The sequence below is a fragment of the Lycium ferocissimum genome, chromosome 7 (genome assembly GCF_029784015.1).
Source record: "Lycium ferocissimum isolate CSIRO_LF1 chromosome 7, AGI_CSIRO_Lferr_CH_V1, whole genome shotgun sequence".
NCBI classification, from domain to species: domain Eukaryota; kingdom Viridiplantae; phylum Streptophyta; class Magnoliopsida; order Solanales; family Solanaceae; genus Lycium; species Lycium ferocissimum.
In genome coordinates, this window is record NC_081348.1 from 29,571,858 (window position 1) to 29,640,662 (window position 68,805).

General features: G+C 33.7%; 4 protein-coding genes across 4 annotated transcripts; all 4 read left to right on the top strand.

Annotated features, from left to right (window-relative positions):
• The first annotated feature begins 15,411 nt into the window (after window positions 1-15,411).
• LOC132064246 (probable linoleate 9S-lipoxygenase 5) lies at window positions 15,412-19,172 on the top strand. Its single transcript, XM_059457159.1, is given in 10 exon segments — window positions 15,412-15,658; window positions 15,886-16,178; window positions 16,273-16,513; window positions 16,642-16,983; window positions 17,079-17,164; window positions 17,281-17,388; window positions 17,480-17,524; window positions 17,526-17,788; window positions 17,892-18,155; window positions 18,271-19,172. Coding segments are annotated over 10 exon segments (2,589 nt in total). The 5' UTR covers window positions 15,412-15,465; the 3' UTR covers window positions 19,025-19,172.
• Window positions 19,173-22,534: 3,362 nt separating this feature from the next.
• LOC132064244 (probable linoleate 9S-lipoxygenase 5) lies at window positions 22,535-26,962 on the top strand. The gene is made up of 9 exons (XM_059457156.1): window positions 22,535-22,791; window positions 23,554-23,831; window positions 24,080-24,320; window positions 24,404-24,730; window positions 24,821-24,906; window positions 25,098-25,205; window positions 25,290-25,594; window positions 25,679-25,942; window positions 26,044-26,962. The coding sequence occupies exons 1-9, from the start codon at window positions 22,623-22,625 to the stop codon at window positions 26,795-26,797; spliced, it is 2,532 nt and encodes an 843-aa protein (XP_059313139.1). The 5' UTR covers window positions 22,535-22,622; the 3' UTR covers window positions 26,798-26,962.
• A 10,765-nt stretch (window positions 26,963-37,727) lies between these two features.
• Window positions 37,728-50,474, top strand: LOC132064247 (probable linoleate 9S-lipoxygenase 5). Its single transcript, XM_059457160.1, has 9 exons — window positions 37,728-38,019; window positions 41,804-42,096; window positions 47,540-47,780; window positions 47,911-48,252; window positions 48,339-48,424; window positions 48,551-48,658; window positions 48,746-49,053; window positions 49,159-49,422; window positions 49,544-50,474. The coding sequence occupies exons 1-9, from the start codon at window positions 37,827-37,829 to the stop codon at window positions 50,295-50,297; spliced, it is 2,589 nt and encodes an 862-aa protein (XP_059313143.1). The 5' UTR covers window positions 37,728-37,826; the 3' UTR covers window positions 50,298-50,474.
• A 2,284-nt stretch (window positions 50,475-52,758) lies between these two features.
• On the top strand, window positions 52,759-57,050 carry LOC132064245 (probable linoleate 9S-lipoxygenase 5). Its single transcript, XM_059457158.1, has 10 exons — window positions 52,759-52,943; window positions 53,313-53,468; window positions 53,744-54,033; window positions 54,124-54,364; window positions 54,442-54,774; window positions 54,902-54,987; window positions 55,088-55,195; window positions 55,294-55,598; window positions 55,688-55,951; window positions 56,049-57,050. Exons 1-10 carry the CDS (start codon window positions 52,814-52,816, stop codon window positions 56,800-56,802), a joined length of 2,667 nt encoding a protein of 888 aa, XP_059313141.1. The 5' UTR covers window positions 52,759-52,813; the 3' UTR covers window positions 56,803-57,050.
• The last annotated feature ends 11,755 nt before the right edge of the window (window positions 57,051-68,805 follow it).

A 68,805-nucleotide genomic window follows, 5' to 3' on the forward strand; every position in this document is an offset into this window, starting at 1 on the left:
TCTCATATGACCATTTAGTATACCGTTTCACCATCCTTACTAGTTTCTTGCCTAAAAGCAAATACTTGTCCACATAGGGTACATTTAGCTGTATGGCTTTCCTTATCCTTAGTCATAAATTTTTAAATTTTAGCGGTTGGCTTACAAGTTCTAGGCGGTTTGTCTTGTGTATGTGATTGTGCAGTCCATGTATCTCCTATGGAATTTTTGGGAGCTTGTGTTTCATCATCATCATCATCAATTTCATTAAAAGTATCGGTATAATGTTGTTGCATTGCCTCGCTGACCTAAAAGTGGATTATTTCCACCAACATCAATACCTAAATTAGGTGTTTCTTCCACAAATGTTTCCTCATTAAGCCCACCCCTAACAATAACACTACTACCGGCACCACGTCTAAATTTCGCCATTATTAAATAGAATTAATTTAAATCACACTCAAATAAATCATAAGAAAATAAATTGCAACAAATTAAATTGCTAGAATTAAATTGCGAAAAATAAAGATAGAGTTGGAACGAAGATACCAAATTGCCGGACTAATTTCCAACAACGTGAAGGCGGCTAGAATTGCAAATCCACCAAAGCTACTTCGGATTGTTGCAAAATCACCAACTCCACCAACAATATTATAATTGTAAAATTAATAATTGAAACTATAATAAGACTTTATAATATTTATTTGAAAGAAATTTGAAGTGGATAATTGTTGCAAAGTAACTATAATTGAGAGATTGAGATTTGAGAGAAAGAGAAGAGTGAATTGGTGTGGATTAAAATAAAATGGAGAGGGGTTTATATAGGGGTGGGAGCAAAAAATGGGTTTGTGACCGTTTGGCAACGACCATTTTTGCAAATGGACCGTTGATTGATCCAACGTTATTTAATTTTTTTTTTTAATTCCAATACACATTATTTAATACCGGACCGCATAGTTAATATTCGGTTAACCGGTTCAACCGGTTCCGATTACCGGTTTGAACCGGTTAACCCGAACCGGTTGACGGGTTTAATTGGATATGTTATATACTGTAAATGTTTAGTGTAATTTGATGAAATGGAAAAGGGCCAAATATACCTCTACCGTTATACATTAGGCACAAATATACCCTTCATTTTAACATAAAACACGTGTCATCATATTATTAGCCTATTTTAACTATTTTTAAATTAATTAAAAATTGAGGCAAGCTGCCGTCGTCACCTTCCGCCACCGTCGCCGGCGTTAGTCAAAAACATATTCACCTCCACCACGCCACTCTCCCCGCCACCAACACCAAGTTCTTTTGACATAATTTTGTTTCCAGAAGTCAATTGATTTATAGTAAAATTGAAATTCGATTATAAGAAAAATTGCACAAAACTATGAGACAAACAAATTAACAAGAAGAATAATAGGTCATGCCATCATTGGATACCAAATTGACACCGCGAAGAAGGGCAGTAGTGTTACCAGCAAACATAGGACCAACTATAACATGTATTTCACCGAAAATGTTCTTGCACCCACTTTTTGTATTACAGAAATTAGGTCTTTGGCAGATGATGAGAAACTTTAAGTAGAAATATGGTTGTTGTGTTTTCGTGATTGTTGTGAGTTCATGAAGAAATGTGGAACGTGGTGTGGTGGAGGTGAATATATTTTTGACTAACTACGGTGACGGCGGCGGAAAGTGGCGACGACGGCGACGGCGGTGTCATTGATGGAGCTTGCCTCAATTTTTAATCAATTTAAAAATAGTTAAAATAAGCCAAGTCTTCCGTCAAAATGAAGGGTATACTTATGCCCAAAATATAACGGTAGGGTTATATTTAGCCTCAAAATTTATCGAGGGGTATATTTAGCCTTTTTTCAATTGTTCGGGCATATTTAGCCCTTTTCCGCTGATGAAATGATAATGTTCATGTTTACTCGGACCCAACGTTTGCACCAGGAACATATATTAAAATAAGACGTCATGTTTCTCTGAACAAGTGAATGCAACAAACTGCAAACACATATATATTATTTAACCATGATTAAGTAAATATATAATTATGTATGATTCTTATAATTAAACTAGTGAATTTGTCACACTTCGCGTGGTCATCAAAATAGATAAATGAAGGTTAAAAAGGTTCTCCTTCTAATTAATTGTATAGATTGGATAAACTATGGTACTTTATTTTTTCGATTAGCTCAAACACTTTCCATATAATCAGTTTGACGAAAACGTATTTTGAAAGAAAAAATGATATTATCTCTAAATCACCAGATAAATTTCTATATTAACTGTGTGTTATTGTACTTCTTCATTAAAGCATCATCAATACTTTGATTTTATTGAACTTCTTCGTTAAAGCATCATCAATAATTTGATTCAACAAAATTTTTTGCTTTTTCATTATTAAACGAAAAGTTTACTCATTTAAATCAATTTTTATATTTGAGTGTGTAATTCATATATAATTTGAGTATATAAAGACAATCTCATAATGTATATACTTTACTCAAAATATAATATCTATGTTTCAAGTAATTAGCTGAGTAAAAAATATATTCTTAGACAAACAGCTTTTTTAGGCACATAATTTTTTACTTTTTCACTCATTTTTAAAAAATTTAATCATTTTCTAGTTTTAAGATAGGATTTATAAACAGAGAATTTTAGCATTCAAATTTAGATATATTTCTTTGATTTTCTGAAAACGGAAAGAAGACAAAATACATTTTACGAAACTTCATTTTTCTTGCAGTTATAAATAGGTGATTTTTACTTGGACTTGTTTTATGTTTAAATTTGATATTAACTTCATTAGGTAGTTAAAGTTTCATATATGAAAATAACACAAAGGGAGAGCAAGACAATAATTTCGGCACTGTCTTTTAACTATGTAATTTAGCTGTAATTTTTATCACAATTTTTCTTATTTATTTTTCCCTTTTCCTGTTTATTTATTTCTTTTCACCTCATCAAATCATAACAATAAATTTAGACGGCTGCCCCAAAAAGCCTTGTGTTTCTTCAATACAAAATATCAAAGACATTTGCTAATTCAAAGGCCTCTCATAGTTTACTTTAAATTAGGGAACTTTAGGTATGAGAAGATAGCAAAAACCAAACTTAATAATTAGAGATACTTGAGCAAAGATGAAAAGGAAATACTCCACTAAATTAATACATATTGTCTGACCCTTAATGTTCACATATTAAATATCTTAAGTAAGGGGTAATTAAATAAGGGGAAGTAAAAAATAACAAATTTAATTAAAATTCTTTTTGCAAAATGTGAGGGGGGAAAGGAGAAAAAATACAAATTTATTTTTTTTATGATAGAAATATGTCACATCATCATACCAACCTTACACATATATACAGACACATACACACAATATATTCTTCTTTGTATCTTTCAAATTTTTTTGTATTTATTTTAGAGAGATGAGAAATAAAAAATAAAGCAACAAAGAAGAATGAAAAAAGGATGGAAATTTTAAAAGTGGTAAAAGAAAATTAAGAGCCCGTTTGGATTGGCTTATAAGTTGCTTATAAAAATTTGTTTTCACTTTTTTTGGTGTTTGGTGGCCAAATTTTTAAAGTCATTTTGTGCTTAAAATAAACTCAAAAAAATAATAATTTCATTTGACTTAAAATTTTATCTAAAGCGAACATAAAAATTCTAAAGCATATAGCGAAAAAAAAATAAGTTAGGCTACCCCAACTTATTTTTTTTAGCCTTATAGTATAAAAATGCTATAGCGTAAGCGCATGCCCCATCCAAACATGCTCTAAGACACAAATTCAAAAGTTTTAGATTAGGACAAAAAGGAAAAGAAATGTACGTACTTGTTTCTTTTCTCTTTACTTCTTTGTCCTCTTCCCCTACACAAAGATAAACTCTTCTTTTATTTGATGCTCCTAATAAATTCGCATACTACACCATTCCATATAAATATCGAACCAAATGGAAAAAATTTACTACCTGACCAACAGCAGGGGCGTTGTGTCAATTCATATCATAATAATAGTGCTAAGATTTGACGGTTGAGTTTCCGAAGCCCACCCTGATAAGTATTAAATTTTTCCACGTACTTAAACTTTTGTAGGCAGCCTTAAAATGGAAATGAGAGGAATTGGGTAGAAAATTTCGGGAAACAAGGAAGCGGAAGGAAGTGGAAGGGTACGAAATTTTAGGGCCTGTTTGGAAAGCCAGCCAGGTAATTATAATTGAGTGTAATTACACAGTTTGACCTCTTTGTTTGACCAGATAATTGCACAGTTAGGTGAAAATTGAGTGTAATTGAGAGAGTGTAATTACACTCTCCAATTCTCAAAGGGGAGGGGGGGGGGGGCTGAGAATTGGGTGTAATTACACCGTGTAATTACAGGGTTACCTTTTCGTTTATTTCTTTTTAATTTTATTTTATTTTAATTTCTTTTTTAAAATTTATTTTTATTTCTATTATTTAATTTATTTTATTTTAATTTCTTTTCTTTTCTAATTTATTTTTTATTTCTATTATTTAATTTCTTTTTTATTTTTACCTTTTTAATTATTTTATTTTTTAAAATATTTTTTTCTTTTTATAGTATTTATATTTCATTTCCTTTCTTCTCATTCTCAACCTTTACTTTTTGTGGTTCCATGTAATTGCTCGTATTTTTTTTATTTTATTTTATTCATTTAGCATAACCTTGTTAATATTCTAATTTTTGAAACCATATCTCTTAATATTAGAAAGAATAAGTCATTAACAAACTTGGCATATAATGAGTGACGTTATTAAAATAGAAGACTTATATTTTCACCTTTCTTTTGAATTATAGGAGTATTTACTTATGTTACGTTGAAACTTACTTATGTAACATAGGAATTTGACATAAGAGTATTATGTTAAATTTTTTTCTTTTGGATTTTGAATTTGGGTTATATTTTCCATTTTAAAAATATTTGCTTTAGTACTATTGATTTGTTATTTCACATTGCATGCTGTTTATTTTTTAGTTATAGTTGATAGAATTACTGTCAAACATTTGAATAATGTTATGGCATTATATTTATAAATATTCTTTTTTTTTGTTAAACATCCAATCCCATGATGTTCTCACAAAAAAGGTATGCTTTTACGTTTTATAATCAATTAAAATCAAGTTATTATTAATTTGAAATTATATATCAATTATTTTTTACAATATTAGTTATAAATATATGATTATTAATTAACATATTTGCAAGAAACAATGTATTATTAAATAACTAATTTAATATCATTTATAAAGGCACATATTTTTTAAATATTAAATTTAATTTTTTTATAATCAAATGTTATTTTTAAATTAAACTAACTGTATAATTACACTTGTACAACCAAACAGTACGCTTGTAATTACACTGTAATTACATTATGACAAACAAACAGATCATTGTAATTACAATACTGTGTAATTACTAGGCCGTGTAATTACTAGGGTAGTAATTACACTAATTCCAATTACCAAGTGGCTTTCCAAACAGGCTCTTAAAGAAAGAAAATGGGGCTTCGTTTCAGGGATAAATGGAGCCTTTTCAGAAAGGATATCTAATTCCCGAATAGACATATCAGGCAAGAATTTAGGAAATTAATGCAGAATTCGAGGAAATTAGATAAATAGACGGAAATTAAGGGAATTAGTGCAAAAATCTGAGAAATTAGATAATTAGGATTCCTGGCTTAGAAGAGCGTCACGTCACCGAGGCTAAGTTATGCTTTTATATATATGATTTGATATTCAATATTTGATGCAAATAAGTATTTTGATTATTATTCACCATATAAAGCAAAAGGGACCTTCGGCGGTTGAGGCTAACTCAGTTCCAAAAATTAGCTCGTAAAAAGAAGATTGTTGTCTCTAAATGATCAATGCGGGCCTCGATACACCCCAGTAAATAATATGTTACCGTACCTCTGAAAGTGTCACTAGCTAGCAAATAGCAATGAGCTCTACAATCAAATTAATAGTACGACTGGCATCGTGTTTCATGTGGTGAGATTTGTTTATTGTTCTTCGTTCAAGCAAAATTTAATCTGACTACTTCTATTGAGATCAATCATTGGAATCAACTGATAATTTTGTATATTATTTAAATTATCTTTGAAATAGACCACTCCTGCATGTTTTTCTAGTTTCTTCTTTATGAATTATTATGGCTCCTTAAAATAATACTAATAAGAAAACAATGTAGGTAAGGATAGATTTAAATAGCTCATTGCATAATGTGATATGATGGAAACAAATTAAATCTTTTCAAATATATCCTTCATCATTATTGTACATTATTTAATTTCGTGTAAATACTGGGTGATGTGTAAACACTTTGGGCTCATGTGCGATTTTCAAAAGCAAAGCTAACTTAGAAGACTTATGGAAGAAAAGATAAGTATGTTATGTTATAATTTGAACACATAATCTGTTTCGAGGTGTTTTTTAATACATAATTGTTGATAGTTTAGGTAAGAAAAGAGAACAACTGATAGTTGGGGTGTGAAACTCGTGAAAAAAAATGATAATTTAGCTGTTAGGTGTAATTTTAACCATTAACTAGTTTTGATGAGGAAAACAGAAGAAAAGATCAACCAAATGTTGTACTCCCTCCATCCCATATTACTTGGCCACTTTTCGTTTTACACGCTCCTTAAGAAATAATAAATAAAAGATGTATGTTACTACCTTACTCCTATCTCTCTCTAGTAAATACATTATAATCAATATTGACTATTTTCAAGAACATTTAATACTAAGGGTAAGATGGGAAAGATTTAATTAATTTTATATTGATTTTGTAAATGAACAAGTAAGTTGGGACATATAACTTTTAATAATGTGACCAAGTAATATGGAACGGAGGGAGTACTTAATTAATGCTGATCTCTATGAGGAGATTAAATATCTTTCAATATAAAGATAGACTAGAAACGACAACTGTTATGTCAATGACACCAAAGGGATATTAAATGAATGGAATTGGGATATGGATGGAATATAATGAAATAGAGCCACTTTGAGGTTCCCTCTCGAAATGAGGCATGTAAGAGCCACTACGAAGAAGTTCCGGAGTTACGAAGGAAGCTTCGAGCTTATATTGGTCATGGGTTGGGAACGTGAATTGAACTCTGCGAGATCGAATCTCCGTTGTTCTTTCGCAGCTCGCAATAGAGCGGTCGGCTGTTAACCGATTGGTCGTAGGTTCGAATCCTACTTGGGGAGATTTGATTGATCCCAACCAAATATGATAGTAAAAACTTATGCTTGTTTTATATGAAGATTATATCGCCTACAATGAAAACCAAACGGCTCCTTAGTCATTTATTTAAAGCCATGCACAATCTATGTCTGATCGTATAATTAGTTGTCGTGTTAATAGACGAGTTGACTTCCACACTCCCAAGCCCCGCGCATATCTTTCTAAAACCTGTCACACCAAAATCCATTGTCCGTACCTTTAACAATAAGATTAATTAATTAATTACTCCCTCCGTCGATATTTACTTATTCATGTTTGGCTTGACACATATCCTCATGCATCGACAACAACAACATACCCAGTGTATTTTCACTTTTGGGATATATCCTCATGAACCATCACAGTTAATTCACCATCTTGATGATTAAATCTCAGCCGCACGTTTTCATTAATCTTGTAAACGAGCCCAATGCACATGACGCACATTTGCACGATTCCTTCAAAGGCACTGATCTTTAATTTTTGTCCCTCAAATTGGTGGTCTTTAATATTTGTCCTTTAACTAATACCCAGAGGTCTTGGATTCACCCCCCGGCTCAATTAAAAAAAACATTTTTGTACGCAGATTGTCCTTTATTTGGGGTGGTCTTTAATTTTTGCCCTTCAAATTGGTGGTCTTTAAGTTTTATCCTTCGCCTATACCCCGAGGTTGTGGGTTCTAATCATAGCTCAGTAAAAAAAAAAATTGCAAGGCAGATGTTTGGATACGTAAGACAAAATTTATAAATTCTGCCTTGCGAATCCAAACATCTGCCTTAAGTCAGAGTTTTGAAGGCCTTGCGAATCTAAACTCTACCTAGCGATTTTTAAAAAAAATTTTGACTGAGCGGCTGTTCGAACCCGAAAACAAGGAGTTTTTAGCGAAGGGTAAAAGTTAAAGACCACCAATTTGAGGGGGAAAAATTAAAGACCACCCCCCAGCGAAGGGCAACCCTGCAAATTGCCAAAAAAAAATAAAATTCACAAGGCAGAGTTTCGAAGCAAAATTAGGCCTATTCGAGCAAAAGTTAGGCCTTAAGGCAGAGTTTTGCAAAATTTCAACTGAATAATTTTTTTTTTTTTTTTTTTGGCTTAATGCAAATCTTTTCCTTAAGGTAGAGTTTTACCTTCAGGTATAAGGCAAAACTCTACCTAAGGCAGTTTTGCCATGCCTGAAGGCAAAACTCTGCCTAAGGTAGTTTTGCTATACCTGAAGGCAAAACTCTACCTTATCAGGGAGAGGTTGAGGCAATACTCTGTCTTACGAATCCAAACTCTATCTTGCGAATATCTTTTAATTTTTGACTAGGCGGGAGTTCGAACCCAGAACGAAGGGATTTTTAACGAAGGCCAAAAAGTAAAGACCACCAATTTAAGGGACAAAAATTAAAGACCAAAGGCCTTTGAAGGTCATTCCGCACACAAAAAAAAAAGAAGCTTTTATTACACTTTAGCTTCTTTGAATTTAAATGATAGTCTTTATGTAATTTTACACAATTTTTTTGCGCGGATTGCCCTTCTTTTCGGGTGGTTTTTAATTTTACCCCTCAAATTGTTGGTCTTTAATTTTTTCCCTTCGCTTAAAAAGGTGGCCGAAAATATCTCAAGGTTCTGCGTTCGAAATCCCGCTTACTAAAAAAAAAAAAAAAATCGCAAGGCAAGGCTTTTGCCAAAGCCTGCCTTATGCCTTAAGGCATAACTAAAAGTCTGCCTTACAAGGCAAAGTCTACCGTCTCCGGCATAGATTCTATGTAACTTCGGCCGAAAAGGCATAGGTTTCATTGTGAAATTATTATTATTTTTGGCTCTGCTGGATTTCAAATCCAGAACCTCGGAGTATTTTCGGCCACCTTTTTAAACGAAGGATACAAATTAAAGACCAGCGAATTGAAGGCCAAAAATTAAAGACCAGTCCGTATGAACGACCATCGTGCAAATTCAGTAACCGATTTGTAATTAGTGACCACTTTGTAATTTTATATATGTACTGATAAAACTTCTAGTTAAGTATTCATGTTCTTCATTTCAAATATTTTCCTCCCTCTCCTCTCTCTTTTATCTCTCGCCGACTTAGGATTTCCACTATCGAAATCTTTCTTTGATTCCGCAAATCTCAATCAAACATTCGTCTACTTTGTAGCTCAAAAAAAAAAAAAGTTCATATTTGATTGGAAAAATATGGAGCTGACTCTGCGGTGAGCTGAATTATATGATAGTTCATAGTTTTGATCTTGAACAATTGGGTCACATAAAATTCTCTATTCATATGTTGACAGTGATCTGAAAAATTCTAGATATGCCTTCTAGTAGTCACTACATATTGACATCAAGATCTATTTTGTGTTTGTAGTTTTTTAGGAATGTTCCTTACCTATAATAACTATTCATTAGTCTGTATATCGTCGTCCATGACTTTGAAGAAACTCAAGAGGGGGTTAGATTGAAAATTAAAGAGGCCTCTGCCATTTAAAAGCAGATCATACTTTGATAATTTTTACGGGTCGATGTTTCCACTTTGGTTAGGGACTGGAGCATATTTTTTTGGTTATTCATGGTTCAGCAATAAAGTTTACAAACATAATGAGAGTTGTTGAACAATGATTTTGTTTTTTCCAAGGCAGGGCTACCAATAGTTACAAACCCGCAAATAGCTTCCTGATCGTAATTGATGGTCACCGTAACATTTAAAGTAGAATTACAGCAGAGTTGCTGTTATTGGAGTTTTGCTTGGCATCCTAAGAAACATAAAATATTATTTGGCAAAAGAATATAATGTTGCGTAAAAAAGATGACATTAAAGCTTTTGAGATCTGCCATGCCTGAACCCACTTTTCTTCTCTTCCCCTGAACTTTTTTTTTTTTCTTATTACATCATAATGCCATTTTGGTGGATGAAAAATATTGGATATCAAATAAAGATCACGTTTTGATTAATAGTTGATTAGTTTTAATCGGCGCCGGAACATACTATAATTTTTTTTTTTTTTAATGTTTAGAATTTAACGAAAAATAAAGTTAGGGACTTAGGGACATATTAATTATGTCTTTCCTATTTTGCCCTCAAGAAAAAATGAATTTGTTATTTTGCAAAGAAATAAAATGATTAGGGTGCAAGTCATTAAAAAAAAAAATAGGATAGTGTGTAAATTGCAAAAGAAAGATATTCGTTAAGGGTGCAAAATGCCAAGAACTCGATATTCTCCGTAGGAATAGAGTTTGAAACATTCTTTAAACTGTTGAAAAGATCGTACTTTATGGAGAATAGAGTTTATCATAACTTGAGGGTCTGCCCACACAAGTAAATAATACTATTAGACGTATCCTTTAAGGTGCAACAAACTCTCCAATAATGACTTGGGAGCAGAAACAACAAATTTCAAAAAATAAAAAAAATCAAGCCTCTTTTTTTTTTTTTTTTTTTTTTTAATTGTTTTTATTACATAGGGGATAGGGGAAGGGAAAATGGGGAGGAGATTACAATGTGGGGATTCAAACCCTCACCAAGAAGGTGAAAGTTCAGGTAGCTAACTAACTGAGCTACTAGATCCCTACAAAAATCAAGCTTCTTGAAATACAGCAAAAAAGAGAGTATATAGAAAAGATTATGTCATATTTGTTCACCAAACTAGGGTATCATCGATTTAGATTAATGATAATAATGCATGTAAAAGTGGCATTAATTACTGAATTGTTGCGCCGTAATGTAATTTGATGAAATGAAACGTTCTCAGACCCTTGTTTACACGAGAGACCAAATAAGATCCAATTTTTTTTTATTTTTTTTTTAAATAAATGAATACAAGACACATAAATTTTTATTATTTTGCTATGATTAAGCAAATTCATATTCTCATTTATGATTAAACTATTAGATTTGATATCCAATACTTGGTGCACTTTTTTATTTTTATTAATTGTTATTCACCATATAAAGCAAAATGGATTTTGAATCTAAAATTCTAATAAGTTAATAACCCAAAAGCTAAGAGGATTGTTCTCTCTAAATAATTGATATGGGAATTCAATAATCCTGACACGCCCGAACCTGCCAATTGAAGCTCTTTTTTTTTTTTTCCTTTTTTTTTTCCCTTTTCTTTTTTTTCAAACTCGAAGCTCTCCCTTTTGCTTTCTCGTTGACTCGAATTCACAATCTTCGAGTTGAAAGTGGAGGGTGTTTACCCAGAGGCGGACCCATATGGACGTGCACTCCCACCCTTCGGAAATAATTATGTATACATACCTTGCGAAATTAATATATACTATTTAATTGTGCACTCTAACAAACGAAAGTGTCTTTGGGGCACGTTGGTTACAACTGCTGCTTCCCTTACATGTCACCTCAGATCGAATCCGAATGTCACTTTTAATTATTTTTTGAGCCTAATTTTAGAAAAACAATAAGCGTTAAATGAGCTCGCCCTGATTCGAACCTGCACTGTCACCACATGTTGCATAGCCTTAGCCACTGAGCTATCTCTTTCATTTGCTCCACTGTGTTAAATTTTATTTATTACACATATTTGATCTATATACTTGTATTTTCGTCACTGTTACGCTATTAGTGACCGATCCGACACAATATTATCCCTCAGTTGTCATTAAATTTTTTGTTGGCGTTTATGTTAAGATAATGATACTTCCGTCATCTTAAAATCCTGAATCCGCCTCTGTGTTTACCGCCTGAGCAACCTGCCAATTGAAGCTTGAATTACACAACCTAGCAAATGGCAATGAGCTCTAGAATCATATCGAAATATCGATAGTACGACAACCATGCATCATGTGGTGAGATTTGTTCATTGTTCATCATTATAAAAGCAAAATTGATGCTGATCTAACTACTTATATTGAGATCTAATCATTGACACAACTGATATCTTGGTATATTATTTACTTCCTCCGTCCTATAATAACTGTCATCTTAACCAAAAAAATTTGTCCCATAAGAAGTGTCACTTTAGGAAATCAAGATATAAATTGACTAATTTTTTCCAAATATACCCTTAGACAAAAAAAAAAAAAAAAGGAACAGTTAAAGTAACATCTAAATGATGATTGGACAAGCCACATAGTAACTTGGTATTATTAGATTCCCAATGTCAAAAGGTTCTACTTGTGCATGCTCTAATCAAGAGGAAAAAGTAATTAATTTTTATTATGTAAGGTTAATTTAGTAAAATTCACTTTGCATTATTAATTTCTTAATATACATGTTTTTGGCTAAGGTGACGCTTATTATGGGACGGAGGGAGCACTATACTTTCTTTTTTCACTTTTTTCTTGTCCAGAATTTTACACATCTTTTAAGAAATAATAATTGATATGGTTATTTACCACAATATCCATATTGATTGATGTTTAGTCTTAGATCTTGGAAAATGATTTGGGGAATACGAATTAATGCTATTAGTAAAAAAAAAAAAAAAAAAAAAAATTCTCTTGGTATGTTAAAAATGACAAGTAAAAGTAAAAATATATTTTAGTATCGTGGACAAGTAAAAGTGAATAGAGAGAATATCTTTAGAAAAGATTCCCCATGCAATTTTTTTCTTGTATATGAATTATGAGTCCTTAAAATAAAATAAGAAAAAGCAAAAAGTAGGTGTGGATAGATATAAATCACGGAAACAAACAAAATCTTTCAATGATCTGTATATCCTTCATTACTTTACATTATCTAATTTCGAGTAAATAAATACTGGGTGATGTGTGTGCAGACTGTGCTACATAATACTTCAATTTTCAGAAGCAAATCTAATTTAGAAGATTTACGGAAGAAGAGATAAGTAAGTGAACCCTAGTGTCTAGCAAAGCTATTAATAGTAATATTTAGGTTCAAACTGGATTATGGTTATAACTTAGTCATTTACTATTAGATAATCACTATATATGTCATTTAGATAAAGCGACTATGTCTGATCATACAATTAGTTGCCATGTTAAATTGTACTTTCTCCGGCTCATAATATCTGTCTATTAAGTTTTTTTTTTTTTTTTGGTTCAAAATAAGTGTTCACTTACATGCATAACTAAGAAGGAATTAATTGTTTTCTTCCAGATTTACCCTTATTTAGATAACTAATTTTTTATGATTTACTCGTGGCTGAGCTTTGGGCGTTCGAGAAGCACTAAGCTGGCTAAATGAGCACTTTACATCACCACCAATTATTGTGGATATTGATAGATTTTTGGTTATACAAGCATTAGGAGAAATCTTGCGGCAACTCTTATTTTGATGTTATTATTATTAATGATTGTAAAGCACTTATGTGTGACTTTGATTCTATTCTTTGTCTTTTATCAAAAGATCAGCGAACCATTGTGCCCATTTGTTAGCTCGGGCTTCGGGTTCTGCCAGATGCTATGGAGTAGATACTAGATCCCTATTTGTGATTCATGATGCACTCTACTTTGATTTGATTATTAATTGATCCTCAAGAAAAAGAAGACTATATTAAGTATGTAGTATTTAATTAAGATTAGTTTAGTCAAAATATCTATTTTTATAGAAGTTAGTATTTTTTTAACGAATGTGCTAAAAGTAAGTAACACTTATTTACCGGAGGGAGTAATTACGTACCAAAAAGAGGTGACGTCCATACTCCCAAGTTCCGACACATATCTTTCTGAATCCATACCTCAACAGCTCTCACACCAAAATCCAGTCGGAATAAATATTTTATTTCAGTTTTCAAATTTATAAAATTTGTTTGTATTATTGCATATGTACCATATATATACGTAAATAAAATAATACTCATGCATTTGAAGAGAGAAGGCCAAAAAACAAAAGGAAATTGAAAATTATAAAAAGGCAAAAAAAATATTCCAAAAAAGAATTGAACAGAAATCTTTAGAAAATTAGGATTCTACGTCACTTCACTAGTTTGTACGGGGCACAATGTACCACATATAAAGTTGTAAAGCCCCGTAATTTTTTAAGTAATATATACGTATGGTAAATTTAGAGGCTAATTAAGTAATTAAAGTTTTTCGAGGGACACTTGGGCCCCCATGAGAGTGGTTAAGTCTTATAATCAGAATAAATAAAATTCGACAATGCTATCTCCGGCAAAGAAAGAAAAAAAAAAAAAGAAAAAAAAACTTTGAATAGAAAAATTCAAGAACTGCTTTGGTACATATGTATCAACTGTTTTTACATACTTGAGCTTTAAAATTGCTTTCAGAATATAATGTCGATGCATTCATGATTTGTTAAAGTCTAGTTCCAGCCTTAATGAGGAAATCCATGATACTGACGGGGTGACGAGGAAGTCGTTACTAAGTTTCGTTTTTTCTTGGAATATATACGAGCAGGGTACAAACTATGACATTCCTTCACATAAACAGTGGGTTGGTGAGCTCTGATTTTGCTACCGTGGAGACTTCTTTTTTCGGTTCATTCGTTTTGGGGATTTCATACCCAGGAGATTTGTGGACAATGTTAAAAGTGGATTTGGATTTAGCTGTGCATTGTGTTTTTACATCATTTCAGTTAGTAAAGAAGAACAATTTGGATTTTTAGAGTTGTACCTTGGAAACAAGTTTCGGGCAAGACTTCCTAAGTTATTTTTGAACAATGTTGAATTGCATGACATGTTAGAATTAGAACATAACAAAAGCTGTCAAGAAAATTCGCTCGACCAATTTGAGGGCACCGAGCCAGAGTCATGAATCATTCAGAAAATAGGTTATCACAAGGGAAAAAGTTGAGGCCCCAAGCTTTTGCAAAGCGATGTCACGTGCCACCATTTCCATCAATATGTATATTCACCCCTGACTTCAACTACGATTGACGTGTAGGTTTATTTTTAAGAAAGATAAAAGGTTTTCTGCTCGGGCCGTAAATTATCTGTCGTGATTCATGTGAAAATTGGTAAAACTTTCAAGAATAATTTTTTGAAGAAAATGGGAAAATTGAAAATGTTGCTATCAGTCATGTTTCATGTGCTGCAAATTTCTACGTAGTATTTTTTAAGGATATAGATTATAGATCAATAGTGACAGCTAGAAAGGAGGGTGGCTTCTCTCTCTCTCTCTCTCTCTCTCTCTCTCTCTCTTTTTTTGAAACATTTTCTTTCCTTATTTTTCAACTAGCTACTAGTACTTATTTTTTGTTATAAATATGAGACATCCAAACTCAAAACTTCACAACCAAAATCACTCTCTTTTCTTTTGTTCTCTTGGAAGGTCAAGAAAGAGTTCCATTCAAATAGTTAATCATGATTCTAGGCAAGATTGTGGATACTATCACTGGAAAAGATAACGGGAAAAAGGTGAAAGGAACAGTGATATTGATGAAGAAGAATGTTTTGGACTTCAATGACATAGGTGCCTCTGTTGTTGATGGAGTTGTTGAGTTCCTTGGCCAGAAGGTCTCTCTCCAGTTGATTAGTTCTGTTCATGCTGATCCTGGTTAGTACTTAGTATTACTTCTCTGTTTCTAGATTTGTTCATAAATGATTTTTTTTGCCGGGGAAGTTAAATATTTGGCCGCTCGGTCAAAAATATTTAGAACCGATAGTCAATTATGTCTCTTTCTTTAGTGTATTGAGCTGCCCTTTTTGTTTAATCATCTCTTTCTTTTCATAATCAACCTTCGTTATACTACTTCTAAAGAAAGGAATCTGTTTCATTTGTAGCAAATGGCTTACAAGGGAAACACAGCAATCCAGCATACTTAGAAAACTGGCTTACACACATCACTCCATTAGCAGCAGGTGAATCAGCTTTTAGTGTCACATTTGACTGGGATTATGACGAGTTTGGTGTTCCAGGAGCTTGCATTATCAAGAACTTACATCTTAGTGAGTTCTTCCTCAAGTCACTCACCCTTGAAGATGTTCCTAGTCATGGGAAAATTCATTTTGTCTGCAATTCTTGGGTTTATCCTGCTTTTAGATACAAGACAGACCGCATTTTCTTCGTGAATCAGGTATTTAATTTGATTCTTTCATACTGCATGTAAAAAGACTTTCTTTATAATGTGTCTAAACACGTACTTTGCATTGTCATAATGGTCAATTCAGGCTTATCTCCCAAGTGAAACACCAGAACCGTTGCGACAGCACAGAGAAAATGAACTAGTAACCTTAAGAGGAGATGGGACCGGAAAGCTTGAGGAATGGGACAGGATTTATGACTATGCTTATTACAATGACTTAGGCGATCCAAACAGAGGCGAAGAGTTTGCTAGGCCTGTCCTAGGAGGGTCCTCTGAATACCCGTATCCTCGTAGAGGCAGGACAGGTCGTGAACCAACCAAAACAGGTTAAGGCATTCACAAAAAATTTCATGTTTATAATTCTACAAGTATAATAATCTCAACTTTTACGATTTTCATGTCTGCCTTTTTAGAAGAGCAAATTGTCTTGACAATTGCTCGTAATTCTCTGCAGATCCTTATTCCGAGAGCAGGATTCCATTGCTTATGAGCTTAGACATATATGTGCCAAGGGACGAGCGATTTGGACATGTGAAGATGTCAGACTTCTTGACATTTACATTAAAATCCATTATTCAGATGCTTCTCCCTGGGTTTAAGTCTCTGTTTGATGGCACACCTAATGAGTTTGATAGATTTGAAGACGTACTTAAACTCTATGAAGGAGGAATCAAATTGCCTCAAGGCCCTTTGCTTAAAGCCATTACTGATGGCATTCCTTTCGAGATACTAAAAGATATCCTTCAAACTGATGGTCAAGGCCTACTTAAGTACCCAACTCCTCAGCTTATTCAAGGTATTTATTTAAATTTCTTCAAGATTTAAAGCATTTTAAAAAGTGTTATTTCTCATGCCTTCAGCTTTTTTGTAATCTAATAATTGTTGGTTTAGAGGATAAAACTGCATGGAGGACGGATGAAGAATTTGCGAGAGAAATGCTGGCGGGAGTCAATCCTGTCATAATCAGTAGACTCCAAGTAAGTTTTAATTCATCTAAATTGCTAGTCTTTGAGGATATCAAGATCTTGTTTAAGTTTACTTCTATTTTCGTGATTATTGTAAGATGTTGGCTTATTTATTCTAATATCGACAGGAATTTCCTCCGAAAAGCAAGCTGGATCCTAACATATATGGCAACCAAAACAGTACAATTACCAGAGAGCTGATAGAGGATAAGTTGGATGGACTAACAGTTGATGAGGTAATTGCTACTTATTTGAGACTAGGTAGATTCTTTGATCAAGTTTTCTTAGTAGATTAGTTGATAAAGAGTTGATACTATTATTTAACAGGCAATCAAGACTAACAGGATATACATATTGAACTACCATGACACACATCATGCCATATTTGAGGAGAATAAACACATCGACAAACACAAAAACCTATGCCTCAAGAACTTTGCTCTTTCTGCAAGATAATGGAACGTTGAAGCCACTAGCAATTGAACTAAGCTTGCCACATCCAGATGGAGATCAATTTGGTGCTGTTAGCAAAGTATATACACCAGCTGATCAAGGAGTTGAAGGTTCTATCTGGCAGTTGGCCAAAGCCTATGTAACAGTGATTGATTCGGGCATTCATCAGCTCGTCTGTCATTGGTAAAACCTGTCATAAAGCTTTTATATGAAACACAACTTACCCATAACCAAATTCAATGTACTGAATAATATTAATTGAAAGCAATACTTGTTGTCTCCTCAGGTTGAATACACACACAGTGATCGAGCCATTTGTGATTGCAACAAATAGGCAACTAAGTGTGCTTCACCCCATCCATAAACTTCTTTATCCTCATTTTCGTGACACAATGAACATAAATGCTTTAGCAAGACAAATGTTGGTCAATTGTGGTGGTTTTGTTGAGACACTTGTTTTTCCTGCCAAATATTCCATGGAAATGTCAGCAGTAGTATACAAAGATTGGGTTTTCCCTGAACAATCACTTCCTGCTGATCTCATCAAAAGGTAAATGAAAAGCCACAAAAATTAAACTCTGTACTAAATCAATATATAAATTCACTAAAGCAACTTTTTTGCGTTATACTCATACTAACATGACCATAATGTTACTCAATTTCAGGGGAGTTGCTGTTGAGGACTCGAGCTCCCCACATGGCATTCGCTTACTGATTCAGGACTATCCATATGCTGTTGATGGGTTGAAAATCTGGTCAGCAATCAAAAATTGGGTAAGTGAATATTGCAACTTCTATTATAAATCAGATGAATCGGTACAGAAAGACATTGAACTCCAAGCTTGGTGGAAAGAAATCCGCGAACAAGGACATGGTGACAAGAAAGATGAGCCCTGGTGGCCTAACATGCAAAATTTGCAAGAGCTCATAGATTCTTGCACCACCACAATATGGATAGCTTCAGCACTTCATGCAGCAGTTAATTTTGGGCAATACCCTTATGGTGGTTACCTCGTTAATCGCCCTACATTAAGCCGAAATTTCATGCCAGAACCAGGAAGTGCTGAGCATGAAGAGCTTAAGACAAATCCAGACAAGGTGTATCTCAAAACAATCGTTTCTCAGTGGCAGACACTGCTTGAAATTTCTGTCTTAGAGGTATTGTCAAGGCATGCTTCGGATGAGGTTTACTTGGGACAGAGGGACTCACCTGAATGGACAAAGGATCAAGAACCACTTTCAGCTTTTGAGAGGTTTGGAAATAAGCTAAGTGATATTGAGAATCAAATTATGCAGATGAATGGTGATGGGAAATGGAAGAACAGGTCAGGGCCTGTTAATGTTCCATATACTTTGCTCTTCCCCACAAGTGATGAGGGACTCACAGGCAAAGGAATTCCTAACAGTATATCAATATAGAACTTTAATTCAACTTAAAAGTATTTCTAAATTCGTTTGTTGTGACTGTTTTTTTTTATATTCCCAATAATATCACCAAATAAAATCTCTGTTTTAAGGAAGTTCCAGTTACATATATTAATAAAGGATGTAATGTTGTAAGCTCTTCTATTATGTGACAGCTTGTTTGGATGGTTGTTACCATTCGTATTGTATTGTTATTTCAAATATGAAGTTTATTTTCATGGTTACTTAGATTTTATCATATTATTAAATTCATTGTCACGTAACAATGCAAAAACTCATTCTACATAATGTCCTATTAGTTTGGTGGGATCGTTACGTTATTTTCTTTCCCCTTATGTTCTTACTTATTGTTTCATAATCCTATTTTCCTCTTAGCTATTATTCTACATAACTCCACCGTTTACCTTATTATACATCCCACCTCAATATTCTGTTTGCTTAACGCTACCTTTTTGCTATCCCTTTTATCATTCTCCATCTATGTTTTTTTTATGCTAAGACGTTTTTGTGCTGATTTTGATTTGCCATTTTGTTTTTTATATTCGGAGTTGCATGAATTTAAATAACTTAAAATATCTACAAGTCATAATTGGTTCTATAAATTAGAAAAGTGAAGTTCTCTTATATTATTTTTTCGTGTTAAATAAATCTAATACTTAAAACAATAAGGGTATTTTGGTAAACTTATTAGTTATTGTACTATATGATACAATCAACTTAAGCAATAAAATGTTATTAAACCACATCAAAGATAGAATTTATTCAAATATTGTATTTACAGAATAATACAGTAAAATACGATACATTATGTAGCAATGTGTAACGATCATTAGAATTAACAAGCTGTATAAGTAATGCATTTGTATCTACAAGAGCTCAGTTCTAGCTTGTTATGTTTCATAATAAGGAGGTGAAGTAATAGAGTACTATATGATATATCCATAAGACTTTGCAACATAACCAACGAACCTCTTTTTTCTTGTTATTTCTTTTGGGGATGGAACCCTTCTTTTACGCGTGTAATAGAAATTTGATGTTAAGTATTTTATTCAGGGGCGGCTCAACATATTTAGTGGCCTAAAGCCACATTATATTAAGAGGCCTTAAGCTTCTTTCTATAAAATTTTTAAATTTTTTGACATTTCTTAAATTATCTTTTTGAAAATTAAAGTTATTAAGTAATCGGTTTCCTCTAATATGTAGTTCTTTTCTAATTAAAATATCACTGATTCATTTAATCTTTCTTGAGATATTAGATATTAGATAAAGAGCTCCTTTTTGAGATTGTATAAAAATTTCAGTTTTTTACATCCTTCTTTTTTGAGTTTTGAGTGACTTGATTCATATGTTCTAGTTGCTATATTTGAATTTTAGCATGTAATAAAAAAGAATACACTTATGGATATACACTTATGGAGTAAAGTATAAAAAGACAACAAATGTGAAATTAAAAGGCATGATTCTAGAAGTTGGTAATTTAGTATAAAAATAAACTTTTATAACTTCAATTTAGTATATTTTAAGCATGTTTATCTATAAATATTCTTTAAATGTTTTTATGGTAAAAAATAATTTAATATAAAAACTTAAACTCTTTGAGACAATAGATAGCTTAGTAGGAAGAAGAAGAAAAATAAAAATTATGAGAAAATAAATCAGAGAAAGAAGATTATTCATGTGAGAATGTAATAAATTGTCTAACAGTGATTACTTGTTACATTACTGAACATTTTTATTTTCTTTCTGAAGAGCTTGTAAATCATTTTATCGTACAATATTCAATATTTTTCTTAAGAACTTAATCATAAAAACTTTTAGTACCACTAATTAAAAAATGGGGCCTTCAAAATGTGGACGCCTAAAGCCTTTGCTTCAGCGCTTGGCCCTTTAGCCGGCCTCCAGCATTTATCACAATCTTATATCACTTTTACATACGTGCAAACTGTAGAGAACCCAAAATTTAATTTTTTATGTGATCCTTGCTTAATGCATAATGTGTCTGTCAGTCTGTATGTGGTCCTTTAAGTCTTTTCTTTTGGGGATAATTATGATTATGGTTTTTGTGTGTCCCACCGAAACATTTAATTTTGACTTTATTCGAAACCAGCAGCGGAAGTTAACTGCATGTCATTGTCAAAAAAAAACCAATGCAACTTAATATATTTCACTAATTTAATGTGCAATTATTGGTTTGTTTTCATCTTCTTTTGCTTATTTAACCAGGAAATTTATATATGCTCCTTACGCGGGGAAGTTACAAAAATTGCAATCTGTTGGTCACTTGACAGATTTATTATCAACATAAGAAATGGTTATGATGTCTTCAGAAGTAAAAAACAGCCAAAAGAGAGACATTTTTTCACGCTTTAGGATTCTCAGCAATTGATGATGCTAACTCTATTAGTAGCATAATTATCTTTTTAATGAAAGAAAACAGTTTTAAGAAGGAACTTAAGAAACGGTTCCAACTTTCTAAGATTCCTTATACACAATGAAATTAGAAAATTTCACTTGAAGAATTTAACAACCCCGCAAGAGAGCAGGGGCGAAGCCGGAGTGGTTGTTACGAGTTCGGCAAAATTCAATGATTTTGGGTCAAACTCTAGATTTATGCTTAAAAATTCATTTAATAAATTATAATAATTTATTCAGAACCCAATAAAAAAAAAATACTATAATTCAGAACTCGTAAAGTAAATTTCTGGCTCCGCCTCTACATAGTTAGGTACCTATTGGAGGACTATAGTGAAGAGTTATAACTAGCTCAAAGAGCCCCTACTTATTTTTTTTTTTTTTTTTTTTTTTTGTTTTTTCCCCACCCATTTAGGAGGATTTATTGTGTTTTTTCCAAGGTGACTCAACCCAAAGAGCCCCTACTTATGTAAATGTGATTTTGGTTTTTTTTTTTTTTTTTTTTTTTTTTTTTTTTTTAAATTTTTTGCACAACAGAGACTTCTATTAATTAGGATGGCACGGTTTTTTCCTTTTGTAGAAACAGCGTTGTCATTGCTATGTCATGTACCAGAAAAAAAAGGGTGTATATTTTAGATGAAAATATGGAAGGCGCTACACTCAAGGGTGTGGCCAAATGATTAAGGAAATAGGTGAAAATCATGGGAAACCACGGGTCAAATCCATGCAGAGACCAAAAAATCCAAGTAATATTGTCATACCTGTTAATCCTCGATAGGCAGAGTTATTATTGGGTGCTTATGTGCTAACATGAGATAATAGCTAGTCAAAGGCATAGTCGAGATATGCGTAAACTGGCTACTGACACCACTATGACATGGTTATTACATATACTAAGACGTAGGGTTAATAAGTGATCAAGAAGCTGCAAAGAATCTTTATAAATTTAATTGATCACCTAGCACTTTAGTTATTAAAGTAAAATTCCATTCAAAAGTGCATTATCTTTCACTAACATTTGTCTATAACATAAAAGTTAAATACGTATCTTGATCATAACACAACCATGTCCTTTGCCTATAAATTCATGGTTTCTTTCATTTGGCCTAAGCACCACAAAACGATCCTCTAGTAGTCACATTTTTGCTGATTGCTTTTTTATTCACTTTACATACAAAGAATGGCATCAAGTAGTAAACTTGAAAACAAAAAGATCAATGGCACTGTTGTCCTTATCAAAAAGAGAGCTTTAGAGCTTGTTCCATCTGAAGTGGTACAACAGCAAGCTTATGAGATTCTTGGGCATAAGGTCAGCCTGCAACTTATCAGTTCTGTTAATGGAGATTCAGGTCATTACTTTTTTCTTTTTTCAAATTATCCTCCATTTTTTATTTTTCATTGTGATTATCCTTTTGCCAGTAGTAAATATAATGAACTTCTAGTACTTTATGTATGTATTGTAAAATAATGATCTAAGATGAATGGGAGCGACATTGTCAGTGAGAATTCACATAGTCGACCACAACTCGCTAAAATTATGGCTAATTTGTTGTTATACTAACATTGAGGTGATCCTTTCAAAGGCGAATCCAGGATTTCAAGAGTATGGGTTCACCGTTAGCTATGGGATTTTTTTATTTCTTTTGCCTTTGGTTCGTTGTAGCTTAGCGCCTATGGAGTTTTTATTTTTTCTTTTGCCTTTTGGGACTTGGGGTAATTAGAAGTAAAGGGAAAAAAAAAGTCATTAGATGTAATATTAAAAAAACACTGGTTTAGAAAATAAAAGCAAAAAACAAAAACGCACAAGAGCTCGAGTTCGATCCCAAGACCTTGAGGAAATAAACATAGTCACTAACCAGTCTTTCCACTCAAATTTGGACTCAGTTTGTGTGTGTTCTTTCGTTAATATTAGATATATTTTCAGAATTATACACATAATATATCGAGTTTAGTTGAGTGACCATGTGTTCACGTGACCCAAATTTTAAGCATAAATTCGCCTCTGGATCCTTTGTCTCTTCGTAAATTTAATATATAACATTGATCTTGTGTAGTATATGCATTTTTTCTTGAATAATGTGATATGTAAGTCGATAATTTTGTTCTTGAAGGGAAAGAAATGAAAGGGAAACTTGGGAACCCAACACACTTGAGAGATGAGAGTAACTCTGGTGATGAATCAAAGTTTAGTGTCACATTTGATAGGGATGAAGATGTTGGAGCTCCAGGAGCATTCATCATCAAGAACTTTAATCCTCGTGAGTTCTTTCTCAAGAAACTGATTCTTGAAGTTGATGATCCAAGTCATGGCGGTATCCAATTTGTCTGCAATTCTTGGGTTTATCCAGCTGAAAAGTACAAATCAGACCGCATTTTCTTTGTGAATCAGGTCAGCATAATATGAAAAACATTGATTATTTCCCAAAAAGCAAAGGGAAATAATATGGAACATTTTTTATTTCCCACCTGCCTAATTACCTTATATTTGGATAATATGGGTTGAAGTTGAAAAAGAGTATTTGAAAGCTAGAACTGTGTCTGGACATGAATTTCACTGGAAAAACAAACATTAATTTTCAAATAATATGTATGTCCAAACGCCTACTTACCATAGAGAACTTTGTTTAATTGATGCAGGCATGGCTTCCAAGTGAAACTCCAGCACAATTGCGTAGGTATAGGCAAGAAGAGTTGGTGAACTTGAGAGGAAATGGAATTGGAAAGCTCGAGGAGTGGGACAGGGTTTATGACTATGCTTATTATAATGACCTTGGAGATCCAGAAAAGGGTTCAACTTATGTTAGACCAATCCTAGGAGGATCTGCAAAGTATCCTTATCCGCGTAGAGGAAGAACCGGAAGGCCACCAACAGAAACCGGTGACTCATTCTGCGTCAAACTCATTCTTTACTACAAGGCATACCAATTTTCTGTATGTCTGATTTCCTCAAATTTTGGACAGATCCTAATTCCGAGAGCAGGCTGCCACTGCCAATGAGCTTTGGCATTTATGTTCCACGAGATGAGAAATTTGCACCCCTAAAGATGACAGATTTTATTGGTATAGCACTTAAGGTCATCGTTCAGCTACTTGTCCCTGAGCTTGAGTCTTTAGGAAACATCAGCCTCAATGAGTTCAACAACTTTGAAGAGATTTTAAAAATTTATGATGGAGGAATCAATCTTCCAGATGATGTTTTGCAGAGAAGTAGTACAGAGATGCTCAAGGAATTTATTCCAAGTGCTGGTCGGGAGTTTCTTAAGTATCCAATGCCACAGGTTATTAAAGGTACTTTTGGATGAAAGAGTAACAGTAAGTCAAATGCCCTTTAGGGAATATTTCCTTTTGCTTTCTCAAAGTTTTACATGGTTGCAACAGAGGATAAGTCAGCTTGGAGAACAGATGAGGAATTTGCAAGAGAGATGCTGGCTGGAATAAACCCTGTCTGCATTTGTCGCCTTAAAGTAAACTAAGATTAACACTTTTTCCATACAATTTCTGATCTTGTCTATATGCAAAGCAAAGAAAAAAGGAATCAAACATAAAGTAACCTTAGTTAACTCGGATTTCATATTATCTGTGTCTCTTGCGACTAAAAACAAATCTAAAGTTATTGATTTTAATTGAAAAATTATGAGTTGCAACTTCTTTGCAGGAGTTCCCTCCGACTAGTAGGTTGGACATGACAGTCTATGGTGACCAAACTAGCAAACTAACCAGAGAACAAATACAAAATCAGTTAGATGGACTCACTATAGAAGAGGTCTTATGAGTTGATTTTGCAATACTTCTGATATACCTGTTTAACTAAATTGGACCTGTATCTAATAAATTTGTAACTTATTAGGCGATCAAGACGAATCAGCTTTTTATATTGGATCATCATGACACAGTTATGCCATATCTGAGGCAGATCAATATGACAAGTACAAAAATTTATGCCTCAAGAACTCTCCTCTTTCTACAAAAAGATGGGACGCTGAAACCATTAGCCATTGAACTAAGCTTGCCTCATCCCGATGGAGATCAAAATGGTGCCATTAGCAAAGTTTTTACACCACATGAAGATGGTGTTGAGGGTTCCATATGGCAATTGGCTAAAGCTTATGTTGCAGTCAATGACTCTGGAGTTCATCAACTAATCAGCCACTGGTGTTTAAACTTGCAAAAAAGGCCTTTATATAGTTAGTTTTGTTATCAAGAACCTCTTTGACAATATATATGTTTTTTCCTCAGGTTACACACTCATGCTACAATTGAGCCATTTGTCATTGCGACAAGCAGGCAGCTAAGCGTGCTTCATCCTATCTATAAGCTTCTGCATCCTCACTTCCGTGATACGATGCACATAAATGCCTTGGCTAGACAGACCCTACTAAATGCTGGAGGAATCCTTGAGCAAACAGTTTTCCCTACAAAATATGCTATGGAGATGACATCAGTTGCTTACAAGGACTGGACTTTTCCTGATCAAGCCCTCCCAGCTGATCTTATCAAGAGGTAATTCACTACTTAATTCTGCAATTTACTTAAAGGATCTGAAAAGTTCACAATGGAACAAATCTTCCTGAAATGGTTTTTTGACTTGTATTGTGTTTTAGAGATGTGGCCATTGAGGATCCTGATTCGGAACATGGTATCCGCCTACTAATCGAGGACTATCCATATGCTGTGGATGGGCTAGAAATTTGGTCAGCCATCAAAAGTTGGGTCCAGGAGTATTGCATCTGCTATTACAAAACAGATGACATGATTCAGAAAGACACTGAACTTCAAGCCTGGTGGAAGGAACTCCGAGAAGAGGGACACGGTGACAAGAAAGATGCGCCATGGTGGCCTAAAATGCAGACCCTCAAAGAGCTGATTGACTCATGCACTATAATTATCTGGATTGCTTCTGCTCTTCATGCAGCCATCAATTTCGGGCAGTACCCTTATGGTGGCTACCTACCAAATCGTCCTTCAATGAGCCGAAGGTTCATGCCCGAGCCAGGCAGCCACGAGTATGAAGAGCTGAAGACAAACCCCGAAAAAGGATATCTGAGGACAATTACACCACAACTGCAGACACTAATTGGAATTTCTGCTATTGAGATTTTGTCAACACATTCTTCAGATGAAATTTACCTTGGCCAAAGAGACAATCCTGAGTGGACTAAGGACAAAGAGCCATTACAAGCATTTGAAAGATTTGGAAAGAAGCTGGCTGTAATTGAGGAAAAAATTATAAAGAAGAACAATGACAAGAAATGGAAGAACAGGATGGGGCCTATTAACATGCCATATACATTGCTTTATCCTATAAGTGAACCAGGACTTACTGGCAAAGGAATACCCAACAGTGTCTCAATATAAAGTTGTTATATTACCAATTACCATCATTTGGCACTAGGCTTCAATAATATGCTTCCTTTATCTAGTTTGTCAGTTAAGACTAAAATAGCACCAGTTTGTGACTATATTATCTAGTGTATTCTGGAAAGATATTTCTACTATCTATGAAAGTTGGTATTGTGATTTTGGAGTGACTGCATTTTCTCTTCCAAGTCTTAACTCTGCACAAATTTGCTAGACACAAAACAGGATACTATAAAAAAGAGAAACACAGATAGCTTTTCTTTTTCTTTCATTTGAACATTCACTATAAGTTTCTTTATCTGTATGAGAAACGCTGACACAATTTAATACTAAACACAGCAAGATACGTGCACTGCTGTGTGCTAATTCAAACAAGTTCACATCAAACCGAGAAAGATAGTGACAGATTCCGCTGTTCTAGTGTTAATGGCGGAAAAGCTAAACTAGAAACATTTTTCTTTACCAGTAAATTATGCTGAGCACCCTTGTAGTATCACTTTGTTTAAAACATACCCATATATTTTAAATCAAACACTTTGTTAACAACAGTGTACTAAAAAGTCTAAAAGACACCTGTACCACTGTACTTGCATCGATTTGACATGAAGTCCCCTTAACTCAATGAGGTTTCCTCCAGACACCTGAACCACAGGTGTCTTTAAGGTGCAAGGATAGAAGTCTTTGACCGGGTTCTATATCATGTTGCATTCAGTTTATGTGATGAATCTTTTGGTAAAAGCATTAGCTCGAGGGAGAATGCAATTACTGGACACTGAAGAACATAAACTGAAAAGAAGTACAAAGAAACATATTCTAAAAAACAAGCCTGCCAATTAAGTGCCTAAGAGGCTTACTTGACCTATGAATGTTAGTGACCCTGTTGATGGTTTTGGCAAGTCCCAAACTGCTCCATGCGCCCTTCTCCTGGGAGGGGATCACCTCCAGTAATGTTCAACGGTTCATTTGATATTTACCAACGTGCACCTTATAAAATCTAAGGGTCTGGATATTTATGACTTAATTCAGTTTTTCTATTTTATTTTGGTACAATACTACTTTTTTTTTAAAAAAGAATAAAAGGAAAAGAGGCATATAGAGAAGCATAACAAATGGAATCTGATGCTCGGTATTCCGACATACAATCAGAGGTCACCACTAAAAAAATCCTATATTAAGTGGGAATTGATCTCTAGTCCCCAGGTAAATAACTCAACCTTCCATTTAGTCTTTTTGTAGTATATATGCGTTCCAGTAGGTAGCATTATACTAATTTTAAAAAATATATACATAAAATACCTAGTTTTACGGTGAAGTCATGTGTTCACGGCCTCAAAATAGTGCCTAAAATCGCCCCTGATACAATGCCTAACAATTGAAGATCAATCTTGATTGCACCAATTTTTTCAAACAATGTTGCTGCTTCACGGTATTTCTTATATGAAATGAAAGTTGTGATTTTTAGAGATGGGTTGATTCATTGTTGAAAAAAAAAAGTATAGTTATATTTTGTAAAGTGGATCTTGGAAAATCTTTCTTTTTTCGAGGATTTAGATCACTTTTAGTAGAATTAGGTATATTGGGTAAAGAGATGGAGACTTTAGCAGAGTAGGAAGTAGTTGCCGAAGAAGAGAAAGATCAACATAAAGAATCTGAAGAGATTAAGAGATTAAGAAACAGTGATGACAACTCGATCGCACATATAATGAAGGACTGAAACTGTTGCATGATTAAACCATCTTAGTACGTTATAAGTTAACGGATACATCAACCAATACATGATCTATTTAAACTTTTATTAAAAGGAATAAACAATTGTTATGTAATAAATATTATATCTAACACATGATTAATAGTATATATTGTATTTCAGCACTACCAACTAAAGCGTGAATAATATATTGAGATCCAAGTATCAAGAAAATAGCAATGATCTCTACAATCATAGCGATACAAATAGCTCTCATTCATGTGATATCACGGAAACAAACCTAAATATTTCAGTAATCTATATGTCCTTCGTCACTATTGTATACTCTATTATTTAACTAGTAAAATAGTCCGCGCTTACCAGCCGTGAGAAGAAATAGACATTCGTTTTATTAAAAAAATACTTCAATTTATTTCACATCTTAAACATACTAATTCTCAAAAATAAAAAATACTTAAATTTTTATTAGCCATATATTAAGAAGCTACAAAATTTATTAGAAAATAAAAATCAATAGGAAGACCAGCTCCTCGTATCCTTGTAAGATGAATTTTAAGAGTTCTATATTGAAATCTTTTTAAAAAAAATAAAAATAAAAAAATTGGGTCAAACTGTGTTGAAATCTTAATCTTTAAGGATGTGTGTGTGTGTCTCTGTGTGTGTGTATTGTATTTGAAATAAACAAAATTAAAATACACAACTAAAAAATGATTAAATTATACATGTATTGTTTTCAAATTTAAAACTAATCACGGTTGGAGTTATGCTCATCAAATCTATCTCTCATGATGACTCATCCAATTAAGCTTCTTTTCCGGATTGAATTATACATATTTAGCTACATTTGAAAAGATTAAAAGGAAAGCATCTTTTCCTTTTGCGAGGATTCTTGCTCATAAATAATGGTGTGATTGTACGATAACGACTAAAATTAATCCCCATCTTCACAAGAGTGGACATTCTTACCATTGATAGTAGGCGTCCTTAATTGTTTGAAAAGAGTGAAGACATTAATTAGTAGTTTTTTCCTCTTGTTTTAATTACATAAAAGATCTTCTTGAATACAAAAGGTACCATGATTTATATTTATACTAGTCCTTAGTGTACGCCTGTTGCGCGTATCCCTTGTATTAATAAGAATAAACTTCTAAAAACTCACATAGAAACTCACATAAATGTTATATTAGTTCAGAAGCTGTGTGTGCGTTATTCAAACTTTCACATTGTATAAATTATTAAAAAAAAAAAAAAATACTCCTAAAAGTTAAAGGAGTAGAAAGCGTCCAAAAACTTTCGTAATGTGAATTTGCAGAGAATTAATCTGTAAAAAGTTTATTAAAGAAACTCCTAAATCTATAAAGAATACTGCCATCTCAACACAATACATAAATTTAGTAGGCATTTGACCGTGAAAATCAATTATTTTTCACTTTATTTGATATTTTGGAGTTGGAATTGAAGATGGAGTTGTGTTTGGTTATAGTTTTTGCAAAGAATATTTGGTTGTTTGAATGTATTGAAAGTGAAAAAAGTGAAAAATAAGATTTTGTTGTTTTCCAAATTCCAAAATTGTATTTGAAATTTTTATGGCCAAACATCATAAAGTAAAAAAAGTGAAAACATATTCCGGCAAAAAGCGAATAATTCTCATGGACAAACGGGCTTATATCTTAGTTTTCTCAAAATTTATTGTCACTTGTACTAAATACTTACAACCACCCCCCAACCCACCCACCACAGACACACCCCTAAACAAAAACAATATAAGAGGAAAAGTCAAGCAATTGATAACTTAAGCTGCATCTTTGATAAATAGTATGGCATGCGTTTTTGTAATAATTAACCGAACAATGACAATCAAGTCCTCTCTTCCTGTCTTCCATAATTGCCATCTCCGCGTGAACCAAGGCGAACATGACAGTAAACAAATGTTGGTTTCATGACGAATACTACAAAAATAATATCACTATAATTTGGAATTTCATAATAAAGTTGATATAAAAATAATAGTCCACGTAAATGATTTATTAAGACATTGCAATTTAAGATCGATGACAAAAAAAAAAACTGAAAGTACATATAGAAAAGAGGAAGATAATAATATTAGCATGAACACATACACTTATTTAATGAATCCAGTGAAATTATTAGCATAAAACTGCTTGTAAAGTGAAGTACCTCTTGCAGGATTGGATAGATATTCAACATAGAACAATGCTATAATCTACATAAATCTTAAGGTGATCTCTTGTTCGTCAATTCCGACCCTGATATTTCATAATAAAGTTGACATAAAAATAAATAATCCACGTAAATGATTTATCAAGACATTGCAATTTAAGATCGATGACAAAAAAAGATTGAAAGTACACATGGAAAAGAGGAAGATAATATTATTAGCATGAACACATACACTTATTTAATGAATCTAGTGAAATTATTATCATAAAATTGCTTGTAAAGTGAAGTACCTCTTGTAGGATTGGATAGATATTCAACATAAAGCAACGCTATAATCTACATAAATCTTAAGATGATCTCTTGTTCACCAATGTCGACCTTGATAACAATCAATAAAAATAATCTCTAATTATGTATAATTCATATATAATTTTAAAAGTTATTAAGTAAAAGAAAACCATAAATAAGAACTAAGAAGACAAAAGGATCACCAAAATAAGAACTAAGAAGACAAACAAAAAGCAGAAGAAGCCGTATGTTTAGCGTAAACTTACCAAAATATTACTTAAATAGAATTGTAGATATAAAAGGTAAAATTCTGTTTGATTTGGAAGTGTTAAATCGTAGAGTTTCTTACCAAGCTTAAATAAGTAAATTTTTTAGGTCATTTCAAAATCCTAAATATTAGGGATTAATACTCTCGTAATAATGAGAACAAGTTTTTAAAAATTATTTATGGTAGTGTTTTATTTTTTTAACTAACCATATTATTTATGCTAGTGTTTATTTTCTTACTAATTTAATAATTACATACGTAACCTAATTATTTGTTACGTGTTTCTTTATGCTAGTGGTAAATCAGTACCAAATTGGGTGTTCCTAATTTTATGTGCTACTTTAACAATTTAATAATATCATTATAATTTGGAATTTCATAATAAAGTTGATACAAAAATAATAGTCCACGTAAATGATTTATCAAGACATTGCAATTGAAGATCGATGACAAAAAAAAAAAAAAAAAAAAAAAAAGAAAGAAAAAAAAAACTGAAAGTGCATATGGAAAAGGGGAAGATAATAATATTAGCATGAACACATACACTTATTTAATGAATCTAGTGAAATTAATATCATAAAATTGATTGTGAAGTGAAGTACCTCTTGCAGGATTGGAGAGATGTTCAACATAGAGCAACGCTATAATCTACATAAATTTTAAAGTGATCTCTTGTCATCATTCATCAATTCCGACCCCGATAACAATCAATAAAAATAATCTCTAATTATGTATAATTTATATATAATCTTAAAAGTTATTAAGTAAAAGAAAACCAAAAATAAGAACTAAGAAGACAAAAGGATCATCAAAACCAAAATAGGAACTAAGAAGACAAACAAAAAGCAGAAGAAGCCGCATGTTTACCGTAAACCTGCCAAAATATTACTTAAATAGAATTGTAGAAGTTTTCTTTTATATAAGGTAAAATTCTATTTGATTTGGAAGTGTTAAATCGTAGAATTTTTTATCAAGCTTAAATAAGTAAAAATTTTAGGTCATTTCAAAATCCTAAATATTAGGGAGCAATACTCTTGTAATAATGAGGACAAGTTTTAAAGAATTATTTATGATAGTTTTTTATTTTTTTAACTAACCATAATATGTATGCTAGTGTTTATTTTCTTACTAGTTTTAGTAATTACATACGTGACCTAATAATTTGTTACGTGTTTATTTATGCTAGTGGTAAATCAGTACCAAATTGGGTGTTACTAATTTCATGTGCTACTTTAATAATTTAAAGTAGTCCTAAATTTTAGTCATATAATTCAAATAAGGAAATGTTTAATAATCAAATTCAAATAAATTTTAAATGTTAGAAAACTTAGTAAATAACTATTTTGTCTATTGTAGGGTCTTTTAATGAAGGGCAAAAAGTTCGATCAACATTTTAAGGTCCTTCGTGATTTTGATATAGTATATGTAGATAAGTTGAATAGGGAACACTGTTACATAATAATTATTACCCAATCCTTATTTCAAAATGTTATCTATGCAAATGCTTATTAATCTCTCGAGCATGATAAAATTAAACTAAAGACTGAGGTGCGTGCAAATTGACTCAGACACATCATTAAAAAAAAAATTAACGAATTTACTAAGGTAAATATAAAGTAGATAAACAAGAGTCTTAAAAAAATAAATTACGAAAATTATCCAATCTCTCTATACGGATAAATTCTCACCGTAATTTAAATTCCTGTTGCTCCCAGACACACACACAAGTATACTGTTTGTAAATACAAGTAATATAAGATTTACGATCTAGATATCGTACCCACAGAGACTTATGATTAACTCGTCAACTAAATTAAACTAATGCTAATTATCTAAACAAGAAATAGAATCCAAAGTTATATTTATAAACTAACTAAAAATAAAATAAAAGCAAATAATGAACTTCAACCAAGAAAGAGCAGATTTTTATCAGAGAACAGATAGATCTAGGGTTATGACCACTAACAATCCAGTTGAATCTTCAAATCGTTCTACCTATGGGTTACTAGTTGACGGGTTGATGTTAACTTTATGAGTATCTTCCGAGTTGCTCACAAGCCTGTAAATGCTATTATAACGCCTATATTCCTATGGTCGTCAGAGGTAACAAGAACACATTTACTTCTCCGTATTCAACTAAGCAAAGCTAAAAGGTATATTCCTATCCTCATTAGCGAAACAATTAATCGAACAAGCTCTATTTATTCTTATTACGCATGCAAATTTTCTATCTCTAGTTCAATTTACACGCCACAAATAGTGTCTAATTAGTGACCAAGTAATTAAACAATTAAGCATAAGAATAAATAAGCAACCCAAAAAATATGAAAATCTAATAGATAGAAACGATAATCAAACGTCAACTTTCATGTTTGTGTCAAAACCCTAAAACTAAAGAGTTTAGCTCCACATAGACATGGAGAAAAAAAATAAATCATCCGAATAAAAATATCAAAACAAGTAATACAGATAAGAGAAAGTAAAACCCTATAACTTCGGCCTCCACGGCAGCTTCAAGCTCTCTCTATGTCCAAAGTTCTGAACTCTGGATTTTAAGTTTTCCACAATTATATAAAAATCCCGTCTTATGAAATATTTATAAGTGTAGGAGAAGGCCAAGACAAAGTAACCCGGTCCAAAATTAAATGGGATAAGTTTAATCCGAGAAAACGCACTGCGCATCGCATTAGGCATGTATTCCAGTGATCCAATTTATCCTCGTCATTGCTGCCAGTTACGTTCTCTTTTCCTTTTCAATTCCTCTAATTCTTTGCTTTCTTCTTTGTATCCTTTTAATTTTCAATCATTAGCAATCATAACCTAAATCATTATGTCCCCCTCTTGTCTTCTTTCTTTTATTTTCTTTTTTTCTTTTTCCCACTTTTTATCCAAGTTTGCTTCAAATCTCGTCATCTTCTCACCTCTTTATTCCTATACAATAAAATATAATATTAATCACAATCCATTATAATTAATATTTAAAATACAATTAAAAGTATTAAAATGTGAGGCAACTAATGAATAAATATATGTATTTAGGCCGAACGTCAATGCCAAATAGTTTTAAATTGAATTAGATTCTATGGAGAGCCAAAGTTTCTTAATCTAGTAAATGACACCGACCTTTAATTTAATTTCATTCAAAAGTTCCTTAATGAACTACAAAATTTACAAACTTGGTTAAGAACTCAAAAGCTAAACTTTCATATTTTGGATATTTTGAGTTTCTTTTTGTGTTCTTTTTCAATGTCATTGTCAATGAAAATAGCGAACAGCAAGAAGGAAAAATTCAAAGAAAAGGAAAGAAAAGTACAAAAGATGAAAAGGGACTGCATCTAGATTGACAGGGGTTGCGTTATGGATATGGCTTTTCTCTTCTTCTGGTCTCCTTTCGTTTTTTAACTTTACTAGACAACTCACCCGCTCTTCGCGCGGTCGCTAATAAAACAGGACATATGAAGTTTCCTACGTCGTCTTATTATATTGCAATAAAGTGTAGGCATATCCAAAGATATAAAAAGAAATAGTAGCCTTTGTATTTTTGAGAAAGTATTTTAGTAGATTGTATATTAAAGTATTTGTTTTAACACGGCTGTACCATTAACGTTGGAAGGCAAAAGTTCAAACTTTTGAAAGAGGTATTAATCTTTTTTAAAGGAAAGATCGTTTTAAAATCTATTTTTCTAGCTTTTTTAGATGTGAAGTCATTAACTCCTGTTCTATAATCGATTTGTTCTAACAAATCATTTTCAATTGATAAGATTGCTATCTTGAGACATGTTTATCTTAGATAAGATTTTATCAGTTTTAATTTTGAAAACTTCTTTCGATCGGGACAACAGTTATATATATAATACATATTTAGAAAAAAGCAGGGCCCCAAAAAAGTTGGGGCCTTAAGCGATTGCTTTATTATCCTTATAGTCGAGCCCCCCGGTTTTCGATACACATGAAGCACAAAGCCTACAAAATCATAAAATACACTTATAAATAGTATGTATTAATATCAAAAAGTGTTATTTCAAATTAATAAAAAAATGTAATATTTCTTTGCAGTAATTTACTTTAGTACACTTGAGCAATGAGTTTGAATGTTTTTATTCTAGAATTATTCCTTTCTTGACCTATGAAAAAAATTAAGTGATTGTATAAATAAATAAATAAAATGACGTTTCAGGTAGGAAAATATATTGGATGATGATATTTTTTGCTGTTTAAATACAATTGGAAGATATCCAAATGTCATATTTTATCATAATAGACATTCAATAAAAAATAAATATGGTAATATCCCGTTAAAAATAATAGAGCAATTAATTTTATGTCATTTTAGTGTCGTATTATCGATCTCCTCCTCTTCTTATTTTTTTTTCCTTTCTATCATAAATTAAAAGGTGTTACGCCTTTTTTGTCACCATTTCTATGACCTTTGGATGATGATAATACTATAGATAGTTGAATACTTTACTGTCTTTCACGTTCGACTGCCCATTTTTAACATTTTTCGATTCCTTCTATTTCTCAAATCTATATATGTACTCAAAATTTGAAAAAAATTCAGCCTCTCAAGATGATGCAAAATAATACGCTAGAACTTTGAATTTGCAATTTAATTGGTTGATAACATATTGAAAGAAAATGGGCGATCTTATAGCTCTCTTGCACAATAAAGGCAAATTTACATTTCAAAAGAAACAGAAAAGATATTTATCTAATTTAAAAAGACGCATGGTTAATTGAGAGAGAATATAGTATCCTTTCAAATAGTGGAGTGGGAGTCAGTATTATCCTCATCCTCAATAACAAACTGTTTCGATTGCCACTGTTATATCCGTCCATTGATTTCATCTCCATCCTCCTTCAATGCCCTCGCTTCTCCTTCTATTTCCAATTTTTCTTGTCCTCTTCGTCAAATGCACCTAATTTATAGCCAATAGACAATAAATCATTAGTGCTTCTCACTGCAAAAAAATAAAAATAAATAAATAGAATGAGAATAAAATAAAAACTTAAGTTTCAAAAACAATCGAACAAAGCTACAATATTAGTTTTCATAGTCATATTTGTGCTCGTGTACAAACAAAAATGCAATATAACTTGCGTTACATAGATTCGATATTTTTATTTTTACTAATGAAGAAATTAGTTAGGTGTTTGACGCATTTGAATTAGCAATAAAAATCATAAGATTCAAATCCAAAACTAATGATCATGTAATCTACAAGTGTAAGTGAATTGGAAGAGAGCTAATTGGAACTAACCTTGATGAGAGCAAACCCTCGTGTTGCTTGTTCAAAATTTAAAAAGAAAATTAGTACCCAAAATGAATTATAGCAGAAAAAACATAGAAGAAAAATGGTAAAAAGAAAATTTAGAGTATAAATAAAGATATAAGTGATAAAGCAGATTGTTGAATTTATTCTTGTTCCTTTTATCTTGCCTTTTTACTATACGATTTTCGTTAGAGATTCAAGAACATCTTCATCACAAAATATATATATATATAAGACCCACTGAGCAAAATTCTTTTTTTACATGACGAAAGAGATACTGCAACTCATATGTGATCAAGATGGAGATGAGATCCAAATTACAAGGAAAAGAGGAAGAAACCAACGCCTGTAAAGGGAAAAAGGCATCTACGATTTTCATTTGTAAGCAAAGATGAGAAGAAAGCGGCTCATTCATTAACACTCACAATTGTGGTATTTAATTCATTTTGTGTGGACGAAAAAATTGAAACGGAGGCAATACCTGGACAATAAAGAGACTGCAGATACTAACGTAATAATAAATACTAATACAGTAATAATAACGAAAGAAATGGCTTCCCCCCAAATGGGGTTCTATGCTGCACGAATTCGGATATAGTCGGACTCCAATGCGGTTACCGAACACCGGGTGGGAAACCAAACAAAAAAAAATAAAATGAAAGAGATAAACCGATTAACTTTAAATTATGTTGTTTTTTAAATGAAAAAATAAGGATTAACACTCCAAAAAAAAAATGAGAAAAAAGATAAATAGGTTTCCTTGCATCTAAGAGGTGCCACATCACCTTGTCTATACCTAGCTTTAATATAGATATATAGATATAGATTTAATACAATGTAATTACAATCATTATATGAGAAGTAATGGCAAATAATGCTATTAAATGGTGAGTGAGTCTTTATTATATGTAGGGATGAACCTTTAATATTTTATTTTATTTAGTAAATAGAGAATGAAGAGAAAAGGGTCAAAAATTTGAGAAAAAAGATAAATACTAATGGAGGTCATAGAGAGGTGCTCATTTTCTTTTTCCTTAGTGATTTAGAATAGAACAAGTAATCAAATAGAAAAAATTTCGAAAATGATCGATTTCCAAAAAATTGTCACATCACCTTGTCTATACCTAACTTTATATTATATATAGATTTCCTTATTATTTTTCAACTAGCTAGTATTACTATAAATATGAGACATGCAAACTTGAAATTTCACAACCAAAATATCCCTTTTCTATAGTTCTCTTGGAAGGTCAAGAAAATATAAGGTGAGAACGCTAATCGTGTACAAGAAAATATCCTTAGTTAATCATGTTTCTGGGCAAGATTGTGGATGCGATCACTGGAAAAGATGAAGAGAAAAAGGTGAAAGGAAGAGTGGTGTTGATGAAGAAGAATGTTTTGGACTTCAATGACATAGGTGCTTCTGTTGTTGATGATGTTGTTGAGTTCCTTGGCCAGAAGGTCTCTTTCCAGTTGATCAGTTCTGTTCATGCTGATCCTGGTCAGTAAGGGTGTTCATGGTTCGATTTGTTGATTTTTCACATGTTGGAATCAAACCAAACCAAATCAATTGAGTGGTTTTCATCATTTCGCTTTCTATTGGTTTTTTCGGTCTATTCAGTTTTTATCGAGTTTTTAAAAAAAAAGTATGCCAAAATATACTAGTTCCAAACACATATTCGAGTGACTATAATTTATATATAAAGCTAGGCATATATAAGGTGATGTGACACCTCGCTATGACCACCATTCTTATTTATTTTTTTTCTCCCTTTTTTGGCTTTTTCTCCTTTTCTTAAACCTTTTTCTTTGGTTCAATAGGCTAAATTTACAGAATTAATGAGACATTTTTGTTATAAAAGTCATTAATTACAATTCATCAGCTATTCTACAGTTTCAAACCTTTCCCCTTCACATTCTCATCATGCACGATGCATCTCATCAATGAGTATTTCTGCCATGTAAAAATTGATATTAATAAGGGAACTCCTCTCACCCATATGTGCCTGTAAGCAATTATTCTTTCCTATCACCCATAAACCATTCCAAGCTGATTTTGCAGTTCCTAATTAAGCTGGCCAATGGTCAGTGTTCAAATTGCTTGCTTCGTCATTTTCATTTGGAGACACAAGAAGTAACAGGTCATGAACTAGAACAAACTGCTATTACAACCGCAGTACAACTTCATCACACATATCCCCTCTTTGATTAATTTGCTCACTCTATTTGGATAAGAATTTTAAAGTAACTTATATGGTACATGTATTGCTGTTAGGTTTCTCAGAATAATTTGTTTGAGTAGTAATATTTCAAATCTAAATTAAATATGACATTCATGAGTGATAAATAATTTTCTCTACCGGGGTACTTGTTTTGGATGTGGCTATCTGACTTATTAGAGATTACATTATTTTCCTCCTTTTAGTTATGTTCTCTTTATAGGTTACAATACTCAACAGAGAAAACAGGTATGTTATTTCTGATGCCCGATATTGTTTTCAAGAAAATAAATATAAAGTAGACAGGCTCTCATTGAAATTATTTGCACTGGAGTATTTTCATTTTAAAGATTCTTGGAGGTGTGACATGTTTTATTTAATATAGATATCACATGAGTTATTTCTCATTAAACGTTGTTGATTTTCATATATTACATGTTCCTCACACTTTTAATTGGGATATCGAGGCATGTTTGACAACGGAAAATTCCTAAATTCCTCACACTTTTAAAGTTTTAGATCTTTCCGATAAAAGTCATCTGTCAAAGTATATCAATTTCTTACTTAAAACAAAGAAAGATAAAAGTTCCAATGCATATACTCTTAAGAAGTCAAGCTAGCTGCTACCATTCCACCTCCCTCTGCAAATGACAAGGAAGATAAACCAAAGTCAAGTTCATTTCACTAACAAGGATGACTACTGATTTTACCGTAGTTGTATATAGAAGAATTGAACTAACATTTATTTCACAGTGATTTAATTTTTAGTTTGAATCATGTAAGTCGTAATAATAATGTTTTAATATAATACAATTCCAAAGAACAACTCTTGTCCCCATTAGATAAGCAGTTGATGTTGCCCTCATGTTTGTTTCCCTCATATTTGGTGGGCTATTATATATATATATATATAGATATATGGTGGTTGATTAAGACAAAGGTTAAAATGGGTGAAAGATATGGTGTAAAGAGAGAGACGTACGATTGATATTGCTCCTTTGCAAGTTTAGTGATCACTATTATTCAACAGTAGTAACAATTGCATTATTTTAAGTGAGGCAACGTTTCGTTCTTTCTTTTGGGGAGATGAAAAACCGTTTATTATTTAAAGTGCTGGAACATTTCATGAAGAGGAATTTCAGGAAAATAATAAATTGTAGTAATAGTAAAGAAAGAGATAAATAAGATACCTTAATTTTCTTGCATTTTTCCAGACCAAAAGAAAGGAAAATTCCAAAAAAATTGAGAATAAAGATAAATAGTAATGTAGTTAAATGACAATGCATAATATTATTTTGTGCTCTGTATCTTATTTGGAAAAGACTTCATTTGCTTTGTGTGTGTTGTAGGCTTGCGACACTCTTTTCCTTGAATCTTCCCCCTATTTCGTATGCTCTTCATCGCTTTTACTTCAAAGTAGATGTTACTTCTCCTAGAAATGAAACTTCTTTTGTGAGGTTGTTGTTGTCGTCTCCTTTTTATTCGGTGTGATAAACTTTTATAATATTTTGGTATGAAAAGAAATTAGTTGAATGCAAAAATCCAATCACATAACTAACACATTTGGTCCCACAACCTTAGCTAAATGATTTAGCTACTCATACTCATTAAATAAAAAGTAGTAACAAAGAGAATATTCATGGAGCTTACAATAATGTTAATGGAGAATCTTCTTAAAAGCTTCCATAATAATAGTATTCAATGCTCCACTTTAGAGCTAAAAGACAATAAGAACTGAAAAGTAAGAAATATTCAATGCCCAACACAACAACCAAGGACTAGTATTTATAGATGGGGGCCAAAAAGTGAAAAAGTGGCTTTTAATGCACTCATGCAGAACAAGTGTGTGGCCGCATACTGAGTGTGTGCCTGCATACTCTCTGTTGATCACCGCACTTTTGTTGTCTCCCATGGGATTATGCGAGCGCCAACTTAGTTGGTGGAGCCGCATACTCTTCGTACTCTTGCTCAGTTTGCTTTACTCACTAGCTTGTGGAAGGACGAATATGCTACCGCACATCAAGTTTGCGGTCCTGCATACTCGTCGCATATTTGTGAAAACTGTGCTGCTCACTGGTTCTTCTGATGACGAGTATGTGGACGCATGACAGAGTGTGCGATCTCGCATACTCATCGCATGTCAGCATTTTTCTTTCTTTTTTCCATCGTTTTGTCCTTTTTGTGTCCTTGACTCAAAAACCTGAAAACATAAAACAACCTAGTAGAAATACAGACAAACGCTTCAAAAGACTCCCAAAAAGAGATAAGTAGTGGTCATAAAAAGCCGAAAATCCACGACTTGTCAGTATGAAAAGAAATTAGTTTCATAAATTGAATAAGGTTACACGATCGCGCGAAGTGCGAACAAATTCTCTAGTTCAGCATCACTACCAAGTTAGTTACTCCTTAAGAAAAGAAAGAACTATATCTGTAAGTAACTTATATATGTAGCTTCCTCCAAAAAATCTTATGCATTGTCAAAGAATTTAGCCATTTTCAAGGAACTAAATAAAACTTCTCAAAAAAAAAAAAAAAATCTTTTGTGCAAAAAAAGTAAAGAGTTGTATTTACTGAAATATCTCGACAGTAATTGAAATAAACAATGATGAATAATTAATGACTTAAAGAAAAGTTATTTTTAACATGAAATAGGTTTTTGGACTTAATTATCAAAATAAAAAACTTTAAACTGGAAAGGAAAGCACATAGATCATGAGCCAAGAATGCAAGAGATTAATATGTATCGTAAAATTTTAAAATTATATACTAATATATATGCAATTATAATTTGTAAATAGATATTTATATAGTCGGTTAGTTCAATTTTTTCGATTATTGTTTGCTTAAAACCAAACCAAATTTTGTTCGAATTTCAAAATTAAAAACTATAACCAAATCGAACCAAAAAAGTTCATATATATACATATATTTTTGGGAACATCCTATAAAGAGTCATCAAATATCGTATAGCTTAGTTTATTGGGTTGTCCTTTTTGTTCGTCATCTCTTTCTTTTCATAATTAACCCTTCTATGTACTAAAATATAGGGATTTGTTTCATTTGCAGAAAATGGTTTAGAAGGGAAACGCAGCAATCCAGCATACTTAGAGAACTGGCTTACAAACATCACTCCAATAGTAGCAGGTGAATCAACTTTTAGTGTTACATTTGACTGGGATCATGAGGAGTTTGGAATTCCAGGAGCATTCATTATCAAGAATTCACATCATAGTGAATTCTTTCTCAAGTCGCTCACCCTTGAAGATGTTCCTAATCATGGCAAAATTCATTTTGTTTGCAATTCTTGGGTTTATCCTGCTCATAAATACAAGTCCGACCGCATTTTCTTCGCGAATCAGGTACAATTAAATTATTTATTGGGAAAAATGTTCAAATCACTACAAGAAAAAATATATTTGGCAACAATTTTTATTTTTTATTTTTTTGCCATAGATTGATTATTATTGCAAAAAGTATTTTTGGCAACAAAAATTTTTTGCATAGACTTTTCCCATAGGCTGTTATTGGAAACAACGTGCAATAACTTTTTTTATTGTTGTCAAAAGTACTTTTTGCAACAATAATCAATACTACAACAACAACAACATACCCAGTGTAGTCCCACATAGTGGGGTCTGGAGAGGGTAAGATGTACGCAGACCTTACTTCTACCGTTATAGGGTAAAGAGGCTATTTCCGATAGACCCTCGGCTAAATAGAACATAGTCAAATGCAGAAATGTAAGAGAAATAAGACAAAGAAAATATGAAGATAACAAACAAATAAGGTAACACAATCATACACACACACATAAGGATAATGATCTACGCGGTACCAAAATAAAAATATAACTACTAAGAAAGAGAAGAAGAAGAGATGGAAAGGCTCAGCGCGACGAAAATCAACTACCTACTAACCTTCTATCCTAATCCTCGACCTCCAAATCTTCCTATCTAAGGTCATGTCCTCCGTCAATTGAAGTTGTGCCATGTCTTGTCTAATCACCTCCCCCCAGTTCTTCTTCGGTCTACCTCTACCTCTCCTAACTCCTGCGACCGCCAATCTCTCGCACCTCCTAATTGGTGCATCATCACTCCTCCTCTTCACATGCCCGAACCATCTCAGTCTCGCTTCCCTCATCTTGTCCGCAACGGACGCCACCCCAACCTTGTCCCGTATATCTTCATTCCTAATCATATCCCTCCTAGTATGACCACACATCCATCTGAGCATCCGCACCTCCGCTACCTTCATCTTCTGGATGTGAACGTTCTTGACAGGCTAACATTTTGCCCCATACAATAAAGCTGGTCTAAACACCACTTTGTAGAACTTACCTTTCAGCCTAGGCGATAACTTCTTATCGCAAAGCACCCTAGAGGCGAGCCTTCATTTCATCCACCCTGCACCAATCCGATGTGCGACATCCTCGTCAATCTCCCCGTCCCTTGTATTACGGACCCAAGATACTTGAAACTTTCTCTTTTGCGTATAGCTTGCGCCTCGATCTTTACTTCCACATCTGTCTCTTGCGTTACGCCACTAAACTTGCACTCCATGTACTCCGTCTTAGTCCTGCTCAACCTGAAGCCTTTCGATTCTAAAGTCGTTCTCCAAACTTCCAGCTTACCATTAACTCCACCACGCGTCTCGTCAATCAAAACGATATCGTCTGCAAAAAGCATACACCACGGCACCTCCTCCTGAAGATGTTTCGTCAACTCGTCCATCACTAAGGCAAATAAAAACGGGCTAAGGGCTGATCCCTGGTGCAACCCCATCACGATCGGAAAGGGTTCTGAATCAACACCCACTATCCTAACCCGAGTCTTGGCACCCTCGTACATGTTCTTAATTGCCCTGATGTAGGCCACAGGCACACCTCTAGACTAGACTCCAGACATCTCCAAAGGACCTCCCGAGGGACTTTATCATATGCCTTCTCTAAGTCAATAAACACCAAGTGTAAGTCTCTCTTTTTGTCCCTATACTGTTCCACCAATCTCCTAACAAGATGTATAGCTTCCGTAGTCGAGCGCCCTGGCATGAAACCAAACTGTTTGTCGGATATCGACACATCCCTCCTCATCCTCATCTCGACCACCCGCTCCTAGACTTTCATGGTGTGACTTAGAAACTTGATACCCCTATAGTTATTGCAACTCTGAATATCTTCCTTGTTCTTGTACAACGGGACCATCGTACTCCACCTCCAATCCTCTGGCATCTTAGTCGTCCTGAAAATGACATTGAACAATCTAGTCAGCCACTCCATACCTGCCTCCCCCGCGCTCTTCCAAAAGTCTATCGGGATCTCATCTGGGCCAGTCGCTCTTCCCCTCCTCATTTTACGAATAGCCTCCTTAACCTCCGCAACCTTTATTCTCCCACAGTACCCGAATCTCTACGACCATCGGAGTGCTCTAACTCCCCCAACACGATATCCCTGTCCCCTTCCTCATTTAAGAACTTATGGAAGTACGTTTGCCATCTTCGTCTAATGTGTGCGTCTTCTACCAACACTTAGCCATTCTAGTCCTTGATACACTTCACTTCACTTGGTCCAGATCACGTGATTTTCTCTCTCTCGTCTTGGCGAGCCTACACAACTTCCTATCCCCACCTTTGCACTCGAGCTCTTTATACAAGTGCTCAAAAGCTACTGTTTTGGCCGCCGTGACCGCTAGTTTCGCTTCCTTCTTCGCTGCCTTATACTTCTCCTTATTCCTCCTCTTGTCCTCCTCTCCGACGCTTTCCACTAACGCCCTATACGCATCTTTCTTGGCCTCTACCTTACCTTGAACCTCTTCATTCCACCACCAATCCCCGTCATGTTTAACGGAGTTGCCTCTCGAGATCCCTAACACCTCTCTAGCTGCTTCCCTGATGCATTCGGTAGTCCTAGCCCACATACTATCCGCGTCCCCTCTACTCCACTATGCCCCCAACTTCTCCTTCATCTCCTGAGCTTTAACCCCAGTCAGGCCTCCCCATCTAATCCTTATCCGTCCATAAGCGACCCTTTTCCTCTTCTTTATCTTGATCTCTATGTCCATAACCACGAGCTTATACTGGGTAGTAAGGTTCTCGCTCAGGATAACCTTGCAGTCTTTGCATACACCTCTATCTCCCTTCCTAAGGAGCAAACAATCCATCTGAGTCTTAGCCACCGCGCTGTGGTAGGTCACCAAGTGCTCCTCCCTCTTCCAAAAGCTCGAGTTAGCTATGACTAACTCAAAAGCATTCGCGAAGTCTAAAAAAGAAACTTCTCCCTCATTTCTCTCTCCAAAGCCGAACCCGCCATGCACATCATCATATCCTCATGAGGTAGACCCTATATGCCCATTAAAATCTCCTCCTATCACTGGTTTCTTGGTCTGTGGGATACCCCTCACAACCTCGTCCAACTCCTCCCAAAAACGCCTTTTATCCTCCTCCGCCAAACCTGTCTGAGGAGCATATGCACTAACTATGTTAAAAGTTAACCCTCCTAAAACTAGCTTAATGGTCATCATCCGATCATTCACCCTCCTAACCGCTACTACCTGATCCTTGAGATCCCTATCTACTAAAATACCTACTCCATTCCTATCCCTCGCACGCCCTGAATACCACAACTTATACCCATCTACCTCCACAGCCTTACTTCCTGCCCATTTGGTTTCCTGAACACAAGCTATACTGATCTTCCTCTTCTTAAGAATCTTCACTAATTCTATCGATTTTCCGGTCAGAGTCCCTATGTTCCAAGACCCGACTCTCAACCTATGAGCCCCCCTGGTCCCATTACCACTTCTGCTCCTCGCCCCCCTCCTGCCCCCCGCCGAGGACATGACCTCAAACAACCCTCATGCCCGGAAGCCACTAACGCAGTATAAAAATAAGGGGTAAGAAGTTGCCGGTTACAGAACACCAAACAAAAGCGATAACAACAGTAAAGTAAACACACAATAACCAGGACTCCTAGCACACAACAAAGATAGAAGCACACAACAAAGATAGAAGCACACAACAAAGATAGAAACACACGATGTCCCACCCAACAAAACAGATTACCCACAAAGCGTAGGTAAGCTATCGCTAACCAGAAAATTAAGAGGATAAAAGCAATTTAACAATTCAAAACAATAATACACGCAAGCAAGCAAATTAAAGGCAAGCAATTTAACTAAAGCAAAAGGAAAACAAAGAGCAGCAATCAACCAGAGGTACCAACTTCGGTAGGAATGAACCTGTCCGGCCCGAATTCCGGTCCAAAATCAGGATTTCCAGACCCCTCATAGTCTATTCCGGTCAGGAGTTAGGGTTCCGATCGCAGGCTCGGCTTCGGGTTCTCGTACGTCTCTGTCCGTCGCGGGAACCGTGGCTGTGTTCGCCGGAAAAGAGTGAAAGGGCAAGAAGATGGGAAATTAGTGAAGGAGAGAGAAAGGAGAGGGGGAGAGGAGGAGGGAGAAGGGAGGGGAGGGAGAAAGAACAACGGGGACTTACCTGGGTGGGGATCGCCGGCGAAAGTTCGGTTAGTGTTTAACGGGAAGAGAAAATAAAGTAAACGTTAGGGCGAAAGAAGAGCATTTGCCAACAATAAAACTAAGTTGTTGCCAAATATTAAATTTTTTGTTACCACTTCTATACGTTCTTGTAGTGAATATGCCATCGAACTATCAGAAAATGTTCGTTCATGCCACTCGTTAATAGTTGGGCTAAAAAATATCACTATTGTTACCATTTTGGGTCATATATGCCATTAGTCACTTACAGAACTCTAATACTATCAGATTTTGCCACGTGACATTATCTAAACCCTTCATTTTACGAGAGACATATATGAGCCATTTCATAGTTCAGTGGCATATTTGAGCCTTTTCCCCATTCCAATATAAATCTCAATATTTTATGATTTTATGTAACAAGTTTATCCCTTATACTAATAACATTATTATTTTACCTGGAAAAATTATGCTCTCTTATTTAATTGGATTATGAATCTAATCTTATTCTGCATTCTTCACAATTATTACGTACTTTATGGATCTTTAAAAAGATTTATAAAATACATAAAATTTATTTTAGAAAAAAAAAAAGAGAAATTTAAAAGAGAGTGCACTAATGAGGTGTAGATGGGTATGGAGAGATATGAGTGAAATTTGGGGTGTTAATAGTGGTGGGGAGAAGGCTCAAATTGGTCACACTAATATGTTTTTTCAATACCCATCTCACCTCATTAGTGTACTCTCTTTTAAACCCGTCTTTTTTTCTCTTAAACAACTTTTATGTGTTTTTAGATCTTTTTAAAGGTTATAAAGTATGTGAAAATTGTGAATGATGTAGAATAAGATTAGATTCATAATAATTGTGAATGATGTAGAATAAGATTAGATTCATTAAGATTAGATTCATAATATAACTAAATAAGAGAGTATATAGTTTTTTCAGGTAAATGCTATTAGTCTTAGTATAAGAGACAAACTTGTTACATAAAATTACAAAAGATTGAGATTTATATAGGAATTGGGAAAAGGCTCGAATATACCACTGAACTACGAAATGGCTCATTTATGTCATTTGTAAAATGAAGGGTTTAGATAATGTCACGTGGCTAAATCTGATAGTACAGTAGAGTTATGTTAGTGAGTAATGACATATATGGCCCAAAATGGTAACGGCAGTGGCATTTTTGAGCCCAACTATTAACAAGTGGCATGAACGAGCCTTTTTTGATAGTGCGATGGGATATTTGAGCATGTAACAAGACTATTTTAGTGTTTAAACACATGCTTTGCGTTGTTTTGATGATTGATTCAGGCCTATCTCCCATGTGATACACCAGAACCATTACGAAAATACAGAGAAGATGAGCTAATAACTTTAAGAGGAGATGGAACCGGAAAGCTAGAGGAATGGGACAGGGTGTATGATTATGCTTACTACAACGACTTAGGTGATCCAGATAAAGGCGAAGATCATGGTAGGCCTGTCCTAGGAGGGTCCTCGGAGTACCCGTATCCTCGTAGAGGCAGGACAGGTCGCGAACCAACCAAAACAGGTTAAGACATTGATTAAAGAAATTCTGTAATTCAACAAGTATAATAATCTCAACTTTTACTATTTTCATTTTCATGTTTGATTTTTCGGAAGAGCAAATTGCCTTGACATTTTCTCTTTAATCTCTCCAGATCCTAATTCTGAGAGTAGGATTCCACCGGTTTTGAGCTTAGACATATATGTGCCAAGGGACGAGCGATTTGGTCATGTGAAGATGTCAGACTTCTTGGCATCTTCCTTAAAATCCATTATGCAGTTGATTTGCCCTGGGTTTAAAGCTTTATTCGATAACACACCTAATGAGTTTGATAGCTTTGAGGATGTACTTAAACTCTATGGAGAAGGAATCAAGTTGCCTCAAGGCCCTTTCTTGAAAGCCATTACTGATAGTATTCCTTTGGAGATACTAAAAGAACTTTTTCATTCTGATGGTGAAGGCCTATTCAAGTTCCCAACTCCTCAAGTCATTCAAGGTATTCTTCTTAAATTTCTATATGATCAAAAGTACTATTTTTCATGCTTTCACCTTTGTTAATCTAAATATTGTTGGTGTATTTAGAGGGTAAAAATGCATGGAGGACGGATGAAGAATTTGGGAGAGAAATGTTGGCAGGAATCAATCCTGTCTTAATCAGTAGACTCCAAGTAAGCTTTAACCCATCGGAATTGCTACTTTTATAGGATTACAAGATCTTGCTTAAGTTTACTTCTATTTTCGTGATTATTCCTTACGCATTTTGATCAAGGTGTTAGCTTATGTAATATCTGCAGGAATTTCCTCCGAAAAGCAAGCTGGATCCTAACATATATGGCAACCAAAACAGTAAAATTACCAGAGAGCAGATAGAGGATAAGTTGGATGGACTAACAGTTGATGAGGTAAATATTTTCTGATACTAGCTAGATTCTTCGATCTAGTTCTCTGAGTAAATTGTAGTGACAAGAGTTGGTACTATCATTTAATAGGTAATCAAGGCTAACAGGCTATTCATATTGAACCACCATGACACTGTTATGCCATACTTGAGGAGAATTAACACATCGACAAACACAAAAACTTATGCCTCAAGAACTTTGCTCTTCTTACAAGATAATGGAACTTTGAAGCCACTGGCAATTGAACTAAGCTTGCCACATCCAGACGGAAATCAATCTGGTACTGTTAGCAAAGTATATACACCTGCCAATCAAGGTGTTGAAGGTTCTATTTGGCAGTTGGCCAAAGCCCATGCAACAGTGAATGACTCGGGCATTCATCAGCTCATCAGTCACTGGTAAAACCTATCAGCAAGCTTTATATGAAACACAACTTACCCATAACCAAATTCAATCTATTATTTAGTTATAGTAATTGGAAACATTTGTTGTTATCTACTCAGGTTGAATACACATGCGGTGATCGAGCCATTTGTGATTGCAACAAATAGGCAACTAAGTGTGCTTCACCCCATTCATAAGCTTCTCCTTCCTCATTTTCATGACACGATGAACATAAATGCTTTAGCAAGACAAACCTTGATCCATAGTGGCGGAATTGTTGAGTTGACTTTTTTTCCTGCCAAATATTCCATGGAAATGTCAGCAGTAGTTTACAAAGACTGGATTTTCCCTGAACAAGCACTTCCTGCTGATCTCATCAAAAGGTAAATGAAAAGCAACAAAGGACTTATAAAATTTATATTTAATCAGAATATTAATTCACTAAAACAATATTTTCGGTGTTGTTTTCTTGCTAACCTGACCATAAATGTTACTCAATTTTAGGGGAGTGGCTGTTGAGGACTCGAGCTCTCCACATAGAATTCGCTTACTAATTCAGGACTATCCATATGCTGTTGATGGGTTGAAAATCTGGTCAGCAATCAAAACTTGGGTAAGTGAATATTGCAACTTCTATTACAAATCTAATGACGCGGTACAGAAAGACAGTGAACTCCAAGCATGGTGGAAGGAACTCCGTGAAGAAGGACATGGTGATAAGAAAGATGAACCCTGGTGGCCTAAAATGCAGACTCGACAAGAGCTGATAGATTCTTGCACCATCACAATATGGATAGCTTCAGCACTTCATTCAGCAGTCAATTTTGGGCAATACCCTTATGCTGGTTACCTCGTCAATCGTCCTAGTTTAAGCCGAATGTTCATGCCAGAACCAGGAAGTCCTGAGTATGAAGAGCTCAAGACAAATCCAGACAAGGTATTCCTCAAAACAGTCGTTCCTCCAATGCAGACACTACTTGAAATTTCCATCTTAGAGATCTTGTCAAGGCATGCTTCGGATACTCTTTACCTCGGACAAAGGGACTCACCTGAATGGACAAAGGATCAAGAAGCACTTTCAGCTTTTGAGAGGTTTGGAAAGAAGCTAAGTGATATTGAGAATCAAATTATGCAGATGAATGGTGATGAGAAATGGAAGAACAGGTCAGGGCTTGTTAAAATTCCATATACTTTGCTCTTCCCCACAAGTGAAGAGGGACTTACAGGGAAAGGAATTCCTAACAGTGTGTCTATATAAAACTAAAGCTCAATCGGAAAGGTCTTTTGGCCACACTATTTTGGCCACAATGACCCAAATGGGGTAAATTCGTATGATTATTTAGGTCAAATTTAATAATTTAGACTTACTTAATGTCATTTCTATCTTTTATTCTCAAAGTTTATTTTAATTTAAAATTGTACAATAGAGGTTATGGTGATTTTTACATAAGTGGCCAAATTTGGGTCAAATTGGTGTGACCATTTAGCAACTCTCTCAATCAATTTATTAAATCCGTTTGTTTATATTGTTTCTTGGTATTCCTAATAGCTATTGATACCAAAAAAAATCTCTATTTTAAGAAAGTTCCAGTTACAATAAAGCGTGTAATGTTGTATGCTCTTCTATTCTACATAACAGCTTGTTTAGTTTAGATGGTTGTTATCATTCTTATTGTATTGTATTGGGAAGGGTAAATAATTTTCACCCTTATATTTATGTCCCGATTGGGCGTACTCCACTAATTTGGATTTGTGCTGGGATCCCTACGAAAGACGACTTCATTTCCAGTGCTTGAACTCGAAATCTCTTATAAGGCCGGAGTGTTACTTTAACTCCTCACCACAACCTTTGGAGATAAACCCAACAAGTTTATTTATATACGTTGAATCATGTATTAATTCATTCAAAAGATTAATCTTGACCACACTTCCACGTGGGACCTAAAGTGACTACAATCAATTTCCTTAAATACCCAGAATATTTTTCTTGTTTTGCTTATATGGGGATTTGCCTAGTTGTTATTATAGACTGGTTTAAAGTTTAGCTCATGAAACATGGTGAATGTTATTATGAAAAAATTTGTCTCTCACTCGGTTTTTACACAAAAACTAAACTTTACTAGAACTAAAATTTCAACTAGCAATACTAACGTATTTTAAAATCTTAGAGTAATGGATTATGGTTTAACTATTTAATATTCATTTTTTACTGGTCAGGTTTTAATATTGATTTTATTTTTTACTTTTTTATTTATCATGAATACTTAGTATGAATTTTAAAGTAAAATATATCAATAATAAAGTTTATTATTAATAATTTTGTTTAAGTGACAAAAATTATGTAAATTTAAAGAATGCCATTTGTCATGTATTTTTAAATTTGGTGTTGCTAAGTTCTTTCCAATGTTATCATCCTAGTTGTAGTGTATGTTACTCAATTCTCCGTTGACGTATGTAATCCAGTGTGGGGCTTCTATGGCCTTGTCCTCTTCCACTTATGATTCGGGGTGTGCATTTGATTTTTCGATTTGGTTTTATATTATCAGTTTTGGTTTTTCAGTGTTCTGCTTCTAAATCTCATTAGTTTTAGATAATTATATAATTCGATTTTTTCGATTTTTCAAAATCCAAAACCAAACCAAACCAAAAACCCATTTTTTGTAATTTCTCAATCCGAAACCAAACTAGAAAATTGAAAAATCAATCCAAATTAAAATTAGGTTTGAGTTTTCGATTTAATTCAAATAATGCACACCTCTACTTCCAATACCCAGCTTTTGGAGTGCAACATTGATACGAATTAGCCAGTCTTAACAAACATCCTAAAATCTATACCCTATATTAGCGGCTTTAAAATAATTCACACCGTCTGTTCATTCTCAAATACGAGTTTGAACACAAACTTACTAGAGTTTGTTTATAATTTGAAGTTTTCGATATAAAATACCACTATCGGGAAAAATCATTTTGTGAGTCAAATGTATTTCCCAGTTTGATTAGTCAATATATTGTTAAATGACCTCGTGAGGAGGCAATCAAATTAACTAACTGTGACTGCCAATGTGCCATTCTTGCCGATTAATTAGGCAGCTTATGAAAAAATGAATAGAAGTACTACTGTTACACGAATAATACTGTATTCCCTCGGTTCACTTTTACTAATCCATTATACGAAAAAAAATCACTTTTACTTGTTCACATTAACAGATAAGAGAAAGATAAAAAATATTCTTATTTTACCTTTAACATTAACTACTCATTCCTCTCAAATTGTTTTTCAAGTCTATTGAAACTATATACCAATTAATATGAATATTATAGTAAAATATTTATTTCATTTATTATTTCTTAAAGAAAGTGCAAAATCCATTGTGCACAAGTAAAAGTGAACGGAGGGAGTTGGAAGGTAAATGGTCAAATAAACAAAGTATTCCGATAATTCTTGGAAAATTGTGAGAATAAATGATCTACAACGACTTTCATGTTCACTTTATAATCCAACAATACCAAATAGTAGTATTAGACTTCGTTAACTTGGACGTCCTTTCAGTTAGGTGCAGTCCTAACTCCTAATCTAAATAATCAATAAGTTACTGCTCCAATATTAAGTCCAAGATATTTTTTTTCGAAAAAAAAAAAAAACACAAATTCCAACACTTCCTAAATAGATAAGTTCAAATTTTTCGCCTGTTGATCTCCCCATTAATATAAAGCTCTTATCTTAATCATCTTTAGCTCGTAATTAAGTTCAAACTTAAGGACCAAACAGAAAATATGGCATCCACTGTCAAATTCTTGTGCAAAATGATTAAAAAAACTCTTTTGGGCAGTGGTTCACCAGAATTGATTGAACATGAAACCAATGAGATTTTTGAGCAATTCATTGTTGTTGAAGGAGATTCAAGTAAGAGTTTCCATTTCAACATTTCTCCATTTCTTGTCCCACCATTTTCCCCTTTGTAAATTCTACATTTCTACTACCTAGTCAAGTGTAATTATGTTATCTCATGCACATGTAGTGTAAAGAACTTTGAGATAATAAGCACACTATAGGTCATTCTGATCATGTGTAAACTTCAACAATTGTGCATGGCATTGTCAAGCATTAGTAAGGACCCGTTTTCATTGAACTATGTAGTTTTAACTGAACGAGGATTCATTCCATAGAAAACAAGATAGAATGAGCAGAACGTATATACTTCCATGCAAATGCTTATTGATGCTATAAGTACTATATTCCCTTATTGAATGACATATTGCTTTCATTCTGAAGCTGGTGAAAGCAAAAAAGTTAAAGGCACAGTTGTTTTGATGAAGAGGAATTTCTTGGATTTAGATGATGTCAAGGCATCTGTAGTCGACCGTGTTGATGAGATACTTGGACATAAGGTCTCTCTGCAGCTTATCAGTGCTGTCCATGCTGACCCTGGTATGTTACAGTTTTGAGATCAATTATGTCAGAGGCGGATTCAGGATTTGAACTATTCAATATTTTAAGGTTCTTGCCAATATTATGAGTTCATCATTTAATATTTGTTGTAACTTCAGTGATTTTTCACATAAATATCTGTTTTTCGAGCCTAAAATATTGGATTAGATAGGCTCCATCCGTCTTTGATTACAGTAAACTACTATCGATGGCTTATTCATTTTCATTTTGTTCATAGTAAACCGGGTTTATTTAACTAATATATCTTTTTGCAGATAACAGGTACAGGGGAAAACATGGAAAGCCAGCACACCTGGAAAATTGGGAAACCAAAATCACACCTTTGACAGCAACTGATGCTACATTTGGAGTCACATTTGAATGGGAGGAAGAGGCTGGAATTCCAGGGGCTTTCCTTATTATGAACTTCCACCAAAAGGAATTCTTCCTAAAGACACTGACACTTGATGATGTTCCAGGCCATGGCCGAGTACACTTCATTTGCAATTCATGGATTTACCCTTCTAAGTACTACAAAAGAGATCGTATTTTCTTCTCCAATCAGGTATTTAGTGCAATCGATAAATTTTACATGCATTAGGAGGCTGTCTAAATTATTTATACGCTAAAATGGTGGTCTTGTTTCTTCATGTAGACTTACCTACCAAGCCAAACACCAGCGCTTCTTCGTTATTATCGAGTAGAAGAGCTGGAAAATCTGAGAGGAAATGAAATGGGGAAGCTGGAGGAATGGGACAGGATCTATGATTATGATGTCTATAATGATTTGGGCGATCCTGATAAGGGTCCAATGTACGTGCGCAATATTCTTGGAGGATCCACCTTGTACCCTTATCCTCGTCGAGGGAGAACAAGTCGATTGCCTACAGAAACAGGTAATGAAAAGCAGGAACTTTATCCAAGCTACTTGGAAATTCTTTCGCTAGGACTCATTCTACTATTGTGCCTGCAGATCCTAAAAGTGAGAGTCGGCTGCCACTACTTAAAAGCTTGGATATTTATGTGCCCAGAGATGAGAGGTTCAATCAGCTGAAGATGTCGGATTTTGCAGCATTTGCATTGAAGTTATTGTCTCAGTTCTCTCTTGCTGAGCTTGAGGCTTCCAGCTTTACTGAGTTTGACACATTTGAGGATGAACTGAAAATATATAAAGATGCATTTAACTTTCCTTTTGAATCCCTTATTCATAAAATCAGGGATCTTGTTCCAATGGAATTGCTGAAAGAGTTACTTCGATCAGACGGTGAGCACCTCTGTAAGTTTCCAATGCCACAAGTAATCAAAGGTAAGAAAAAGGTAGAAGCACAACTTCTCTATAGCTTGAGAATGTATCTATTTGTTTTCATCAATTTCATTTTTATGTTATAGCTTTGATGTAACCTATCCCTTTACCTCGATTTTCTGGATATCAGAAGATAAATCTGCTTGGAGGACTGATGAAGAGTTTGCAAGAGAAATGTTGGCTGGATTAAACCCTCTTGTTATCTGTTCTCTAAAAGTATGGTCAAGATTGCCATTTATCTTTACTGTGAGATCTCTTGTATACTTCCATTTTTGAAAAAAAATGATCATATTCTGCTGACTTATCATACACACAGGAGTTTCCTCCGACGAGTAAGCTGGATCCTACAGTTTTTGGCAACCAGAAGAGTACAATTACAGAGGAGCATATAAAGAACAATATAGATGGATTAACTGTTAAACAGGTCTTCTTCTATTAATGTTTGGTGCTTATTCATGTGTTTCTAACTTCTCGCTCATGCATTATACCAATATGTCTGACGAGTATTAGCTTCTTTTACAGGCAATCAAGGAGAACAGACTGTTCATATTGAATCACCATGATACTCTGATGCCATACCTGAGACGCATAAACACTACTACTACAAAGACTTATGCCACAAGAACTTTACTTTTTCTGCAAGAAGATGGAACATTGAAGCCATTAGCAGTTGAACTGAGCTTGCCACATCCAGAAGGTGATCAACTAGGAGCTGTTAGCAAAGTGTATACACCTGCAATTGATGGTCATGATGCAACCGTCTGGCAACTAGCGAAAGCTTATGTTGCAGTAAATGATTCTGGCTATCATCAGCTTATTTCCCATTGGTATAATCTATAACTAGATAACCATTATTTCTTCAGCGTATGAGCTACTTGCTATTTCGTTCTTCATTGCTGCTTCTGTTGGATCACAGGTTGAATACTCATGCAGCAGTTGAGCCATTTGTGATTGCATCAAATAGGCAATTAAGTGTTCTCCATCCGCTTTACAAGCTTCTGCATCCCCACTTCCATGACACAATGTTCATAAATGCATTTGCAAGGCAGACCTTGATTAATGCTTGTGGAATTGTTGAGATGACAGTGTTTCCTTCCAAATATGCCATGGAAATGTCAGCTGTAATGTACAAGAACTGGGTGTTTCCTGATCAAGCACTTCCAACTGATCTTATTAAGAGGTAATTGTAAAGCTCCACATGCATTAGTCTGCACACTTGTCATTGTTTTCAAACCTTGCTAAAATGACTTGTTGATTATCATACCACTCATTTTCAGAGGAATGGCAGTTGAGGATTCAAGTTCACAACACGGTCTTCGTTTGTTAATTCAAGACTATCCATATGCTGTTGATGGCTTGGAAATCTGGTCAGGAATTAAAAGTTGGGTTGAGGAATACTGTCATTTCTATTACAAATCAGACGACATGATTCAGAGTGATTCTGAACTCCAATCCTGGTGGAAGGAGCTGCGAGAGAAGGGACACGGTGACAAAAAAGACGAGCCCTGGTGGCCTAAAATGCAGACGGTCCAAGAACTAATAGACTCGTGCACCATCATTATATGGGTTGCTTCAGCACTTCATGCAGCAGTCAATTTTGGGCAATACCCTTATGCTGGTTACCTCCCTAATCGTCCCACATTAAGCCGAAGATTCATACCAGAGCCGGGAACTCCTGAATACGACGAGCTCAAGATGAATCCTGACAAGGCGTTCTTGAAAACTATCACACCTCAGATGCAGACACTGCTCGGGATTTCCCTCATAGAGATGTTGTCTAGGCATACTTCAGATGAGGTTTATTTAGGACAACGTGACACCCCTGAATGGACAACGGATCAAGAACCACTGCAAGCTTTTGAAAGATTTGGAAAGAGGCTGAGAGAGATTGAGGAAAAAATTACACAAATGAATTGTAATGAGAGTTGGAAGAATAGGTCAGGGCCTGTTAAGATGCCTTACATTTCACTCTACCCCTCAAGTGAAATGGGATTAACTGGTAAAGGAATTCCCAACAGTGTGTCCATATAAAGCTTTTGATTAAATAAGCACTAACCTGATGCAATCTAGTAAATCAATAGTATGTTTTTCTTATCAATTTATCAATATAATCAAAATCTACTAATCTTATCGGTACATCAATTTAAGCTCATTTGTGCTAGAATAGTATAATCCCCCTAATCCAATTCGATCCGTAATCCTATGGTATTACTTATAATATCATCACTAATCCCATGATCTCCCTACTTTTATTTCCAAACCTGACAACCAAATGGACTAAAGAGAATAAAAATGTTGAATTATTTGTTTTTCTTTCGAATATTTTTGTGTTTAGTAGATTTATGTGAAGTCTAAAGAAAATATTCGGCGAGCATACGTAAACGTATGCCTCAAACTTCGCCTAATCAAGATGCCCAACTTTGGGTTTGCGACAAATAGATTTAACTTTTGTCTCCGCTTTGTCAGTTGAATACTCCAACTTACAAAATGATCTTCTAGATACCTTCAAAATCTATGTGCCACGTCAAAGATTTGTGTTTACGTGTTCAACTTTATACAAATTGAGGTGCCTACTTATTCACATCCAAAGTTGGAGGCATCCTTGCCAACTCAGGCCAAATTTGAGGCCTGGATATTTATTTAATCAATCTTATGGTTAGTGAGATTGGGTTGATGTCTCACGTCTTACTTCACCTTTGTTTCTCAGTATTTTGATTAATAAATTTTTTATACTTACAAAAATGGACTTATAAGTCGTCAGTTGATTGTGTAGATAAAGTCAAGCTCCCTCATCACATTAAACCAATTTAATATTTCAGTTACTCCAGTAGTTTAGCCTAGAACACGGCGACTTTTTATCAAAGTTTTAACATGGCCGCTTACGTAGTTATTTAATCTTATAACTGACATCCTAAACTAAGTAGCCAATTACAAACTTACAACTTTGGAGCGAAAAAAGTTAAGTTTAAATGAATTTCTTGATAAACCAATTTAATTACTCCTTTAGTTTAGCTTAGAACATAGCCATTTTTTATGAATTTTTAACATGACAGCATACTTAATAAATATTCAATCTTATAATCTCACTGATATCATTAAACGGGCAATTTGCAGGATTACCCTTCGCAAAATTCTTTAATTTTTACCCCTCAAAATAGTGGTCTTTAAATTTTACCCTTCAGGCAGAATTTCTGCCCATGCAAATTTTGTCTTAAGGCAGAATTTTGCAAAATTTGTCTTGTGGAATTCTGCCTAGCGATTTTTTTTTTTATCTGAGCTGGAGTTCAAACCCACAGGGTGTTAAGCAAGAGGTATAAATTAAAGAGTACCAATTTGAAGGGCAAAAATTAAAGACCACCCCAAATGAAGGGCAATCCGCGCAAAAAAAAAAAGTCATTAAACTACCTGATAAGTGATATCATTAAACTAAGTAGCCCAATTCGGGACTTACAACTTCGGAGCAAAACAAGTTGAGTTTAATTGACTTTCTTGATAAATACGAACGACCTTTTTAAAATGTCGCAGAGTATCCAATGACACAGGCAATGATTCTTTATTGTAATTGTACACAAGTTGAATTTACTTTACAATAAGAAAACTTTCAAACTGTGCACTTGAATAATGCTTGAGATTTGAGCCAAAACGATGAAAATGCTTTGTTTAAGTAAAATCGGCAATATAATAATCTGTTTCTTCTTTTTCATTTTCATTTTTGGCATGAATTATGTGCTAAAAAAAACTAATCTGCTACTTTGAAGGGCTTTGGACATCATATTTACTACTCTTGCTGCGAAAAAAGAGACACAGAAAATTCAAATCGCTGAAACGTACATATGTGACATTGTGACTTTGAATAACTTGATTGTAAACAAATGTAAAGAACATATATATATATATATTTTGGATCTTTGGTCACAGTAAAGATCTATCGTTGGAGGAAAGGTACTACTAGTAGAGTGGTTGAGTTTAGAAGAATTGAAGTGATTGGTTAGATCTTTGAGTAGTCAATGACAATATGAAACCAGATGAATGGTCTCCCATACTGCTGTATCCATGAAAATGAAGAAATTGATACATGTTCCGGGAAACTTCACCCTAGCATAGTGTAACTTATGTAGACTTATATTGTAAAATCAATAAATCCAGGTCACCTATCTCACTTCTCGGGGACGATTATCTATAGTTAATTTTTAAATAACCTAACAGTGAAGTGTGAAGGAGTTAAACGCTAAATTTAATAACCAGGTATGAACAAAGAAAGGTTGGTTATTCTTGTAACATTTTCAAAAGTTACTATTGGGCAGCCCATGGTATAATAAAACGAGTGTCAAGTCAGTGCCAAGAGTCTTCCTAATTAATTAAAGAAGGAAAAATTTCAAGGAGTGATATGCACAAGTGAAGCTTCTTGTTGCATGGCATCAATATTTCTCTTTACTTATAAATACGAGTGCTATAGGGTCTCATTTTCAGTATGATAAGTTGGCTCTCACTGCTTTTACTTGGTCTTTCCTAGTGATTTTGACCAAAAAAAAAGGTCTTTCTTTGTGAAACTTTTTCTGAGCAACTATGTCTAGGAAGCTTTCACATCCGAGCATGGATGAAAATGCCAGTAAAAAGGCAAGGTATGAGGCTGGTGAAACCAAAACCATAAAGGGAACAGTTGTTTTGATGAAGAAGAACTTCTTGGATTTAACTGATGCCAAGGATGCTGTTGTTGACCAAATTGATGAGGTTCTTGGACATAAGGTCTCTCTGCAGCTCATCCATGAACCCCAAGCCTTGGTTGTTTTAATTCTTAAATGTTGTTTGTTTGCAAAATTGGTCTTCCAGATATTTATTTTTAGCTGATAAAAGAATCAAAGTGTAGATTTTTATTTAGTAATCAATTTGTGCTGGATTGTGGTTAAGTTGTTTTCTTGCTTATTGAGACATTTGGTAGAGTTTTTTATAATATAGGATCATCTGTAGGCATTTGAAATGGGATATGCTTAAGGTTACTGATTATTTTTTGCTGTATTGCTATATACAAGATTGAGTTTTTTTTTCTCACAGTTAGATGTCGTTAAATAGGCTTTGTTTTATTGGCTTTTAAGATTGACATTATGCCTTTAATTCTAACTAATTTTTTTATTATAATTCAGTCTCAAAAGTCAGTGAAGAATTATTTTACCAAAGTTCCAAAATCAAGTTTGGACTCTCATGATCAACCTAATCCAGAAGAAAATGTCAACCACTCAGAAGTACCATTGCTTTCTTCTCAGGAATTTGATTTGAATTCTTTAAAGCATGATCCGGGTGAAAGAACTCAAATCTTGGACTTTTATCCAAACCATCGTGATGTCATTCGAAGAGAATACCTTAGGAGAGGTCCTTGTCAACCTCGGCTTAAAGAGTATCCTAAAACAAAAGTTTCTAGATACATGCGTCGTTTTAATCCTCAGTGGTTTAGTGAATATTCTAATTGGTTGGAGTATAGTGAAAGTAAAGATGCAGTCTTTTGTTTGAATTGCTATCTATTTGCAGATGATAATATTCATCAAGGAGGGGGTGATGTATTTTCGACCATAGGGTTTAGGAGTTGGCAAAAAAGAAGAGTCTTAAAAAACATGTTGGTGGCGAAATAGCATTCATGATCAGGCAAGAAAGAATTGTGAAGATCTAGTGCGACAAGAACAATCTATTCAATCTGCACTTGTGAGGCAAGATTCTCAATTTAAGCATGAGTATCGGCTCCGCTTAACCGCTTCAGTTGATGTTGTAAGGCTTCTTTTGAATCAAGGATTGGCATTTCGAGTCATGATTTAATCTAAATCATCACTTAGCGAGAGGTAATTTTCTTGAAATTCATCATGGTATACGAAAGGTGTGATAACATTAAAGATTTTGTATTGAAACATGCTCCACAAAATGATCCATGACTTCTCCAATGATTCAAAAGAAATTGTGACTGCATGCAAAATTGAAACAATTAAGGCTATCATAGAAGAATTAAATGGTGATTACTTTGCCTTGTTGGTTGATGAATCTTTTGATGTGTCGCGCAAGGAGCAAATGGCCGTTGTTTTACGATATGTTGATAGAATGGGATTTGTGATGGAGCGACTTATTGACATTATTCATGTTCAGGATACTTGTGCATCATCTCTAAAAGAAGCAATTGTTAATTTACTTGCTCAACATTCCTTGAGTCTTTCTTATGTACGTGGACAATGTTATGATGGGGCAAGTAATATGCAAGGTAGAATCAATGGCCTTAAAATGTTGATTAGGCAAGAAAGTAGATCGGCTCATTCTGTTCATTGCTTTGCTCATCAACTTCAACTAAGTCTTGTTGCGGTTTCTAAAAAGTGTGTTGAAGTGGGGGAGCTTGTACTATTGGTTTCGAGTATTTTGAATATGTTGGGAGCTTCTTTTAAACGCATGGATGAATATCGAGAATCTCAAAAGAAAAGAGTTCAAGAGGCATTAGATATGGGTGAACTTGAAACTGGTAGAGGCTTGCATCAAGAATTTGGTCTTACTAGAGCTTGTGATACTCGTTGGGGTCCCAATTACAAATCTTTTAGTAACTTTATTCTTATGTTTGGTTCAATTGTTGATGTACTTGATGATATTGTTGTTGATTCACATTGTCCAGATGAAAGTGCCAAGGCAATGGGATTTCTCAGAGCATGTCAAACATTTGATGTTGCATTCATATTGCATTTGATGAGAGATATTTTAGCAATCACAGATGAGCTTAACAAATGCTTACAGAAAAAGGAGCAAGATATCGCAAATGCCATGCTACTTGTTCAAGTAGCAAAGAAAAGGTTGCAAAAGTTAAGGGAGGAAGAATGGGGTTCGCTTATTGATAAAGTATCTAAATTTTGTATCAAGTATCAAATTTTGATACCTAATTTAGATGAACCGTACTTTACCTCTTTGAGATCACGGCGTAAACTTGCTGGTTGTACTGTCTCACACCATTATTACGTTGAAGTGTTTTGCAAAGTTATTGACTGGCAAATTCAAGAGCTTTCTTATCGTTTTGACGAAGTAACGACTGATTTGCTTCATGGAATTGCTTGTTTAAATCCAATTGACTCATTTTCTAGTTTTGATCTCAGGAAAATAATGAGAATGGCTGAACATTATCCTGATGACTTTGATGAATTTAGTATGGGGGCTCTTGAGAATCAACTTGCGAGTTACATTATTGATGTTCGTGATCTTGATGAAAGGTTCTCCGATCTAAAAGGACTTTGTGATCTTTCAAAAAGATTAGTTCAGACAAAGAAGCATTCAAACTATCCTCTTGTATTCCGCTTAGTGAAACTTGTCTTGCTTTTGCCCGATTGCCACTCGCATCCGTTGAAAGAACTTTTTCGGCAATGAAGTTTATCAAGAATGACTTGCTTGAGTCGAATGAATGAGAGTTATTTTAGTGGTTGCTTGGTGCCTTATGTAGAAAAAGATGTGTTTAATAGGATTTCTAATGATGTTATTATAAAAACATTTCAAGGAATGAAACCTCGTCGTGGTATACAAGTTGTAGTAATATACTTGCACTTTCAATAGAGAATTGTGTTTGTTTTGATTTCTTCGCGTGTTTATTTTTTAATTTTCTTGAACCCCCTTATCAAATGTTCTGGCTCCGCCCCTGTCCATATGCTGTAGACGGGCTCGAGATTTGGTCTGCAATCAAACATTGGGTGACAGACTATTGCAACTTCTATTATAAGACCGATGAAATGGTCCAGAATGACACAGAATTGCAGTCTTGGTGGAAAGAAGTACGGGAGAAGGGGCACGGAGACAAGAAGGATGAACCATGGTGGCCTCAGATGCAGACTCGTGAAGAACTCATAGATTGTTGCACAATCATAATATGGATAGCTTCAGCACTTCATGCAGCAATAAATTTCGGGCAGTATCCTTATGGAGGATACCCTCCAAACCGTCCATCGATGAGCAGGAGGTTCATGCCCGAGCCCAAAACTTCTGAGTATGAAGAGCTTAAGTCCAACCCTGAGAAGGCTTTCTTGAAGACAATCACCCCTCTGCCACAAAGCATACTTGGTATTGGCTTGATAGAAGCATTGTCATTGCATACATCTGATGAAGTCTTCCTTGGCAAAAGAGTTCCTGAATGGACCACAGATGAAGAACCACTACAAGCATTTGAAAGATTTGGGAAGAAGCTAGAAGAAATTGAACATAAGATTATTAAAATGAACAATGATACAAACTTGAAGAACAGAATTGGACCTGCCAATATTCCCTACACTTTGCTATGTCCTAGTAGTGAGCTTGGACTTACTGGCCGCGGAATTCCCAACAGTGTTTCAATATAATTCTTATCGGGCAGAGGCCGACTTAGTTAGGTTCTATGGGTTCAAGTGAGTTCATTGCTAACGACAAGAACCATGTATACATATAATAAGATTGCACCTAATAACTCTAACCATGGATTTACCTTTCGGCCAAATAAGAAGCTTTTGAGCAGTCATTTATAACTACTGGGAAGAGACATGCAGCAAACATGAATGTAATGTTTTGTATTACTATATTCAGAAATCAGAAGGTAAAGAACTGTCTTCTACCTTTGAAGTACTTTAGATTATATTCCGCGCCCAGATTTGTGCTTGGATATAAATGCTGCTGAACAGCCAGTAAAGAAAAAGTTCAATTTCTATACAATCATAAATCATGAATTTTAAATGAAATTGCGTGTTAAAAGGGACGAAGTATGACAATGACAAACTCCATAGGACCATAGCTATATGTCCACCATTAACTCTCAATGGTTGCAAAACTACACTCATTTTGTTAAATGACATGCAACTGTTAGTAGAATATCTGATAGTCAATACATCTACATCATTATTCTTAAGTCTTAGAGTTTCATTTATCTTATTTTACGTTTTGCATTTGCAAATACTAGTGCTTATAATACAACACACTACAAATATAGTATAGTTTATTCTTGTTAGCAAAAGATGTAATGTTTTGAGGAAGAAAAAAAAAATAGAAAAACAAGAAAGAAAAATATCAAGTAGAAATAAGACTAATCATTTCACAAAATGAATGTAAAAGTCACTCTGGCACTGTATGAGGGTGTTAGATAGAAAATGTTATAACTGTGGTGACAACATCAATTATCAATACCCCATAATTAAGAGCCCGTTCGGATTGGCTTATAAGTTGCCTATAAAATTTTTTTCAGCTTTGCTTGTTTTAATTGGCCAAAAGTCATTTTATGCTTAAAATAAGCCCAAAAAATTAATTGGGTCCGTTTGACTTAACTTATCTAAAGTTTTAGCTTATAAGCCAAAAAAAATAAGTTGAACTACCCCAACTTTTTTTTTTTTTTGGCTTATAAGCATCCAAATAGGCTCTAAGTAATGAAGTTGCAAAGCATGGATAGTCAAGAAGATTTTTAAGGTATTTAACACTTGTTTTTTTTACACAAATGGTTTCCTGCCTGTAAGTTGTCTAAATCTCGAGATTTCCCAAAATTCATGTAGATCCAATAACTTTCTCAATCACTACCACCAACAGTGTAGTGGATCATCTTTGACCTTATCCATGAGGTGTTGAATCCGAGTCGTGAAAATTTAAAAAGAGAAAATAGGTAGAAATATGTTCGGTTTTTCATTTTTATTAAATCCTTATTTTTTCTCTCTTCTTTTGACTAAATCCTTATATATAAACATCGGAAAAGGGCCTAAATTGCTCCTGAATTATTGGATTTGATATAAAATGCCCTCCGTTTATCTATCGGGCTAAAAATTCCCTCATCGTCAACCTTTTGGCTCATAAATGCCCTTATTTCTAACGGTCCCCTTATAATAAAATAATTATTTATGACGTGGCCTAATTTGATTGGCCCAAATTTAAAAAAAAAATCCACCCATGACCTATATTTTGACCCAACACGTCTGAGAAAATCTCTACCACCACCATGTCACAGATCCAATCTGTCTTCTTTTAAAACTAGCGGTCTATGCCCGTGCTGCGCACGGGCCCAACACTTTAGATTATAGTGTATATAGTTGTCTTTGAATGGTGATTATATATATATATATATATATATTATGTTCAAAGCACGATTAATATAATATTGTAGTTTGTCTCCGTATATAAAACTTTATTATATTAATGGTTGCTACGAATACAAAATCGGCAAATTTATTAATATTTTTTAAAAGAGAAGACTTGTTTAAAAAGAAACTATTTTCCTCTCTTTGAGATAAAACAATAGCAATATTTAAGCATCGCTGATACTTTTAATTTTTAATTCAATTAATTTAAAAGTGTAAAATACTTATTATTTTTTATCAAATTTTGATTTGGATAATTCTAATTTAAATTATTAAATTAATTTTACATGTTTAAAACAAAACAAAGTAGAAATTGATTTTCTATTTAAACGAAGAAATACTATTTTTTAATTTTTGGTAAATATTCTCGGTTTAGCTCATTTTACTTGTCATGTTGTCTTTTGCATGATTTTTTAAGAAAATGTCGATTAGAATTATGATTTGACTAATTCACCTTATTCATTATTTGATTTCCATTTGATATATATTTTTCTACGACATTAATCTCTTTTCACATTTATTGGAGTAAGAATAAAAATAAAAAAGTAATTAAATTCTATCTTATTTTAAAATATAAATATTTTAAGTATATTTATTTTAGTAAACATAACAAATAAATGACATGGCGGAATAGCAAATACAATAAATTTAATAAAGATTAGATTCAAAGCTAATATAAAAAAAGAAAGAAAATTGTATGGTTTGACTACTTAACCTTTTGAAGAAAAAAAAAGACTTCATTTCTCCCACTAATGGATTGATACGCACGTGGCAATGAATCCATCATTATTGACTCAAATGAGATACTTTGGAAATTACATGAATATTGTTTGATTTTTTAATATGGGGTGCATTTTTTTTTTGGACATTATTAATTTGCACTATTTTTATGCATATATATATATATATATATATATATACACACACACACTATGTTCAAAATACGATTAATATAACATTGTAGTTTGTACTCCGTATCTAAAACTTTATTATATTAGTGTTTACTACGAATACAAAGTCCGTACTTTTTTTTGACATTATTTTTTTTAATATGGGGTTCACTTTTTTTTTTTTATATTCTTTTGATTTTTGTTAATATGATCCACTTTTTTTTATCGTGAGTTTGGAGATGGTGGGTTCCATTTTTTTTTTTTTTTTATATATATTGCTTGATGTTGTTTAGTATGGGGTGCACTTTTTTTTTTTGGACATTATTAGTTTGCACTATTTTTATGCATATAATATATATACATATATTATGTTCAAAACACGATTAATATAACATTGTAGTTTGTCGTATCTAAAACTTTATTAAATTAGTGTTTTTACGAATAAAAGTTCGCACTTTTTTTAATATTATATTTTTTTTAATATGGGTTCAATTTTTTTATATAATATTGCTTGATTTTATTAATATGGGGTCCACTTTTTATTTTTTTCCATGAGTTTGGAGATGGTGAGTTCCAATTTTTTTCTTTGCTCGGTGTTATTTAAAATGGGGCCCACCCCTTTTTTTTTTTTAAACAACGGATTTATGAAGATGAGTCTAAACCCATGCTTTATATAGTTTTCTTTTTTTATTTTTATTTTTTATATTCTTGGTGTTATTTAGTATGGGGCCCCTTTTGACATTATTAAATAATATTATTTTTATGCATATATATATATATATATATAGACTATGTTCAAAATACGATTAATATAACATTGTAGTTTGCTACGAATACGCATTGTGTTTAATATGGGGCCCACATTTTTTTTAACAGTGTTTGTTTTTTAAATATAGGATTCACTTTTTTTTTTTCAATATTGTTTGATTTTATTAATATGGGTCCACCTTTTTTTTCTATACGATTTTGGATGTGGTGAGTTCCACTTTTTTTTAATATGATGTTGTTTAATATACCCCACAATTTTTTTTTACAATTTTTTTTTTTTTTACAAATATATATTTTTTTTTTTTTTAGGGGTTGATTAATATGGGGCCCAAAAAAAATTTTTTTTTTTTTACGGGGGTCCACAAACGATGAAAAAAGTGAATATACAATTTTTTTTTTTTAAATATGTAAATTTATTAATATGGGGTCCGCTTTTATTTTTTCCCATGAGTTTAGAGATGGTGAGTTCCAATTTTTTTTTCTTTTTTTTTTTTAATTGCTTGTTATTTAGTATGGGGCCCACCCCTTTTTTTTTTAAGGGAGAATGGACGATGAAGCATGAGTCTAAACCCATGCTTTATATAGTTTCTTCTTTTTTTTATTTTTATTTTTTATATTGCTTGGTGTTATTTAGTATGGGGCCCACCCTTTTGGACATTATTAGTTTGCACTATTTTTATATATATATATATATATATATATATATATATATATATATATATATATTGTAATTTGTGCTTCGTATCTAAATCTTTATTATATTAGTGTTTGCTAACGAATACGCATCGTGTTTAATATGGGGCCCACATTTTTTTAATGTTGTTTGTTTTTAAATATTTCACTTTTTTTTTCAATATCGTCGATTTTGTTAATATGGGGTCCACTTTTTTTCCCCGATTTTGGATGTGGTGAGTTCAATTTTTTTTGTGTTTTTAATATGGGATTATATATAGATTTATTCAAAATACGATTAATATAACGTTGATTTTGTTTCGTATCTAAATCTTTATTATATTAGTGTTTGCATGGGGTCCACTTTTTTTTCCCCGATTTTGAATGTGGTGAGTTCCACTTTTTAATACTCGATGTTGTTTAATATGGGGCCCACAATATATATATATAGACTATGTTCAAAATACGATTAATATAACATTGTAGTTTTGTGCTCGTATCTAAATCTTTATTATATTAGTGTTTGCTACGAACACGCATCGTGTTTAATATGGGGCCCACATTTTTTTTAACGGTGTTTGTTTTTTTAAATATGGGATTCACTTTTTTTTTCAATATTGCTTGATTTTGTTAATATGGGTGTTTAATATGGGCCTGATATATATAGACTATGTTCAAAATACGATTAATATAACATTTAGTTTGTGCTTCGTATCTAAATCTTTATTATGAGTGTTTGCTACGAATACGCATTTTTAATATGGGGCCCACATTTTTTTCCGTTGTTTGTTTTTAAATATGGGATTCACTTTTTTTTTCAATATTGCAATATTGCTTGATTTTGTTAATATGGGGCCCACTTTTTTTCCCCTCGATTTTGGATGTGGTAGTTTTTTTTTTAATACTCGATGTTGTTTAATATTTTTTTTTTTTTTGATTAATATGGGCCCAAATTTTTTTTTAGGTTGATTAATATGGGGCCCAAATTTTTTTTTTTTTTTTTTTTTTTATGGGGGGTCCACAAACGGACGACGAAAAATGCCCCAAACTCCCTCTTCTAAATAGTAGTAAAGTAATAAGATAGGTCTTCTTCTAACTTGAAGCTTGAAGTTTCGTTAATGGCTTCCCCGGAGTTATTCAGCTTTTTTTCTCAGGTTCTAAGCTCCAATTCTATGGTTATTTATGCTACCAACTTAAAAATAGTATCACCCAATTGATTTAACACCCCAATTCACCCAATTTGTTGCACTGATGATTTTGCGATGCACAAAGGGAGGAAGTTTTCATAGAATCCCAAGACCGTTGTTCTAGTCTAATTTTTTGGTTATGGGTTTCATTGTTCGCTTTTTACGTTATGGGTTTCTTGTATCGGTTTTTTTATTTTATTTTTTTAGTTCGGGAATTATTCGATTTGATGAGATTAATTCGATAAATTATGGCGAAGATGATGAAAGGCATGAGGACGTTGAAGAACAAGGAAGATTATTAAATTCATGAAGTTTGGTCGTACATTTAGGCGGGGGCGGATGTCAGCTTTATGTGGATTCTGTTATGGTCGATTTTAATTAATTAGGTTTATTTTAAAATTAGCCAATAAAACCACCACGAATAAATGAATT

Coding starts and splice junctions, on each gene's coding strand:
- LOC132064244 (XM_059457156.1), top strand. CDS start 22,623: ATGGCATCAAGTAGTAAACTTGAAAACAAAAAGATCAATGGCACTGTT. Junction 23,832..24,079: donor GCATTTTCTTTGTGAATCAG/GTCAGCATAATA, acceptor TAATTGATGCAG/GCATGGCTTCCAAGTGAAAC. Junction 25,206..25,289: donor ATGGACTCACTATAGAAGAG/GTCTTATGAGTT, acceptor GTAACTTATTAG/GCGATCAAGACGAATCAGCT.
- LOC132064247 (XM_059457160.1), top strand. CDS start 37,827: ATGTTTCTGGGCAAGATTGTGGATGCGATCACTGGAAAAGATGAAGAG. Junction 38,020..41,803: donor TTCTGTTCATGCTGATCCTG/GTCAGTAAGGGT, acceptor TTTCATTTGCAG/AAAATGGTTTAGAAGGGAAA. Junction 48,425..48,550: donor TCTTAATCAGTAGACTCCAA/GTAAGCTTTAAC, acceptor TAATATCTGCAG/GAATTTCCTCCGAAAAGCAA.
- LOC132064245 (XM_059457158.1), top strand. CDS start 52,814: ATGGCATCCACTGTCAAATTCTTGTGCAAAATGATTAAAAAAACTCTT. Junction 55,196..55,293: donor ATGGATTAACTGTTAAACAG/GTCTTCTTCTAT, acceptor CTTCTTTTACAG/GCAATCAAGGAGAACAGACT. Junction 55,599..55,687: donor CATCAGCTTATTTCCCATTG/GTATAATCTATA, acceptor GTTGGATCACAG/GTTGAATACTCATGCAGCAG.